The sequence below is a fragment of the Haliotis cracherodii genome, unplaced genomic scaffold (genome assembly GCF_022045235.1).
Source record: "Haliotis cracherodii isolate W230 unplaced genomic scaffold, xgHalCrac1.p SCAF_3, whole genome shotgun sequence".
Classification (NCBI taxonomy): Eukaryota; Metazoa; Mollusca; class Gastropoda; order Lepetellida; family Haliotidae; genus Haliotis; species Haliotis cracherodii.
The window spans coordinates 19,962,033-20,034,121 of record NW_027266286.1 but is presented as its reverse complement, the minus strand read 5'-3'; the positions used below and the strand labels follow the sequence as shown (position 1 = coordinate 20,034,121).

The 72,089-nt window shown below is 39.3% G+C and overlaps 4 protein-coding genes across 4 annotated transcripts; 2 read left to right on the top strand and 2 right to left on the bottom strand.

The window, feature by feature from the left end:
- Positions 1–2,885: 2,885 nt before the first annotated feature.
- LOC139476041 (mucin-19-like) lies at positions 2,886–11,814 on the bottom strand. The gene is made up of 6 exons (XM_071259280.1): positions 11,784–11,814; positions 6,972–7,053; positions 6,192–6,328; positions 4,862–4,937; positions 4,131–4,267; positions 2,886–3,146 (listed from the first exon to the last, which is right to left on the bottom strand). The coding sequence occupies exons 1-6, from the start codon at positions 11,812–11,814 to the stop codon at positions 3,067–3,069; spliced, it is 543 nt and encodes a 180-aa protein (XP_071115381.1). The 3' UTR covers positions 2,886–3,066.
- Positions 11,815–32,784: 20,970 nt separating this feature from the next.
- LOC139475856 (uncharacterized) lies at positions 32,785–37,000 on the top strand. Its single transcript, XM_071259066.1, has 4 exons — positions 32,785–32,868; positions 35,048–35,129; positions 35,818–35,954; positions 36,531–37,000. Exons 1-4 carry the CDS (start codon positions 32,838–32,840, stop codon positions 36,608–36,610), a joined length of 330 nt encoding a protein of 109 aa, XP_071115167.1. The 5' UTR covers positions 32,785–32,837; the 3' UTR covers positions 36,611–37,000.
- A 3,256-nt stretch (positions 37,001–40,256) lies between these two features.
- LOC139475285 (uncharacterized protein KIAA1958-like) lies at positions 40,257–42,711 on the bottom strand. Its single transcript, XM_071258516.1, has 3 exons — positions 41,615–42,711; positions 41,131–41,395; positions 40,257–40,547 (listed from the first exon to the last, which is right to left on the bottom strand). The coding sequence occupies exons 1-3, from the start codon at positions 42,709–42,711 to the stop codon at positions 40,257–40,259; spliced, it is 1,653 nt and encodes a 550-aa protein (XP_071114617.1).
- Positions 42,712–45,560: 2,849 nt separating this feature from the next.
- Positions 45,561–53,021, top strand: LOC139474355 (uncharacterized). The gene is made up of 6 exons (XM_071257339.1): positions 45,561–45,612; positions 48,917–49,285; positions 50,257–50,619; positions 51,143–51,232; positions 51,845–51,941; positions 52,634–53,021. The coding sequence occupies exons 1-6, from the start codon at positions 45,561–45,563 to the stop codon at positions 53,019–53,021; spliced, it is 1,359 nt and encodes a 452-aa protein (XP_071113440.1).
- The last annotated feature ends 19,068 nt before the right edge of the window (positions 53,022–72,089 follow it).

Here is a 72,089-nt window from a genome sequence, read left to right as displayed (position 1 = left end):
TCCCTACAGTGTTTTAATGTATTGTAAACATCAACCACGAGTTTAGTTTTTTATTAGAGATATCAACATTGTGCACAGCTTTTTTAAGGATGTGGATAAAATGTACAAGGTTTAAAAATATTTACCCCAATGTTGATAATAATGACTCCATTTTACGCACAGGTGGGTTTGGTTTGGTATTTCCCTGATATTCTCACGATCATCACGTCGATTATCTGTACCTATTCTCCTAATACCCATTGTCATAGAGATTGCTCTCCCCTTTTGAATGCGAACGTTCGTCCACCGCGTAGCCCATCTACATCTATGGGTAAAAACTTACTAGACAGTTCCCTCTGTCGAAATATGACGTCATTAGGTTGCCAGCGTATATTCGAATCACCAGAATTGACGTATATACGTATATACACTAAATAAGATAACTGAAGAACAACGAAGAACGAAGCGTGGCAAAACATTGTTCTCTCTTGACGTCATTTTTCAGGATACTAACATGTCGCTCGCGACTTGATGAATTCGTCAATTGGAAGGCGGTGTTTTTTCGAGGGAAGTGTTAAGTGAGTTGTTCCCCGTAGATGGGCAACGTAGACTAACGCAAAGACCGAACGATCGCACCCAACAGGTAAATTAATTTTGTAATGACCTGTGACGTAAATTGAAAATCCTCGAACAGGGCTAATTGACCGGCTCTTCCATCAAATCGCCTGTACCTTTATGTTAATAGACATATTTTATACATGATACATTTCGAAATGGGTACTTTATTGCTTGAAAAGGTCACATTTCATTATGCGTTCACTGTGTGGTTAGGGGGCACGGGTGGGCCCAGTCGTCTAAGGTGCGTCCCTTTGACACACCAGAAACCTATGACTGTGGCTTCGAATCCCGGTTCCCCCCGATTATATTTGTAGGTTTGTCAGCACCATACCCGTGCTCGTGGGTTTCACCAAAGCGGGAAACGTCTGAGACCTGGATCACTTCCGGCTTTCCTCACAAATTAAGCTGACACGCCGTGATATAACGGGAATATAAAAGCAGCGTTAAACCCAACTCACTCACTCACTCACTCATTGTGTGGTTATCCACAATCCCATGCAGTAAGTCGTAGTTAAATTTAAGTTTATTTCTTAACTTTCTTCAAATTAATAAATATTTCACAATTGCATTGTGGGGCCGAGCCTAACACAACTAAACATAGACGATGTTCGGTGTCGCTGGTTATTGTGAGTTGAGGTGTTTTCTGTGGTACAAGTTACCACACTTTGTTTCCACCACCAAAGTTAGCAGACTGCAGCAACTGCAAGCCATGACAAGTGTTTCTCTCCGAGTTGGTTGCGCAACATGAAACCGTAGCCGTCGCAAATTGACGACCTGGGTGCGTTGTACAAAACAACCTTAGCTCTACGACTGTCGTAAGTTCATGTTTAGGTATGGATTAGTTTTCGACAGGTTTGAATAAACTATTTCCTAAAAAATTGATGTGGATGCGCAATCTTGCTTGGAAGTCATGAAAGAACGATGTTACCAAGGATACGTTAGATTACGAGGGAGCTAATTTAAACAACGTCGTGACGTCACTCTATTATGACGTAACTCAAAAAGTGTACGCTATCGCAGGATAAAATGTTCGGTGCCTTTGATCTTTTAGCGAAGAATCTTAGAGTTGATGTGCTACTCCAGTTCACTTCTGCCGTCAGCAATATGGGATCTGATTAACTTTTATTTACGGCATATGGCTATTTGAGTCTTTGTCTGTACGTGCGTTTGTTTATTTAACTTTGTCTACTAAAGTTACCGCAGTAATGGCAACCAATTCTACCTCAGATCACCATTGTTCATTAAGAATAACTTAGAACAGTGCCCATAATAGAACGGCGTGTACCTTTTCAATCTAATACATATAAAATGAGAAGAATGTTATAACTGGTATAATTTCAAATTAAGATTCAAAATCATCATCAAAGTTGCATTATATCTAAAGTATTTATATCAAAAATCGAAATATACCCCCTCCCCGTGCACGTATCAGAATACACCATACTTTCAATGCCGAGTTAAATATATCCATTGCTTTTTTCATGATAACATAGTATATTGAAACCAATTACCTTCAACCAAGACGTCACTTAGAGGCTCTTGACCAGAGTACAGCATCCCAAACAATTTCTTAATTTAATACAATGTAGGTATGTAGTGATAAAGAACGTACCACGTTCCAGTCTTGGTGCTGTATAAATGAAGATGAAGATGAAGAAACGATGTTGTATTTGTATTCCATATTGGGCAAGGTGGATGCATGATACTTTCTGGTTAAAACTGTTTCTTCAGTAGATATTTGCTACCGCCAACTGGGTGAGGTGAGGTGAGGTGAGGTGAGGTGAAGTGAGGTGAGGTCAGGTGAGTTGTGTACATCGCGTGTGTCTAGCAAAGCTGGTATCATATTGCTTCTCTGAACGTAAGAAGTGTGTTAGATTGAATGATACGTTTTAGGTCGGAGACGCTATCCACATGGACAATCGCCTCAAGATCTGACGTAACCCTCGACAATAAGCGAGTTGTGTAGCGTGCGTCAGTCACAACAGAGTAATGCAGCTAACAACAGACATAATCAAACGAAAATGGCTGACTATTTCAAAACCCACTAAAAACAACAAAACAGAGTATATTGGTAAAATGATAAAAAAATTATCAGAAAAAAACATTCAACGAGCAACCTGTGAGTATGGATTTGCGATGCTTATAGCAGATGTTCCAGCAATATAAAAAGACCATTCCTAATGAACTTCATACACTTTGCACGTCAGGGCTACACGCCGCCAAGTCTGTAAAGATGATACGCAGGGACTCCTTGTATGTAGACAGTGTAAAATAAAACAGAACCCCAAACAACCTCACGTAAAATCATTCCCACACTCTTTGAAGAGTGATAACAACTAAACTTGATACATCTAAACACCTTCTGAGTTCTTCTGACAGTGATATTTCAGATATAAAAGATAGTATAAACATATTCGATATAAGACGATACAGGCTGAGAAAGACATCCCTGAGAGCAGCATCCCTGATTTAAAAGTGAGTTTTCAGCAGCGTTGCCATGACGGACAGGATGAGCGCAATGCCGGAGACGGATGTAAAGCTCGCACCGCCTGAAACAGAAACAAAGCTATAATGCAACAGTCTGTGTATATAGCGTCAGAATGAGGTTAAATGTTGATTATATTAATCGTTTACGAACATTGAAACAGCGTGACTGTGTGTGTGAAGGATATCTAATGATCAAGGACAAGGATGTCTCACAGGAGAAGAACATTTAACTGGACAAGGATATGGCGGGACGAAGGTATCGCCTGGCCAAAGGAGATGTCTAGGCATGGGCAACTGACATGACCATGATATATTACGGGACAAGGTGCGCATGAGAAGGATATATCACAGGACAGGATGTCTCACATCTTGCGGGACAATAGCATTGCACTGCAATAGGACACCGTACGATAATATGACATCGCACGGAAAAAGGACATCACCCGTGTCATGGGCATCTTGTGGGACAAGATTATCACTGGTTATAAGGACGTAGCCATAACGAATGTCTTATTAATTACGACAATATATTCTTTGGTTTGTTTTTGGTTTACGTTGCGACAGAGAAGGTAAAAATTCAATTGCGTTTCATGCAATCACAGAGTGAACGAGCACGTCAAGGTTGAATGAAGTCGCTGTGTGCTATTCAAGCTGTAACACGGTGGTGTTTTTTGAGAGAATTAGTGAGTGAGTCTGGTTTAACGCCGCTTTTAACAGTATTTCAGTTATATCACGGCGTGTCAGCTTAATGTGGGAGGAAAGCCCGAAGTGATGCAGGTCTCAGACGTTTACCACTTCGGTGACACCCACGAGCACGGGTATGGTGCTGACAAATCCGTTAATGCACAGATCCGTTACAGATTCCTCCTAGAGAAGTGTCCAGATAGGTAAATGTGTTCAGTGATGGTATTACATGGACCGAAATATACTCACTAACGGATAGAAAATTGGTATAAATAGCAATTCGTTTCAATCCGCTTTCTTGGGGACGTTATAAAAGTACAATCATGAAACAAATGATCCAAAATAGTATCATCGGTACTTACTGCAGCCCAAAGCGGCTCTCAAGGCGTTGTTGGACGTGATGGCGACGTCGATGAGTTGTTTAGTAGCTACGTCTGTGAAACTGCCTGTGCAGCTGCTGGACTGGGTGGACAGACATGAGATGTAGGTTTGGTAGTTCCTGTGTACAGATGAGACAACATATTACATACCGGCCCCCAGCGGTATTGTAGCTAATGACAAGTTATATTGTTGTTCTTATTTCAAATTGAAAAACTAATGAGATTATGAATCGCAATTTGAGTGGTCAAAAAGCCGTTCTTCTGAAATATCGAATACTTAAAACATCCGCAAATCTGAACACACATACATTTCTATTTCCGAAATAAACAATTGTTAATAGACAAAGTATCGTTTACTCATACCATATTGACTTAACAGATGACAAAATCTAAAATTGATTATTTGAGTACAATACGTTAAGCCCGATTTCCACTGCCGTGATATTGCCAGATCATTGCTAAAAGCGGCCTAAAAACAAATATTTCAAATATCATTGTCTATTAGAATAAATCACAATGAATGTGTTATTAACAAAGAAAAAAACAATTAGAATAAGAAGGTTATTTCATATCGAGCACAAGTTCTATTCAAGATGGTGCAAAACGAGTAACAGAAACGCATAAGAAAAAATAACTTCGCTCGATATCGATGTACCGCCATAATCGAAATATCTTCGCTTGGGATCCATATAATATCTAAACATGTTACATACGTGCATCCAGTCGTCCCTGTAAGAGCACCGGTCAGGGAGCAGGATCCTAAGCTGCAGGAAGCTCCTGATCCTGTACCTGAAGTAAAGGCAATTTTCCATAAGGCATTCACTGAAACTTATTCCGAACTCCGTTGAGTAACATTACTCAGTGCCCATTGTTCGGTTATTTGGTAACTTGTTAATCTAGACGTTTTTAAGGTTCTACTACACCAAATCAGTACCAGTTTGGAGAGTGCGGTTTTCGTAGGGAGCCTTCAGTGCAGATCGAGAGATATCTGCAGGCTGTGATTGGAGGATATTCTGTAAGATTTTTATGTCTTTCAAATGTACATCCATCCAGTTATTAAAACTGACCATGTTTTTCTATATTTAGTACTGTCTTTTTCAACATGATGACTTATGCTGAATGTGACCACAGCTATTTTCAAGTAGGTGACATTTGGTGCGAAACTGGGGGTGGTGTGTTTAGCTTCCGGTACTCGGAAAAGGAGCTGGCTAAGCTAGTCATTTTTATTTTTTTTATTGCTGCTCTAAGGCCAAACTGTGCACACACGTACAGGTAATAGCTGTTGAATGCTTAGTTATTTTAAAAAAAATCATAACGTTACAATAGAAGTCTATGGGAAAACATTTGGTTGTGTGTAACCTTAAGGATATGGCGGGACGAAGGTATCGCGTGGCATATGGAGATGTCTCGGCATGGGCAACAAACAGGACAATGACATATTACGGGAAAAGGTGCACAAAAGAAGGATAAATCACAAGACAAGACGTCTCACATATTGTGGGACAATGGTATCACGCGGTAATAGTACATCGCGCGTAACAGGGGCACCACATGGGTCAAGGGCATTACAGGAATAGAACATCTTGGGTGATAAAGACTTCTCTCAGTACAGGAACATCTCGGGTGATAAGGGCATCTTGCAGGACAGTGACATCTCGGGTAATAAGGACGTAGCTCTCCTGTCACCATACTGAGTGTCTTATCAATTAACGAGTATATTCTTGTTTTGTTTAGGTTATGTTTAAGTTGCGTCAGAGAAGGTTGAAATTCAATTGTATTACATACAATCACAGAGTGAACGAAAGAGTTTATGATGAATGAAGCTGCTGTGAGCAATATTCCAGCTGTATCACGTCGGTCTCTAATTAATCAAGTAATAAACCACGCAAAGCAGTGACTGGAAACATGTCTCAGCTATCAGGACACCCGGCATATCCCCCAAGTCACACAGTGGTATGAAAATCAATTCTTTTTAATCCGCTTTCTTGGGGACGTTAAAATACAATCACAAATAATTCAAATATTAATGTCATCGGTACTTACTGCAGCTCAAAGCGGCTCTCAAGGCGTTGTTGGCCGTGATGGCAGCGTCGATGACTTGTTTAGCAATTACGTCTGTGCTACTGCTGGTGCAGCTGCTGGACTGGGTGGACAGACATGAGATGTAGGTTTGGTAGTTCCTGTGTACAGATGAGACAACATATTACACACCGGCCCTATTATAACCAGTTATATTTTAATTATTATTTCCAAAATGTAAAACTAGTCTTATTATGAATCGGAATCTGAGTGGTCGAAAAGCCGTTCATCTGAAATCTTCCGATATGGAATACATACCCTCCCCCCATTTGAATCTTTTATTTCCGATGTAAACAATAGTTAATGGACAAAGTATCGTTTACGCATACCATAATGACTTTAACAGTTGACAATATCTAAAATTAATTATTGGAGTACAATGCGTGAAGCCCAATTTCCCCCGCCGTGATATTGCCGGACGATTGCTAAAAGCCGCGTAAAAACAATTATTTGAGAATGCATCACAGTATTACATATCTCAGATTTTGAATTATAGTCCCTAGTATATAAAGGAAATTCAAACAAGATATTTGAAATATTGTCATTGTCTATTAGAATGAAACACAACGAACGAGTTATTAATATAGAAAATAACCCAATTAGAATAAGAAGTTTATTTCAATCGGGCACAAGTTACATTCAAGATGATGCGAAACGAGTAATAGAAACGCATTAAAAATATCTACGCTCGATATCGATTTATCTTGGCTTGGGATCCATGTAATATCTAAGCATGTTACGTACGTGCATCCAGCCGTCCCTGTAAGAGTACCGGTTAGTGTGCATGATGCCAAGCTGCAGGCAGCTCCTGTTCCAAGAAGGGCACCTGCAGAAAAAAACAATTTTTCCATAAGGAATTCACTGAAACTTATTCCAGAATCCGTTAGGCATCATTATTCAGTGCCAATCGTTCGGTTATTTGGCAACTTGTTAATCCTAACGGTTTTTTAGAGCGTCCGTGCTTTCGAGGTTTCACTGGACATGTACAATGTATGTGGAAATGAAGTAACTCTTTGACTTGTTATTGAAATATCAATCGCCCTAAAGATTACTGTCTGAGATTTTTGTTTTACAAATATCACATAATTCTAATTTCGACCATTGATCAGTTGATTCAGACACGGCAAACCCAGCCATAAAGAAGGTATGGGTGATCAAGGGCCTTCCCAGGCATTGTTCTAAATCCATGATGACAATGAATAATAATAGAACACTGCGTTTGGTCTCGTGTAGTGGTAGAGAAGGGGTGTTGTGTTATTTTAGGTCAGGGATCAATACGTACCGAGTGTGAAAATGGTGCACAATGCCTATAAATGATGCTTATGATTCGTTCGTGAAGTGTGTCAGAACTGAGATGATATCAAAGATACCCACAAGACAAGTGCGTGTATATGACAGTGGTAAAAGAAGAAAGCGAAAGTGTAGAAAACCATGGTGGACTTATAATCTTACGTCATTGTGGAATGACATGTGCAGAGCAGAGAGAAAAAGGAATAAGGAAAAGGGTCCAAGGAAGCGGCTGTATAAGCATGTTTATGAGAAGAAAAGAAAGTGCTTTGACAGATGTGTGACGAAAGCGAAAAGACAAGGCACACGGAAGGCAGTAGAAGATATTGAAAGACTATGTGATACAGAACAAGGGGAGTTTTGGAAGAAGATAGGGAAGATCGGTGTCGGTAACAACAGGAATAGGAGAATACCTTTTGAAGTCCAGTTAGAAGATGGAACAATATCCAGTAACCGAAGAACAGTTTTAGAAGCTTGGAAGAATGCATATTCAAGCCTGTTAAACTGTAACATTAGTACAACAGAACCCTGTGATACAGATGAAGACGGACTTAGTGAGACTCCTCTGGACACTGTGACATCAAGACACGAGGTACAACAGGCTATTATGCAGGCGAAAAATGGAACATCACCGCGAAGTGACGATATACCAGCTGAAGTTTTAGAAAAATGAAAATTGTTTAAATTTCTTATAAAATCTGCTTAACTTATGTTTCCGTGCTGGTCAAGTACCCTCACTATGGGCAAAGGGGATAATCAATCTTATTCGGAAGAGTTCTACTGCAGACCCAAGGGATCCACTCGCCTACAGAGGTATCACTCTAGCAAATTCAACATTCAAGATTTATTGTGGACTCCTGAATAATCGACTTTCTAAGCATGCTGAACTCAAAGATTTATTGTCTGATAATCAAAATGGATTTAGAAAAGGTCGATCAACGGTGGAACATGTGTCAACATTAACATCTATAATTGAAACGAGGAAAAGTCTCAAGAAATCAACTTTTGTCAGTTTTATTGACTTTACGAAGGCTTATGATTGCATAGACAGAAGTATTCTCTGGAATAAATTACGTTATATCGGCATTCAGGGACGATTTTTAAATGCTCTCGTGTCGCTGTTTAGAGGCGTTAAATGCTGTGTACGACTAAATGGACAATACACTCCATGGTTCGAAGTGAAATGTGGCCTCAAACAAGGTTGTCTTTTATCACCGCTTTTATTTAACCTCTATGTGAACGATCTGATTGACAAGGTAAATGCTATGTCTCTAGGCGTTGAAGTCGAAAACATCAGTATCCTCGCCTATGCAGATGACATCATACTCATTACAAAAAAATGAGGAGAATATGAATCTGTTGTTGGACGTTCTACATAAGTGGTGCGTTGAAAATAATATGAACATTAAATGCAGGAAAGTCCAAGTTAATCCACTTCAGGAATCCATCGGTATGTCGAACTACACAGCGTTTCGAGTGTGGGACGAATGTTATTGAAATTGTCGACAGTTATAATTATCTGGGCTTACTCCTCTATGAACACTTGGGCTATAGGAGAATGGGACAAGCTATAGCAAGTTCGGCTAACAGAGCTTTAGGGCTGCTGATATAAAAAATTCAAGGTTCTCGGAGGGATGCAGTACAATACATACACTAAGCTTTATTACTCCATGGTGTGGGCGACAATGCAGTGTGGATCAGCTATCTGGGGAACATACAATTTCAGCTGTATCAACGCAGTCCAGAACAAGGCTATGCGATTTTTCATTGGATTGAAAAAGTTTACTCCGAATAATGCTGTATCTGGAGACATGGGGTGGATTCCCCCAATAGTAAGACAATGGGAAACTACCTCAAAGTTCTACAAACGTTGCAGCTTCCTTCTACAACATAGATTAACAAGAAAAGTATTTGTGTGGGCCAATAAACACGCACTAAACAACAAGAGGACTGGAACTTCAGAGTACACACGAAGTATAAACAATTAGGTCTATCTGTTTTTACCTCCACAAATAACACGTATCACTATCGTCAAATTGGAGGTAAAGTGAGAGATACTGTATTTCAACGCTTCAAGGAAAATTTCAGTGAGTCAAGTGAACAGCCGAAGCGGTAACGGAGGCAACAAGCTACGACTATATAATCAGCTGAAGAACGAATATAATGTTGCTTATTTTAATCAGATTCCTATGTCAAAGTCTAACAGACGCTCTCTAGCTGTATTCAGATGTGGTGTAGCCCCAATACGAGTCGAGACTGGGCGATATACAAACCTACTTATCAACTAGTGAGTGTGCTTTTATTGTGATACGTGTGTGGAAGACGAAGTCCATGTTCTATTGCGCTGCCCAACTTATAATGACGTTCGACAGGTTTTATTAGATAAATGTAATGAAGTGTGGTGTGGTTTTAAAGATGAATGTGATATTGTGAAAGTTTGTTTTTTATCCTTGCCAGTCCCAGTGTTGTAACGCTTAGTGCCAAAACCTGCAAGGCAATTTTACAGCTACGTAGACATATTTTATATAAAGCTTAATATTTTTTTAACTTGCATACATGTTGTACAGAATTTTATCTTCGATAATTTTTTGAAACTATGGTTATACTACTTCTAGTAGTTTGTTTCTCATAACTCCAATAGGAGTGGCTTTTTAAATTTTATTTTATGTTATTTTCATAGCATTTTATATGTAAATTGAGGCGAGACATAAAAAAACTATCTGTCTGTCTGTCTGTCTGTCTGTAAGTTGACAATAGTGATTATCAATTCGAAAGAAGGGTTAGATGGTCACACATCACTGATTATCTCTTAGCCATCACTTGAGAGAGAAAACATCAATCACGAAACGAAGATGGCGTGTCCCCATATAAAGGTTGAGAGCCTGGTGTGTAGGGTAGGGACAGACAGACAGACATTAACGTCTCACTACATACACACCATTATCATACACAGAGATGGGGGTTGTGGGTTGGGGTGGCCACGAGTACAATCTGCCTCGGTAAGACCTAGTTCATTGCAGAAACAAATCAAATTAATTCTCCATTTGGACAGACAAGCTGGATTAAAACTATATAAGTCATTATAGAATATTTAAAAAAAATATTATAGATTAGGATTGAGAAAAATTAAAAATATTACATAAAGCTAAAAGTCTCCTACTATGAACAGCTGAATTGTGAAATGTATATCTATTGTAAAATTAGTAAAACTGCATTTCCCTGGAGAATCAAGGTATTTTACACATTGGTGTATACTTCGGTGGTCACTGGAACATGACTTCCACAAGTTTTAAACATTCACGCTGAAGGAGAATGTAAGGTGAATCAAATGGAGGTCAGAACGCGTGCATCTTTGTTCAAACAAAAGAATTCCTACATCAAGTAATATTGCTCTATTAAATTTGATATTGAGAATGTTAAAAGTCTGTAGGTATATTCTTCCCTGGAAGAAAATACCTTAGTCTATACAAGCAACAAGAGCTATTCGTTTGCTCAAACAGTCTTGATAACCCGATCGTAAATGGTAACGTGTGTTATACTTTTGTCTGAGGAGGGAACAGTTAAAATCATGTTAAAACCATATCTCTCTCTCTCTCTCTCTCTCTCTCTCTCTCTCTCTCTCTCTCTCTCTCTCTCTCTCTCTCTCTCTCTCTCTCTCTCTCTCTCTCTCTCTCTCTCTCTCTCTCTAGTGTTGTATGCATATATATTGAATTTGAATTTTTGTAAATACCAGGGAGAGGGCAATCTAAGTTGGAAGAACTTGTCCCCCAATCCCGTTCACTCCTTGTGAAATAAATATGTTTAAATCAAAATCATGTAGTATTAAAAAAAACATATCAGAACGAGTAACATGTGCTATACCATTGACTAAGGAGGGAACAGTTAAAAGCATGTGGCATTAAAACAACATCTTAGAACGAATAACATTTACTATACCTTTGACTAAAGAAAGAGCAGTTAAAATCCTGTTACAGTAGTATTAAAAAGAAATCTCATAACGGGTAGCACATGATTGTCCTTGAATCTAGAACAACGATTCTTAAGTAGCTTTCCTCCTTTTTCGAATACTAGTCTCAGAACGAGTTATTATTCCTTTGTCAAATAAGGGAAAAGTTAAAATTTTATATTAATAATATTAATATTGGACCGAGCAAGATATGCTTTTCCTTTAATCACGAAAAACAGTAAGTATCATGCATACCATCTCATTCTAAAGATGTAAAATCAATAGCATAAAACCTTTTAGTTCCTGTAAAAGTTCAAACTTACCAAGCAAGAGGATTACGGTCGTGAATTTCATGGTCGCCGGTTACTTGTTTGACTGAAAGCGTACCAGCGACTGGACGAGTTGTAGTTGCGACGATAGATGAAGTGTTTCCCAAGCACTGTCGCCATATGTATTATATTTGTGTACGTGTCGCCATGGTGATGCTCGCCATCGTGAATGTAAGTTTATCCATACAACAAAACCCATTTAATCTTTGTGAGGATGTAGAACATCCATTGATCTATTTCACAAAGATTACCCCCACCCGCCGACCTTCACCTCCCCTCTCTCACACTCACTCCCCCCCCCCCCCCCCCTCCCCCCTGCTGACCTGCAAAGCTTGAGTATTTGCTTATCACTATGGTTTAAACAGAAAATAAACAATCGAAAAATGGTTTGTCCGACTTCAAAAGATGAAGACACAGGTTGGCATGACAGACCATAAACAAAATAACATGACGATATTGCTGTGTAAAACACAACCTCATGGTCATAGTATATATGGCACTATGTATAGTAATTAAAACGTATACACACTGTTAAAGCTTTAATTATTTCAAATAAAATTTTATATCATATAATGGGTAGGTTTCTCGGCAGGATAAAGCCAACGGATAAAAACGATATCCGTTGGGGTCATATGCGGATAGAGATGCAAATATCAAAGGTCAGGTAGGGACAACTTTCAGTGTTTACAAACAAACATAGCGTCGCCCTTGTCATTCGGCAATCGAGTCAGAATTAACCATCGGGAATCTGGATAAACTAAAGGGATAATTGCTATCATTATCAAAAGAACAGTCTAATATACTGAAAATCAGTGTCTAACTGTGATGTAGCTAAGGCATTTTATAACTTTTGGCAACTTTGGAGATATAAATTTCGAACAAAGGCTCGCTAAATAGAAGGTTTATTCCTAATGCAGGATATTTACCATCCCCAAACACACTCGCGTGATAACCTCTATATATCAGACACATATCATACAGTTTTAGGGTCTATACGTCTTCAGGAGCAACGCTTGTTCCAACTACAATCATGATTGATAAGGATTATTATGTTTGACAGTTTTACCAAGACGTTAACCCGTAGAGGGTACATATGAACCCAAGGGACCCCAGGTTAAAACATGTTAAATAAGAGCCTCACTAAAATCTTGCATTTATTACAAGACGTGATTAGGAACACTGATCATTGCATATTCTTGGGAAGGAGGTGGGTGGGGCGTGTGTGTGTGTGTGTGTGTGTGTGTGTGTGTGTGTGTGTGTGTGTGTGTGTGTGTGTGTGTGTGTGTGTGTGTGTGTGTGTGTGTGTGTGTGTGCAAAAACAAATGTTCAAGAATATTCCAATTAAATAATTTTGCTTCGGGTTTAATACTGAAAATAAACTGTTAATAGCGCATGCATGAGCTCCTGAAAAACGTGTGCTGTGCAAAAGGTGTTCGGTTCCTGATCTCAGAGTAAAAGATATTATCTTCTATCAAACATCATTTCAATATAGAAAAATATTTATTTGGAGTAAGAGACCTTAAATTTTGTAGCATTAGGTCAAATATTCTCCCCCCATAGGAGTAAAATGTGTATTTAATTTCTTCATTTTGTCTCTAGCTGCTGCTTATAAATATGAAATACATAAGGGTATCTCTCCCATTGGCAGCTATTATTCACCCTTTATTTTCTCTCTCTCTGTTTCTCTCTCTCTCTTTCGTTTTGTTTGTCTTCCTTTGTAGCTTTTCATCTATGCATTTTATTCCACATTCCTTCTCTGCACTCTTTCATTTATTTTGTTGTACAATTATCCCTAAATATATATGTGAAAATGAAAACGTCGCCCCAGCAACGCGTTTTTCGCCATCATCATGATGTAAATTCGTTTCTCTGTACTTTTAATTAAAAACCTTAGGTCTGTGTAGATTTATATTAAACATAATCCTCAACACGTTTCGAACTAAAAATATTGAGCGTCTGTTTAACACCTGAAAACAACAGAATCAGTAAAGGCGCCATCGTGTCCCTGGATAGTTTGTCTGGTCCATCACTTGATTGTCTGGTCAAGAGTCGATTGTTTACAAGACGTCGTTGTTTGGCAGGAGAATTGCTGTATGGCTGTACTTTTCTATGCAAATTGTGTGAATGGCGCTTGCTTCCAGTAGGGGCCACCTTTTCGTGAACACCTGGTGTTATCACTTATTGCCCTTATCTATTCATCCCCACACCCTACATAATGCCACATACCAAGCACCCTTTCCAGTTACAGCTTCACTGACGTCAAAGTGGACGTGTCATCTTCAGCCTTCACTATCCATTCATATACCTCATTATCGATTATTGGAAAGTGCATCCTGGTGCTAATTATGACTATGTGAAACTCATATTGATGTGATGGTTGTGGCATGAGAAGGATAAATATATGAATAATACACGATTCTGATAAAATTAAACGTGCAATGTCAAGAGTTTAAACTGAGACATGTTTCAATTATAGCATAAAATTTCAGCATGTTTTTTTACCATTCGGCGTAATTCAACTGTGGGAGAACATTTATCTGACACAAAGGGACTGACCTTTTAACATCAACAGTTGTGATTTGGTTCGGGACAGTTTATTTAGTCAGTCAGCGGTCCAGGGAGACATTTATATCTCTGAAATGACCCCCAAACGTCTTTTCAGGACATCCAAAGTGTCCAATGTAAAACCCGAGGACATATTATGGTTACCTCATCATTTTCTTGTACAGATTCAACAATAAAAACAATCCCAGACACTCACCCCCAGCCCGCTAGGTATGTATCCCAGACACTTACCCCCAGCCCGCTAGGTATGTATTCCAGACACTTACCCTCAACCCGCTACAGTATGTATCCCAGACACTTCCCCTCAACCCGCTACAGTATGTATCCCAGACACTTACCCTCAACCCGCTTCAGTATGTATCCCAGACACCTACCCTCAACCCGCTACAGTATGTATCCCAGACACCTACCCTCAACCCGCTACAGTATGTATCCCAGACACCTACCCCCAACCCACTACAGTATGTATCCCAGACTCTCACCCCAACCCACTACAGTATGTATTCCAGACACTTACCCTCAACCCGCTACAGTATGTATCCTATACACTCACCCCAACCCACTACAGTATGTATTCCAGACACTTGCCCCCAATCCACTACAGTATGTATTCCAGACACTCACCCCAACCCACTACAGTATGTATCCCAGACACTCACCCCAACCCGCTACAGTATGTATCCCAGACACTTCCCCTCAAACCACTACAGTATGTATCCCAGACACCTACCCTTAACCCGCTACAGTATGTATCCCAGACACTTACCCCCAGCCCGCTAGGTATATATTCCAGACACTTCCCCTCAACCCGCTACAATATGTATCCTAGACTCTTACCTCCAATCCACTACAGTATGTATTCCAGACACTCACCCCAACCCACTACAGTATGTATCCCAGACACTCACCCCAACCCACTACAGTATGTATCCCAGACACTCACCCCAACCCACTACAGTATGTATCCCAGACACTTACCTCCAATCCACTACAGTATGTATCACAGACACTTACCGCCAACCAGCTACAGTATGTATCCCAGACACTTACCCTCAACCAGCTACAGTATGTATCCCAGACACTTACCCTGAACCCGTTACAATATGTATCCCAGACACTTACCTCCAATCCACTACAGTATGTATTCCAGACACTCACCCGAACCCACTACAGTATGTATCCCAGACACTCACCCCAACCCACTACAGTATGTATCCCAGACACTTCCCTCCAATCCACTACAGTATGTATCCCAGACACTTACCTCCAATCCACTACAGTATGTATCACAGACACTTACCCTCAACCCACTACAGTATGTATCCCAGACACTCACCCCAACCCACTACAGTATGTATCCCAGACACTTACCCTCAACCCACTACAGTATGTATCCTATACACTCACCCCAACCCTTTGCGAATGTCAGTGTTTCATGAATCAACCATCAAAACATATTTTAACTTTTTGAAATCTCTTTTTGAGCTCCGTGTTTTTTTCTATTTAGAAGTATATTATTCATTATTTCTAACAACAGAATATTCGTTTTGTTAACTCTAAAATTACACGTTTGAAGCGTCTATTGTGAAAAATATACCTTAAGCAAATGTCCATCGGATTATAACTGGGAGACTCATTTACGCTCTGTATTTCGTGAAACCTCGTTACTCGTCACGTTACTGTTCCGAGTGAAATCGTTTGGATTGACAAATGTCCGGGTTAAAGAGTGATGGGTATATGGTAATGTCCTTTTGGTAATAAATAGAAGTTTCAAACAGACATTATCCTGTAGGACGGGTTTCAGGTTTAAAGAGGTTTAATAATATTTCTAATGCCGGTTTTTGATCACGTCAACCTGAATGTGATGGTCATGAACCATTATAGCAGGGCCAACATGTGTACGACATGAGGTCGTTGCTGTGTGACGTGCTGTCATATCGATCACATCTGTTTGTTTACACTGAAAAGTTAATGGACTATATTATCTTGTAGTCTCTGTGCGTCCTGACAAAGCTATACTGGACTATAGTAGATGTAATTTATTCAATACGCGGCCACACTGGATTGGTGTGTGCTATTATTACACTGTTTGAGTGAGCTTTTTTGTGTAGTTTGATTATTGATTATCAGTAATGAGTCTAAAGTCTTTTTATTTTCTCCATTAAGGCCATCACAGGTGGTGCCAGAGCAAATATAAAAGTAGAACATTATTATTCATTTATCATTATTAATGTTTGAGTTTGTATCTTATTGAACACTTAACTGATAATTTTTGACAAACATTTGAATTCTTTAAAATTGGAAGTACAAAATGTGTTTGGTAATCTTAAATAGTTTTGTGGTTTATAAAGTAATCTATAATAACGAAATGCTTAGCAGCGGAACATATAATGAAATTCGTACGTAACGGCGGAAAAGTCATATGAAATACACAGTCTGTTTTCTCTGGCAATGGTAGTCCAGCCATCTGTCTCAACTGGGGGGTTATGATTTGTTGTAACATATTTAAGTATAGGATAGGCAATAGGTTTGGGTCAAAACAAGAAGCTGCTAAAAGCAGGTACAATGTAGTTGTTTTAGGTATTGGTAATATGTGCCTTTAGAACTTGACATGGTATCACTTTGCCATTTTTGAATATAATGATCTTTCAGAATTCTTTCCACAGTTGAGACAATCAAGTGGCGCGGCTTTCAAAATTAGAAATACTTCCCATAGCTCTTTAATACCGTCTGTATGTGAATTAACCAAGGGTATACGTGAGCGTTTATTGTTTTATCAGTTATTATATACTAATACTGTAGTAAGGAGGATAATTTTCTTAGCATTTATTAATTGATAGAGGACATCTACCCAATTCCCCATAAACCATTAATTCGGATTGGACGGTTTCAATCCTACTGCAAGTTACAGAAATGTTAAGTGGACACGTTCTATTATATGTAGACATTCGTAAACCCATACCTAGGATCCGTAAAACAGTATAGGTAAAACCATGACGTAATAGGCAATCAAGAGGAAGGTCAATGTTTCTTGCTTTTTTTCAACAAACTGAACATAGCTTTTTGTATTATCTGCTAAAGTTCTAAATACGCATTTTAATTTTTTCTGTTCTTATGAAATTCAATTCCCAAGTAGTTATAAGACTCGACAGTGTTTAATTCAGTATCACCATTAAAAAATGATATATTTCTAAGGCCCACTACCAAATGACAATTTTAGTATTTGATATATTAACAGTTAGTTTCCATCGTTCACAATAGTTCACAATAGTCTAAAGATTTTTGTACCTTGGGTCACCATCAATCAAAACTGCATCGTCTGCATAAAGAAGAACCAACAACTGAAAACCTAGTAACCAATTGTCTTCATTATGTAATTGAATATCAATGTCTTTACTGTCATTATCTAACATATAATATTCCAGATCGTTAAGAAAAAGTGAAAAAAAGGTAATGGGGTTAAGGTCTCTTCTCTTCTTGTCTAACTCCACAATAACTTAGGAAGAAGTTCGATCTTTGATTAAAAATAGAAACACATGGTCTTATTCCTTTGTACGTGTTTTGGATTAACCGAAAGAATGTACCCGTTATTCCCCTTTCATGTAGCTTATACCAGATGCCCACCCTCAAGACATTATCAAAAGCTTTAAAGAAGTCAATGAATGCGCAATGTATTTTTTGAGAAGGTGCATTACACATATGTGATCAATTGTTGAATGGTGCTTACGAAAACTTGCCTGGGCATGGGATAAGATATTATCTATTTCTAAGCCTCCGGTTCAGAATACCCGTACAACACTTTCCAAGACAACTGAAGATAGGTGATAGGTCGATGGGAGTTAGGATCATTTGTATCTCCCTTTTTCTTACATATTGGTCTAATGTCTCCAGTTAGCCATTGATCTGGGACTATTCCTGTTGTTAGTATGAGGTTATACAATAAAACATAAGTGTGTATACATATATCAATGGAGTCAATAATATAGTCTTTCTTAATGTCATCTTAGCCTGCTGCTTTATAACGTTTTAAAGACTTGGACTGCTTCTCTGACTTCTTCAGCTGTAATCGTTTCATTTAGGTTATCGTTGTCAAATTCATTTGGTTCCACGTCTTCAAGATCGTGATTTAGATCGTGATCTTCATATTGTTTAGAATTAATATCTTTAAAAGAGGTACAGAGTTCCTTCAAAGGAGATAACTTCGCGTCATGAATGTTTTCCGTTTTCTGGTTTACTGTTTTCCAAACTTCTTCCAGTGAATATTTTAAATGACTACTTAGTAATTCTCTTTCAGTAATTTTATGTTTACTTATTTGCTTATTCAAGCATTTTTTGTAAGCTTTTGCGTGGTTTTATAATTCACTTTATTAACAAGGCACATTTTCTAACTGTAACGGTTTTAACTCTAATATAGGTTTCCCTCATCTGTTTGCAATCAGCATTAAATCACGGCTTGTTCCTTTTCTTATTCTGCTTAACGGTAATACTTTTCCGTATACCAAATGTAGAGCAAGCTGCGCTGTGAAGCAGCTCTGAAATGAAGCTTGCTGATCTGTTGATAACGTCATCCGGTTCCACAAGACCATCCCGTGACTTTATTGAGGAGACAAGTTATATCACCGAGCTGAGTTTTCACAGAATGATTTAGCAAGATTCCTATCGTAAAATTTAACTCTAGGAGTTTTAAAACAGCTAAGTCTGATTCAGCGTCCTTATCATACCTTACTGGTATATTTATCGCGTGCAATGAGACACTAACACGACAATGTGCATCTGAATAAAGCGTGGAGAATTCCTCAATAATATAATGGTATGCAAAAAGTGAAGCTAAAACGTAGTCTATAACACTTTTGTCTTTACATGTATGCTTACCAAGCAATCTTTCGTTTCCCAAACGGCCATTGCAGATGAATAAACTCAAGTTTTTACAGATGTCTACAAGTTTAAAACCACATTTATTAATTCTTACTTTATCTGGAGTATTGCGAGTACGAGTTATGTTTAATATATCTAGTACAATAGCAGAATCGAACTCTTCAGCATCAAACTCATCAATGATGTGTTTATCAAATACACAGAAATCTTGTCCTAGCATTAAAATCATCAATTAGAATAAGGTTTTCAGCACGACTTAGCATATCAAAGATTGATTTTTCTTTTTCTGAAAACATATCCAAACCCGCATTCTTCGAGTCTTGGGGAGAAAGAGAGACAACGCCAAACAGAATATCATGTTCAACGTTGATCAGTTCCTCAGACAATTCCAACCACATTGCATAAATTCATTATTGTTGTCGAGGAGTGTAACATATTTACCAATATATTCCTTGACTAATAATCCTATTCTCACAGCGCGCCTAGTATATTTAAGTCTGTGTTTAATGTATACTTTATAACCATCAATTTGGATGTCGTCTAGCTCATCTGTCTCAGTTTCTTGGAAACCTATAATATCATACTTTGCTATTAGCTCAAGGAACTCGGGATACTGCCAGCGCCTTCTAAGTCCACAAACGTTTCGGCTAAGGAGGCGGACTAGGCTATCATGAGTAGGTGTTTCACATGAATTTTCATAAATAGATGGACGTCGGTTTTTCCGTATATGGTCATTGGACCGAAAAACGACGTTTTTTGGACGCTTTCAGACCATCGTTTTTCCGTCCGAATGACGTCGGAATTTACAGGGAGAGAACAATATCATCGCATGAATTTTCATCAGTAGATGGATCTGATGTAGCATCAGTCCTGCTAGACGAATTTGTTGGCAAATAAACAGGGTCCTCTCTCTCCCTACCAGTGTCTGTAGTCGATGAAACAAATGACGTCTGCAGAGATATTACCTGCGCTACCACCAGTGTTGAATGCATTATTGCGAGCAAGAAAGTTCTCATCATCATCATTCGTAAATGATACTACATCATCGTCATCATAGGATTTGTTTACAGGAATATCTTTACATTTAAAATCGCCATTTCGAGCATCAGAGTTAGATAAAATATTACATGCAGTGATTTCAGGTGTCATAGCAGGATTTAAGCTTTTAAATAGCTGAAAATACGTATCAACGTGACACGTGTTCATATCTCTGTCGCCAGCCATTAATTCATCACAAACTACTGAAGATTAGTTTTGAATGGTATAAGTCTTAGTACTTACACTATCCTCACTAACTTGCTGGGTAGTCATTTGACTATTATTATTATTATTATTATTATTATTATTATTATTAAACACACACAACTCTTCTGTTATCTGTTGTCTGCTAGCACGAGCGGACCTAACACAAACATGTGGGTTAACGACAGAGTCACTAACACAACCCACACATTCGAACACATCGGGTTTCTTATCAGTAACTGAATATTGTAGTCGTCTTGCACTCACCATGTTCACAGAAATATCCTCATGGTTATTAGTTTCACGTATCCTGGTATCAAATTTTAAGATTGCTTAGACATTTATGTATGATTTGGTCACGTCATAACTCATTCACGCTGGTGTTTGGATAGTGAGAACTCATCCACGGTACTGTTCAGTTATTATATTAGCGCATTGTAAACGTTTATGTCAGTGGTATATGCATTCAAAGGATTCTAAGATGTTTCAAAGTCGCAATTATCTGCCAATGTCTTTATCGTAAAACCAGAACTCAAAACAATTATGTGGTAAGACGCCGAAAAATCGTTGAAACAAGAATATAAACTGTGTCAATTTGATCACTACATACAGGAGACACATAATGAAGAGCCCAGCGAGTATCGGGTTGGAATGGGTCGCCAGCACTCTTTAGCTTGTTGTCATGGCTGTAAAGACATCGAAATTAGGTCACTTCGGCAGTCTCGGTCCACTGCACACGAGAACGACACAATCGATTGGTCAAATATAACAATTCCTAAATCGGTGTCCGCGTGTATAGATGTCGCATTAGTCTGTATGGCTGGGAGCAATAATTAACACATAGGTATCTTGTGTCAAATGAGTCAAATAAAATTTAAATTGTAGTGTGTGACACGCTCATCAATATTTTCCTTTCTTCTTCTGTTTCTGTATTCATATCCTTATCGCTTGTGTCACAATGCTTGAAAAATCACGGTGGCCAGTAAGGTTGAAGTTGTATCACTCGCGATCGTCGGCGGTCAGCACAAACACTATATATCACGGTTGTCACCACAAACACTTAATCACGGAGATCAATAACAACAGATATACATCACGGTTGTCACCACAAACACTTTATCCCGGAGATTAATAAAACAGACATATCACGGTTGTCAGCATAAACACTTTATCATGGCGGTAGGAAACAACAGACATATCACGGTTGTCAGCATAAACACTTTATCACGGCGGTTAGAAACAACAGACATATCACGGTTGTCAGCACAAACACTTTATCAAGGCGGTAGGAAACAACAGACATGCATATCACGGTTGTCAGCACAAACACTTTATCACAGCGGTAGGAAACAACAGACATATCACGGTTGTCAGCATAAACACTTTATCAAAGCGGTTAGAAACAACACACATATCACAGTTGTCAGCACAAACACTTTATCAGGGAGATTAATAAAAACAGACATGTCACGGTTGTCAGCATAAACACTTTATCAGGGCGGTTAGAAACAACAGTCATATTACAGTTGTCAGCACAAACGCTTTATCACAGAGATCAATATATCACAGTTGTCAGTACAAATACTTTATCGCGGCGGTTAGTTACAAGTACATGGGGTGATACAGTATTTCGGAGGTCAGCAAAAACACTTTTTTCACAATGGTCATATGACGGTGATCAACACATGCATTAGAATTAACTTCAATGCATGCTTGGCGGAAGGACGGGTGGTAATAAATTACGTACGTATAGAATGTTCAAAGATGTGTTTGGGTGTGAAAGTTATGTAAGTATCCATATTCATCGTTCTTACCGCTCTGCCTTCCCCAAATCAGGTACTGCTCATGATCAGGTACTGCTCCTCTAAATTTGGAAACAGGCAGATATACGAATATGATTGTGCACGAGTGTGTTTTCAGATAATTTAAGTATTGAGGGTGAACGTCATGTATTGCTGTATTGCCCTTTCTATGATGATTTGGGTGAAAGTTTATACGGAAAGGTCAGTTTAAGCTATCCCAGAGTTATGTGATACTGATAAACTTATTTAACTTTTTAAATATGATGTATAATTTACAGCCCAAACCTGCTCTTTTGCTCAAATCTGCTTGCCAACGAAAAAACAAACAATTACATGGCAAGTGATCGGTATTATATTTTATATACCGTATTCGAGGTAATAAGCGCCCCGCTCTAATAAGCGCCCAGGGTGACATTTGCTGATATATTGGCTGGTGAACAATCCCAATTAGCACCCCTTTCGATTGACCAATGTACTCAAGACTAATTTATTCGCGTATAATACGCACTCGTGTGCTATATGCACCCTTAATTATGGGCAAGAACATTCTGGAAAAATATATCTGTCGTACATTAACATTTCAGGCTGTCAGCATAACCATGAAATTTATCTTTCAACTCTGTTTTTTTCACCAAAATAATATTCTAATAAGAGCCCCCTATTTCTAATTTTGAGAGCGACCTGGGTGCTTATCACGTCGAATACGGTACTCTTTTTACACTAATATGCTTATGTTGTATATACTGTGATATATTTGAAGTCTCTCCTAACCCTTAACGGGTGGCTTAGTTGTACGTACTGTTATATGTATCTATATAAATATTTTTTGTGAGATGACACTCAAATAAACAATCTGCCTGTCCATCTGCATTTTAGTACAGTGGTAAGTAATAGCAAAGACATCACGGTGGTCAGTATCAGGCATGCGCTTGGACAATGTTCCTCGGCAGATCCGAGACATGACTCGCCTCCAAATCCCACACAGGGGGTTTAATCCAGATACTCGAAACCCTCTTTCCACGAAGGGCATTCAAATACCATCACAAACACAAACTAAAAGGAAGGGTCTTAAACACTCAAACCCTCAACTCAAGGAGGCTCTTTCAAAGTCACCTCCTCCTAACACAGAGTACATAAAGGTAGCACAGGTCAAAGTCGAGATGGAGTCCGATTCGGCTTGCTTCGTCAACCCCGCTGGTCACAGCTTTAGTAAGGGAACCTGCTCCAACCGATTATCACCTAGTGAGTGAGTGAGTGAGTGAGTGCGGTGAGGGAAGGAGGGGGGGATGGAGGGTGAGTGGGCGGGCGGGCGTTTGAGTTGGGTTTAAAGCTGCTATTAACAGTATTCCACTTACACCAGCTTAATGTGGGAGGAAAGCCTGAAGTGATGCAGGTCTTAGACTTTTACCACTTTGGTGAAAGCCGCGAGCACTGGTGTGGTACTAACAAAAAAAACCAATATATTTGGAGCAAGCCGGGATTCGAACCCACGATCATGGGTTTCTTGCGTGCTTACCGGACGCAACTCTCCACAGCGAGCGGCACCTTTGACGACTGGGCCACTGAAATCTGACAACAATTTATAGTTATTCTCCTCTTACATATCGACGGAAAAAGCCCATAAAACAGGAAATTGACAGATATGGCTTCCATGATGATGACAAACATATGTTCCACACATATATCTGCTGGAACATTTCAACACTTTTCTCCAATAAACATCACATTCATGTGGCACAATCTCTTGTCAAAGATTGTTAACATAGTTGATACCTAAAGCACAATACTACAAAGCATAAACATTGGTAAATGCCAACAATGTTGACGGATACAAGCTATAACAATCTTGTATTATCTTTGCAGGTCATTTGCACTTTCATCTGCACATCGAATTGCGTCGCCTTGACATTCGGAAATCGGCTCTCTTACCCCGCCGGGATTTCCTGAAGTGTTCGTAAAATACCCAACCCCATCATCAGGCTGAATCACAATGGTCGGTCAACACAACTACCTTCTTCAACAATGCACCAATTCTGTGACCAGCGTGACCAGCGTGACAGAGCTTGATGATGGCGTTGGGCATTTTACGAACGCTTCCGGAAATTCTGCAAGAGAGCCGATTTCTCGCTGTCACAACACAGAGAATGAGGGGAATCTGCAACACAAACTTCCAATAAAATAGTACTTGACTCAAAGGGAGCAAGGGAGGCATTTAAGTAAAAGAAGTTTGCTTGGGGATGGACTTGGCGGCCCTGGGTTTTCAAATTAAGCATAATACACATTATATGATATCGTATAATACTTTAATAACATAATAGTCAGTGAGTTGGGTTTAACGCCTGGGTAGAGACGCTTAGGCTTGAGATGGAGGGGGTCGGTGAAGGCTGCCAAGCGACCAGGCGTGGCGGGGTGATGGAGGAAGCGCTTGTCCTTTGGCTGTAGTTGGAAGCGAGGGTGCCGCAGTTCACTGTGCTGATGTACGTGCACATGACCTTGTGTCCAGATGAGATTGTAGGCATTTGTCAATGTTTATACTTTGTAGTATTGTGTTTTAGGTATCAATTATGTTAACAATCGTTAAGAAAGATTGTGACAACAGGAATGTGATGTTAATGGGTGAAAGGTGTTGAAATGTTCGAGCAGATATATATTGCAGACAGACAGATTGTTTATTTGAGTCTCATCTAAAATATATTTACATAGATACGTATAACAGTACATACGAGTGAGATACCCGTTGAGGGTTACGAGGGACTTTAAATATATCACAGTATATATAGCATAAGCATATTAGTGTAAAAGGAGTATATAAAATATAATACCGATCAATAGCCATATAAAATATTTATTTTTCGATTGAGAATAAAAAAGCAGGTTTGGGCGGTAAAATATACACCATACATCAAAAGTAAAATAACTTTATCAGTATCATAAAACTCTGGGAAGTTGGGATAGCTAAAACTGACCTTTTCGTATATACTTTCATCCAAATCATCATAGAAAGGACGTTAACCTCAATACTTAAATTATCTGAAAACACACTCTTTCATTCACATTCGTATTCTTCTGCCTGTTTCCAAATTTAGGGGAGCAGTACCTGAGCAGTACCTGATTTGGGGAAAGCAGGGCGGTAAGAACGATGAATATGGATACTTACATAACTTTTACACCCATACACATCTTTGAACATTCTATACGTACGTAATTTATCACAACCCGTTCTTCCGCCAAGTTTGCATTAAAGTTAATTCCAATGCATGTGTTGACAACCGTCATATGACCATTGTGATCAAAGTGTTTTGCTGACCTCCGAAATACTGTATCACGCCATGTACTTGTAACTATTCGCCGTGATAAAGTGTTTGTGCTGACAACCGTGATATATCTGTTGTTATTGATCTCCGTGATTAAGTGTTTCTGCTGACAACCGTGATATATCTGTTGTTATGGATCTCCGTGATAAAGTGTTTGTGCTGACAACCGTGATATATCTGGTGTTATGGATCTCCGTGATAAAGTGTTTGTGCTGGCAACCGTGATATATCTGTTGTTATGGATCTCCGTGATAAAGTGTGTGTGCTGACACCCGTGATATACATGTATCTGTTCTTACTAACCTCACCGATAACGTTTTTTGTGCTGACCTCCGACGATCCAGAGTGATGGAACTTTACTGGCCCCCGTGATTGTGCAAGCATTGCGACACACGTTATGGTGTATGAGTACATACTCGCGTATAGAAACAGGAGAAGAAAGAAAAAATATTGATTAGCGTGTCAAACACAACAATTTAAGAAACTCTTTCATTTGACTCATCTGTTAAGATCCGTATATACTCCAGCCATACAGGCTAATACGACAGATATATAAATCCATATACCCAGACACTGAACAAGGAATTGGTTATGCAGCCAATCAATGCGTTCTCGTACGCAATCGGCCGACCAGTTTAGTTTAGATGTCTTTACAGCCATGACAACAAGCAAAAGGATGCTGGCGACCCATTCCAACCCGATACAAGCTGGGCTTTTCATTATGTGTCTCCTGTATGTTGTGGACAAATTGACACAGTTTATATTCTTGTTTCCACGCTTCTTCGGCGTCTTAATTGTTTTGAGTACTGTTTAAAAAGACATTGGCAGATAATTGCGACTTTGATACATCTAAAAATCCTTTGAATGCATAGACCACTTACATAAAATGTTTACAATGCGTAAATAACTGAAGAGTATATGGTGATCGAACATCGGCGAGCTGACACTTCCCAGATGAAGGGCTTACAATGAATTAAAGAATAAACAGCAATCCTCATTGCCTGATGAACATGACTCGCTCGACCGTCGCCCCATGATTAGTCGTGGATGAGCTCTCCCTGTCCCTATCCAAACACCAGTGTGAAGTTGTTGTGACCGGACTAAATCATATAGCAATGTTTTAGCAAGCTCAAAACTTGATACCAGATATTACTGATAATGACTGGCATTGCCAGAGAAAACAGACTGTGTATTTCATATGACTCTTCCGCCGCTGCGGGCGAGTTTCGCGTTATATTTCGCTGTGAAGCATTTCATTATTATAGAATATTGTACATTTTACACAAATATTGAAAATTTCTAACATATTTACATACAAACGCCGATTTTGTACTTCCAATTTAAAAAAATGAAAATGTTTGTCAAGTTTTATCAGCAAAATATTCAAAAAACAAATTATATTAGCCATTCTTCTGTCATCCAAGGATAATGTTCTACTTTGTTTTTTGTTCTTGCAACACCCGTGGTGGTCTATATAAAGACTTAAGACTCATTGCGGATAATCAATAATCAAACTACACAAAGAAGCTCCTCCAAACAATGTAATAATAGCAAACTACCAATCCAGTGTGACCGCGTACTGAATAAATTTTAGCTGATATAGATTTGTCAGAACACATAGAAAACTACGGGACAATCTAGTGAATCATCTTTTCAGCAACGTGTACAGAAACAAATGCGATCGATATAACAAAACGTTACACAGCAACGACCTCATTTTATACATATGTGTGCCTGGCTATAATGGTTTATGATCATCACATTCAGGGTCACGTTAAACCGGCATTAGAAATTTTAGAAATATTTTAAACCCCGTTAAACCGGAAACCCGTCCTTTAGGATAATGTCTGTTTGAAACTTTCATATATTAACGAAAGAACATAACCACATGCGCCTCACTCGTTAATCTGGACATTTGTTACTCCAGACTATTTCACTGGGAAAAGTAATGTGATGAGTAACGAGGTTTCACGAAATACAGAGCGTAAATGAGTCTCCCAGTTATAATCCGATGGACATGACAAGATGTATTTGTTCAGTTATTTTTTCACAATGGACGCTTCAAACGTGTAATTTTAGAGTAACAAAACGAATATTCTATTGTTAGAAATAATGAATCATATGCTTCTAAATAGAACAAAAAACCCACAGAACTCAAAAAGAGATAATCACATTTCAAAAAGGTTAATATGTTTGGATACATTCTGTAGTGGATTGGGGGAATGTGTCAGGAACACATATTGTAGCGGGTTGGGGATGTCTGGGATACATATCTGGGTTGGGGTGAGTGCCTGGGATACCTACTGTAGTGGGTTGGGGTGAGTGTTTAGGATACATACTGTAGTGGGTTGGGGTGAGTGTTTAGGATACATATTGTAGTGGGTTGGGGTGAGTGTCTGGGATACATACTGTAGTGGGTTGGGGTTAATGTTTAGGATACATATTGTAGTGGGTTGGGGTTGTGTGTCTGGTATACGGATTGTGTTTGGGGTGACTGTTTGGGATACATACTGTAACGGGTTGGGGTGAGTGTCTGGGATACATACTGTAGTGGGTTGTGATGAGTGTTTAGGATACACACTGTAGTGGGTTGGGGTGAGTGTTTAGGATACATACTCTAGTGGGTTGGGGTGAGTGTCTGGGATACATATTGTAGCGGGTTGTGATGAGTGTTTAGGATACATACTGTAGTGGGTTGTGATGAGTGTTTAGGATACATACTGTAGTGGGTTGTGGTGAGTGTCTTGGATACAGACTGTAGTGTGATGGGGTGAGTGTTTAGGATACATACTGTAGTGGGTTGTGATGAGTGTTTAGGATACATACTATAGAGGGTTGTGATGAGTGTTTAGGATACATACTGTAGTGGGTTGTGATGAGTGTTTAGGATACATACTGTAGTGGGTTGGGGTGAGTGTTTAGGATACATACTGTAGTGGGTTGTGATGAGTGTTTAGGATACATATTGTAGTGGGTTGGGATGAGTGTTTAGGATACATATTGTAGTGGGTTGGGATGAGTGTTTAGGATACATATTGTAGTGGGTTGGGGTGAGTGTCTAGGATACACATTGTAGTGGGTTGGGGTGAGTGTCTGGGATACATACTGTAGTGGGTGGGAGGTAAGTGCCTTGGATACATACTGTAGTGGGTTGTGGTGAGTGTTTAGGATACATACGGATGTGGGTTGTGTTGAGTGCCTTGGATACATATTGTAGTGGGTTGTGGTGAGTGTTTAGGATACATACTGTAGTGAGTTGAGATGAGTGTCTGGGATACATATTGTAGCGGGTTGGAGTGAGTGTTTAGGATACATACTGTAGTGGGTTGGGGTGAGTGTTTGGGATACATACTGTAGTGGGTTGTGGTGAGTGTTTAGGATACATATTGTAGTGGGTTGGGGTGAGTGTTTAGGATACATATTGTAGTGGGTTGTGGTGAGTGTTTAGGATACATACTGTAGTGGGTTGTGGTGAGTGTTTAGGATACATATTGTAGTGGGTTGTGGTGAGTGTTTAGGATACATACTGTAGTGGGTTGTGGTGAGTGTTTAGGATACATATTGTAGTGGGTTGTGGTGAGTGTTTGGGATACATACTGTAGTGGGTTGTGGTGAGTGTTTAGGATACATATTGTAGTGGGTTGTGGTGAGTGTTTGGGATACATACTGTAGTGGGTTGTGGTGAGTGTTTAGGATACATATTGTAGTGGGTTGTGGTGAGTGTTTGGGATACATACTGTAGTGGGTTGTGGTGAGTGTTTAGGATACATATTGTAGTGGGTTGGGGTGAGTGTTTGGGATACATACTGTAGTGGGTTGTGGTGAGTGTTTGGGATACATACTGTAGTGGGTTGTGGTGAGTGTTTGGGATACATACTGTAGCGGGTTGTGGTGAGTGTTTAGGATACATACTGTAGTGGGTTGGAGTGAGTGTTTAGGAAACATACTATAGTGGGTCGGGGTGAGTGTTTAGGATACATACTGTAGTGGGTTGGGAGTGAATGTCTGGGATACATTCTGTAGCGGGTTGTGGTGAGTGCCTTGGATACATATTGTAGCGGGTTGGAGTGAGTGTTTAGGATACATACTATAGTGGGTCGGGGTGAGTGTTTAGGATACATACTGTAGTGGGTTGGGAGTGAATGTCTGGGATACATTCTGTAGCGGGTTGTGGTGAGTGCCTTGGATACATATTGTAGCGGGTTGGAGTGAGTGTTTAGGATACATACTATAGTGGGTCGGGGTGAGTGTTTAGGATACATACTGTAGTGGGTTGGGAGTGAATGTCTGGGATACATTCTGTAGCGGGTTGTGGTGAGTGCCTTGGATACATATTGTAGCGGGTTGGAGTGAGTGTTTAGGATACATTCTATAGTGGGTCGGGGTGAGTGTTTAGGATACATACTATAGTGGGTCGGGGTGAGTGTTTAGGATACATACTATAGTGGGTCGGGGTGAGTGTTTAGGATACATACTATAGTGGGTCGGGGTGAGTGTTTAGGATACATACTATAGTGGGTCGGGGTGAGTGTTTAGGATACATACTATAGTGGGTCGGGGTGAGTGTTTAGGATACATACTATAGTGGGTCGGGGTGAGTGTTTAGGATACATTCTATAGTGGGTCGGGGTGAGTGTTTAGGATACATACTATAGTGGGTCGGGGTGAGTGTTTAGGATACATACTATAGTGGGTCGGGGTGAGTGTTTAGGATACATACTATAGTGGGTCGGGGTGAGTGTTTAGGATACATACTATAGTGGGTCGGGGTGAGTGTTTAGGATACATTCTATAGTGGGTTGGGTTGAGTGTCTGAGATACATGTACATATTGTATTGGGTTGCGGTAAGGGTCTGGGATACATATTGTAGTGGGTAGGGGTGAGCGTCTGGGATAAAAAAATTGTAGTGGGTTGTGTTGATTGTCTGGGATACATACTGTAGTGGGTTGTGATGAGTGTTTAGGATACATACTGTAGCGGGTTGTGATGAGTGTTTATGATACATACTGTAGTGGGTTGTGATGAGTGTTTAGGATACATACTGTAGTGGCTTATGGTGAGTGTCTAGGATACATATTGTAGTGGGTTGTGGTGAGTGTCTTGGATACATATTGTAGTAGGTTGGGGTAAGTGTCTGGGATTGTTTTTATTTTTTCAATCTGTTTAAGAAAATGCTGGGGAACCATAATCTGTCCTCAGGTTTTACACTGGACAGTTTGGATGTTCTGATAAGTAAAGTGATGGGTTTCGTTGCAGTGATTTGAATTTCTGCCTTGAGCGCTGACCGACTCAATAAACTGTCCCGAACCAAATCATAACCGCTAACATTAAAAAGGTCAGTGCCTTTGTGGCATATAAATAAACTTCCATTGAATGTCAGTTTCCAATAATCGATAATTAGGCCAGGTATATGAATAAGTGATTGAGGCTGAAGACGACACGCCAAAGTTGGCGTCAGGGTATGTGGCACCTGGTAACCCACACGCGAGGTCACGTGATGAAAACCGGCCTTGATACCAGGGTAACCAGCCGTCAACATCTCAATAAGATTGTGAATATGGAAAGGCACGTGCTTAATATTTCATAAGATATGTTTCGAACTAAGCACTACTTTAATTTGATATAAAAAGGCGTTATGGCTGTAAGGATATTCTAGGGATAATATTATTTTAAGTTTATGTCATGTTTTGTTGAGTAAAATTAGTGGCTTTCGTTGACTATTTCTTAACTGGGTCTTATACAGATGCATCATGACCATGCCTCAAGGCTAGACATCAGGTGAAGTGAAATGGAGTATTTCAAGATAATTCTAGCGTGTCGTAGCTTCTTGTTTTGGCCCTGTCGGTTTTATAGTACTTGCCCACTGAGATACATTGAGCAATTTAACATGTATTCCTCATAAGACGACGCTTGTACATACTGTCCTTATTTTATCCCCTCAATACTTTACGCTAGGCAGGATAATAACAAATATACCATCCATTAACGTCTTTTGGTATCACGAGGTAAGAAGATCAAGTCATCGCTCTCCGGGTAGACGCAATATGCATAGGACCATGAGTCCCGTGCAGATACGAGTAGAGAATAGGTATTCATTCCAAATGCATAGATGGATGCTCATGATGCCAGTCACTGGATTGTCTGGTCCAGACTCTATTTTTACAGACCGCCGTCAAAAAGCTGGAATATTACTGAGTGCGTCTTTTACCAACAAAGAACCAAGCAAACCTAAAGCTTGAGGTGATAATGATATAAAAAAATAATATATCTGCTTCATTACATAATCGTCTGATATAACCCCTGAAAAAATAAACGTAAAACACCACCCCTTTCATCTTCCTATACCCCTAATGTTCATGTGTCTTTTGGAAATACTATCACACAACTTGCATAAACGTTCATTCAACGGAGTTTTATTCCATCTTCCGGTTTCTATTTGCAGGCGGTGACAAGATGTCCCAAAGAATAGCAATTCAAAGGATAATTGGGGAGGGATGTTAAAATATTTTTTAAGTGTATTGCTGTTTTTAAAGATACTATATTAGGAGCATTTGGAAATATCCGCTTTCCAAGATTGCCAATATTTATCAGAGAGAGTTTTACAGACATATGATTTCAACCAGAAGGATAATTTAAAACTTTGTGACATCCAGACATAGGCAACACCTGATTCATCCAAAATAGTTTGATTAAAACATAACCATTTATAAGTCCGTTAATTTACAATTGAGTCTCTTTACATGACTGAATACATAATTTGCTACATTTTCCTGACATAAGCTTCGACCAGAAATTTAACATTCTGAACTCAACATCTACACAAAGTGGGGTTCTACAACGTTCTCCACAGAGCATTATTAAAGGTGTGCTTTTATTTACAGGTAATAATTTTCTGAGAAACTGTACAAGAACGTTCTCTGTTAGTTTGCAATGATCATAACCCCATATTTCACAACTATACACTTGTATTGGTTTTACCATAGTGTCAATCTATCGGTATATAAATCCCGAGGCCATAAGGGAGGGTGATCGAAGGTCGGTTGGAATTCTTTATAAAATACATCAATGGATGCCCAGCAACTTCACAGGGATGAAATGAGGTTATTGTTTTTTCGCAATGGCGGTCATCGTCATGACGACACCTTCTCGGGTATAAGACATACGGGGAGCGTGCTTGGGAAACACTACGCCTATCGTCACAGCTACAACTCGTCCAGTCGCGGGTACGCTTTCAGTCAGACAAGCCACCATGAAGTTTACTATAGGAATCCTCTTGCTTGGTAAGCATATTAGCTTTTAGAATTTTAACTTTTCCCTACTCAGTCAAAGGAATAATAACTCGTTCTGAGACCAGTATTAGAAAAAGGAGGAGTTACGCTCACCTTTTCGCGAACCCCTGGTATCATTGCTATTTGGTAGTGATTCATAAACACATGCTCATGAAATATTCGGAATTGTACCATCGCCTCTGCTTTATGCAGAGATTTGCATTGGATATAGAAAAGGTTGATTTATTTAGATAAACCGTTATTCTAGGTTCAAGGACAAGCATATACTACTCGTTCTGAGGTGTTTTAATGCCACATGAATTTAACTGTTCCCACCTTAGACAAAGGTACATCATATGTTACTCGTTTTAAGATGTTTTAATATTACAGAATTGTAACTGTTGTTTCCTTAGTCAAAGATAAGCACATGTTACTCGCTCTAAGATGTTGTTTTAATACTACAGGATTTTAACTGTTCTGTCCTTAGTCAAAGATAAGCACATGTTACTCTAAGATGTTGTTTAACAGCTCCCTCCTCAGTCAAAAGAATAGCATATGTTTCCAGTTCTGATCGGGTTATCAAGGCTGTTTGTGCTTTCTCTGCTCCCTTCTTAGTCAAACGAATAACACATGTTGCTAGTATAGACTAAGGTATATTCTTTCAGGCAAGAATACACCTACAGACCTTTAACATTCTCAATAACAAATTGTAATAAAGCAATATTACTTAATGTAGGAATTCCTTTGTTTGAGCAAAGATATACGACACGAGTTGTGACCTCCACTTGATTCACCCTACAGCTTCCTTCCTTTTAAGGTTAGGGTTAGGGTTAGGGTTAGGGTTAGGGTTAGGGTGGAAGGCATGTTCCAATATCCACCGAAGTATACACCACTGTATAAAATACATTTGACTTTACAGAGCAATGCAGGTTTACTAATTTTACAATAGATGCACATTTCACAATTCAACTGTTCACAGGAGGTGAACTTTTGGCTTTATGTTATAATTTTAATGTCTCTCTTTTCTTGTCCTCAATTTATTCAAGAAAGTATTATATATTGACGTGTTAAACCAGTTTTATTAGTTTTAATCCAGCTTGTCTGTTCAAATGGAGAATTAATGTGATTTGTTTCTTTTGTCTTTCTGCAATGAACTAATGAACTGAGGCAGATCGTACTCGTGGTACCCAAACCCACAAACTCCATCTCTGTGTTTTATAACCCTGTACATGTAGTGAGAATGTTATATTGTCTGCCCCATCCCTACACACTAGCCTTTCGAAACCTTTATATCGGGACACGCCATCTTCGTTTCGTGACTGCTTTTTTCTCTCTCAATGGATGGCTAAGAGATAATCAGTGATGTGTGACCATCTAACCCTTCTTTCGAATTGATAATCAATATCTATTGTACACTTACAAGGCACCATTTTCACGCGCAGTACTTATTGATCCCTGACCTAAAATAACACAGCAACCCTTCACGAGACCAATAGCAGCGTTCCATTATTTATACGTTGTTTTAGTCGTTAGGGCCTCCGTGGTCTAGTGGTAGAGCGTCCGCCCGGAGAGCGGAAGGCCCGGGGTTCGATCCCCGACCGCGTCATACCAAAAGACGTTAAAAGCTGGTACTTGTTGTGACCCTGTCTGGCGCTCGGCATTAAGGGGCTAAAACAAGGACTGGTCGGCTCGGAGTCAGTATACTGTGTCTGAGTGTGGTATTCATGTTAAACTGCGGCTTGGTATCTCAGTGAGCTAGCACTATAAATCGGCATCAGTCCGGGCTAGTACAAGCAGCCACACACACACACGTGCATGCACGTCGCAATATAAGTGCAATAATCTTGGACGCGACGTTAAACCCCATTTCACCTCACCTCACCTCACCACCGTTATGGATTACAGCAATGCCTAGGAAAGTTATTGATCACCCATGACTTTTTTATGGCTGGGTTTGCCTTGACTGATCAATGGTCGAAATTAGAATTATGTCATATTTGTGAAAAAATCTCAAACAGTAATCTATAGGGCGGAAAAACAAAAATAAAATGAATTGTTCATTCGCGATTGAATTTTGAATAACAAGTCAAAGAATTACTGTCATTTCCCTATACATGTGCAGTGAATGATGCTCAACGGATTCTGGAATAAGTTTCAGTGAATGCCTTATGGAAAATTGCCTTTCCTTCAGGTGCCCTTCTTGGAACAGGAGCTGCCTGCAGCTTAGGATCCTGCTCCCTGACCGGTACTCTTACAGGGACTGCCGGATGCACGTATGTAACATGCTTAGATATTATATGGATCCCTGGCGATTATGGCGATACATAGATATCGAGTTATTGTTAAGTTGGTAATTTGTTAACGCGTTTCTGTTACTCGTTTTGCATCATCTTGAATGTAACGTGTGCCCGATTTAAATAACCTTCTTATTCTACTTGATTATGTCTTTATTAATAACACATTCATTGCGATTCTTTCTATCAGACAATAACAATATTTCAAATATCTTGTTTGCGTTTTCTTTATACACTAGGGATTATGATTCAAGATCTGAGATATATCATACTGTGATGCATTCCCAAATATTTGTATTTTACGCCACATTTAGCAATCGTCCAGCAATATCACGGCAGAGGAAATCGGGCTTTACGCATTGTACTCCAATAATCAATTTAAGATATCGTCAAATGTTAAAATCAGTATATATCATGGTATGAGTAAACGATACTTGTCATAATTATGTTTATTAAGGAGATAGAAATGGATGTGTTTTCAGATTTGCGGGTGTTTTAAGTATTTGATATTCGGAAGATTTCAGAATAACGGCATTTTCACCACTCAGATTGCGATATCGTAATTACATTAGTTTTACAATTTGAAATAATAACAAAAATATAACTGGTCATTAGCGACAATACCGCACGGGGCCGGTATGTAATATGTTGTCTCATCTGTACACAGGAACTACCAAACCTACATCTCATGTCTGTCCACCCAGTCCAGCAGTTGCACCAGCAGTGGCACAGACATAGTTACTAAACCACTCATCGACGCTGCCATCACGTCCAACAACATCTTGAGAAACGCTTTGGGCTGCAGTAAGTACCGATGATACTATTTTGGATCATTTGTTTCATGATTGTGCTTTAACGTCCTCAGGAAAGCGGATTGAAAAGAATTGCTATTAATACCACTTTTCTATCCTTTAGTGGATATATTTCTGTCCATGTAATACCATCACTGAACACATTTACGTATCTGGACACTTCTCTATTAAGAATCTGCAACGGATCTGTCCATCAACGGATACCCAGATACTAAAACCACCCTTTTTGGTGATTATATTCGAATTAAACTTGTGATATCCTGGTACAGATTCCACACCTTCGTCTCCTTGGACAAAATGTCCTGTGCACCTTGTCTCGTAATATCTCCTTGTCCTGTTAGTTGCCCATGCTGAGACATGTCCCCATGCCACGAGATACCTTCGTCCCGCCATATCCTGTCCAGTGTAATGTTCTTCTCCTGTGAGACATCCTTGTCCTTGAGATATCCTTCATTTACTCAGTCACGCTGTTTCAATGTTCGTGAATTTGTGTTATACAATTGGAAATTAACATTATTCTGACGCTATATACACAGACTGTTGCAATATAGCTTCGTTTCTGTTTCAGGCGGTGCGAGCTTTACATCCGTCTCCGGCATTGCGCTCATCCTGTCCGTCGTGGCAACGCTGCTGAAAACTCACTTTTAAATCATTGATGCTGCTCTCAGGGATGTCTTTCTCAGTCTTTTATCGTCTTATATCGAATACTTTTGTACCAGCTTTTTTCGCATCCTGTGATTTCACTGTCAGAAGAACTCAGAAGGTGTTTGATGTATCGAGTTTAATTGTTAGTACTAAAAGAGTTTCAGAAGTGAGTAGACTAATTTTACGTGAGGTTGTGTGGGGTTCTGTTATATTTTACACTGTCTACATACAAGGAGTCCCTGCGTATCATCTTCTTTGACTTGGCGGTGCGTAGCCCAGTGGTCATAGTGTTCACTCCTCACGACGTTTGACTTTTGTCTTGCAAAGTGTATGAAGTTCATCTGGGATGCCCTTGTTGCTATACTGCTGGGACATCTGCTATAAGGATCGTAAACACATGCTCATTTGTTGTTTTTGTAATGTTTTTTCTCATAATAAAAGGATTATTTTACCAATTTACTGTGTTTTGTTGTTTTTAGTGGGTTTTCGAAAAGTTCAGCCATTTTCGTTGGGGTATTTGTCTGCTGTTAGCTGCATTAACCGGCAGTTTGCCAGAGGCGCACTGTCGCGCCCTAACGGCGTTAATCTGTGATCATACACTCAAACAGTGATTGTCTTGGGATTTTAGTAGTTCATGTATTTGCTTTCTGGATCCCACATACACACTGAGAGTCGCACGCTACACAACTCGCTTTTTGTCGAGGGGTACGTCAGGCCTTGAGGCGAGTGTCCATGTGGAACGTGTCTCCGACCTAAACGTATCTTTCAATCACCCTTCTCACATCCAGAGATACAAGATGATTCAAGCTTTGTTAGACACACGCGATATACACAATTGGGTGATTTGTGTACGAGTCTGTACATGCGAAATAGTGAAAGCAAACAATAGATAACAGCCTAGAACCGTATACGTATACGCTGTGTGCGGCAGTGAGTCAATGGTCATGCAGTCGCTACCGTAATGTCTCCAAGACAATGTGAAATTGGGAATAATAAATTTGATTACATTATGCTGAATTCGTGAACTTAACTGGTTTGCCGATTGATTGGTCAATTTATATCGTATGAACAACAAAACGAGTACAAAAACTAAAGAGACAAATAAGAAGACAAGGATTGGACGTTGTTGATTTTATTTAAACAAATGTTGCGATGGGTTTCCAAACTTTTCGTGTGGTCACTTGTGCGGGCTGTGTGTCAAAGCGAAAAATCAGCGTCTTACTTTGAATGTCATTGTAATGGAGAAAGACTTATACCATGTGCAAAGACAACGAGAAGGAGACACGGGTTACTAATAGTATTTCAATCGCACAGGGGGTAGCGAATCCATTATCAATTACTTCAAATAATTTATTATTTAATCATACGTTGGCAATTTAGGCGAAAATCAATCTTAAAAGCTTTGTCAAGTATTGTTGGAGAACTCAAAATGAGAGGTTTAGAAAACTAACTGTGTAAATAGAGAAGTTTGAAAAATTAAGACAAAAGATTTTATGGTGAAATGTGGAGGACATTTCCAAATTTGACGCATCCGACGAAATTCCCTATTTTTACTTGTACCACATGTTTCAATGTTTTTTTCAGGTGGACAATTGACTTGTCTTTGCATGTGTTTGTGACGGGTGCCATAGGTTGTGCAGGATACACTCACCTTTCGCGAACACCGGGTATCATGACTATTTGATAGTGATTAATAAGCGCATGCTCATGCTATACACTTCAGTAAACTACGGTTATAACAAACTCAACGGGATGACTAATTTCAGTTCGTTATAACCGTAGTTCGTTGTAAGCATATATACAGTATTTATATACAATATAAGTAATAAAACCGTTATATATATATATATATAAAAAATGGCGGGGACCAAAAAATAAATTTGTTATATCCGTCTGTTCCTTATAAGCGTGTTCGTTATAAACGTAGTTTAGTGTAATTGGAATCGTACAATCGACTCTACTTTTAGCAGAGATGCCTTATTTATTATGGAAACGGTTTTGTTGCTTATCTAAGTACGAATCGTCCAGTTTAAACAAACATTTTCGACATGCAGGACGCTTTTGAGTGCCACCTCAACTAAGAATATTTCTTAACTGAATAAGCCCTTGTTTAATGTCAAGAGTCACGAGGAGTAGGCCATTACGTTTGTATTTAATGCCACACAGCGATTGGATAGCCACAGGATGCTCCATACATAAAGCAAGTGCATATGTGAGTAATGAAATATGTTTGAGGTTTAAGATTCTGAACAATTGGACATTGGTTTGTGCGTTCAAGAATTTGCTTGAGATTTTTTGGTTGCCTGGTACTTTTTATAATTTTAAATTTATTCAGTCCTTGTTTCATTTTATCGCTTTGCCAATTTTACAGCAATGTACACCGAGTGAACATTTACCTCATTTTTGTATATATATATATATATATATATATATATATATATATATATATATATAGAGAGAGAGAGAGAGAGAGAGAGAGAGAGAGAGAGAGAGGAGGATATATATATACATAGATATATCTATATACAGTAAACTACGACTATAACGAACACGCTTATAACGAACTGACGGATATAACAAACTTACTTTTTTGTCCCGACTATTTGCTGTAGTTATGCTGTATATGTGCTTATAACGAACTACCGTTATAACGAACTATAATTAGCAGTCCCTTTAAGTTCGTTATAACCGTAGTTTACTGTATATCTATCTATATCTATATCTATCTATATCTATATCTATCTATCTATTTATATATATATCTATATCTATATATATATATATATATATATATATATATATATATATATATATATGTCTCCTACAATTGTTAAATTACTTGGTGTCGTCGCTGGAGTGTGTAAATACATTATGACGTCACAGTTGTAATTTATGACGTAATCATAAGTATGACGTCATTATATGTCAATGTCAGTTACACTGAAGAGCTGTCATGATACAGCGAAAGTACTATGTATGAAACTGATATAAAGAAGATGATGGACTAACGTGGACTTTATTATTTTATTATATATTACATGTACACCGAGTGAACATTTACCTCATTTTTGTATATATATATATATATATATATATATATATATATATATATATATATATATATATATATATATATATATATATATTTAAAACAAAGTCACATGAATGTTCGTGTGAATTGGGTCGTGTGCATTCATGCTGTAATCCTCCAGTAGTCGGTGTATTGCAGATAAACCCTCCAATAGTTAACAACTAATGTTCACCCTCCAATAGTTATCAACTAATGTGCACCCTCCAATAGTTTAAACTCCATTAGCCGATCATGTCAGTCGAACCGTGTTTCTGAACTTTGATAGACAAAACGTAGAAACGCACCCTCCCAGTTAGTTAAGGAACTACGCTCCCCATTGGTTTGCCTATGCCAGTCGACGTTCGCACGTTTCACTGCAACACATAACCACAATAGTTTGGCAGGCTTTTCTTCTGCAATGAACATGCCGCCGTGATATAACTGAAATTCTGTTTGTAATAAAGGCGCTAAATCCCAAATACACGAACCGTCCTGTAATTCTGTTAACACTATAAAACTACCATGATTTCTGTCCTCTGAGGTAAATGAAACGGAGACACATCAGAAATTAAATTTATTTCAGAAAGACAACGACAAAGTTGCCCCATCTGGTAATACGAGTTTCATGGATTTTTTTGCTGCACTCTCGGCTGTAGTTGTTTCTGTTACTGCGACTGTTGACGTTTCATCCAGAACCGCTGTAGGTGTCAACATTGTCCCAGCCGATTTAGCATCAGCAGAGGCGGTAGATACCAACGTTTTCGAAGGTGCGATAGCGGGACCAGAGGCAGCAGATGTAACAGTTGCAGAGGCTCTCGATTTTCTCTGAATAACTCCGTCTACTCGGTCCTCCATCTGTGCAGATGTTCTCTGTAACAAAAAGTGTTGTGCGAGTTTAGAATGCATATTGGACGATGTCAAATGATAAATCGTACTTTGTTCATACAGTAAAGATTGTAAGAAATATCACATTAAATAACATCGGTTATCATCTAGTTTAATGTCACAATGTTAGAAATGCATGTTTACAGCTAAACGTTGGATACTCATTCATTTGTGCACCTAAACGTGTGAAATAGACTATAATCACGGGGGGACCATGACGTCAGTGACCGGTCACCTAACAGGTACAAAGCTGACCTAGATGACAGTCAATGTATTGGGGAGTCTCCATAAAATATAAAGGCAAATATTATCAAACCGAGCGGTTTTATGAGAATGGGACTGAAGTTAGGAATCATAAAGTTATCATTTAAAAATGAAACGACTGCTTCCCGGGAGAAAAATGTCAAATCTTTATTAAAGTTATCTTTATGTTAGGATGAGAGAAAGTACTTTAAACGTTATGGCATAAACCCTGGTTTGGCTATGTACATCTAATTCAATTTTTAGGATTTCCGACAGGACTTGAGATCTATACGACACATCTAGAAACACCAGTGAATACAAATACCTTGTAGCTACGGATAGCCAGAGATCTGTGTCCAGTGCGTTCGGCTATCAATTGCTCGTCCAGGCCGGAATCGTACAGTCTAGTAGCTGCCGTTGCTCGAAGAGAATGATTAGTGAAATATCCTTCAATACCAGCTTGCTTGAAGAGTTTGGAAACTGTTGCACGTAACGGGTGCTTCCCGACGGGAATATCGGCATACCAGACACCCTCCTTGACGTAGTGCAGTGGTCGCAGGTAAAATGCGTTGCATTTACCATTGTTGGGTCTGAAATATACATTGCAGTCAAAAATTATAAGAATTTGAAATCGGGATTCACACCACATAAATTAAGCAAAGATTCATATGTACTTTAAGCGCGATTGTTGCTGTTATTTAAGAGAAAAAATTGTTATTTTTTCACATGCAGATCAATTGCAAATCACATAATAAACAATTTGACTGCAACAAACTGTTTTAAATTCAATTCTATGCCTAAAAACTTACCTCAGAGACATGTATTTGCGGTATAGTCGAACTGGACATCGCTGTGGTAGTTCAACGTTCTCTGACACTCGAATGGTCTTCCTTGAACATTTTCGACTTTTTAAGCCGCCTTTGTTTGTCTTAGAAATGTCCTCAGTATATTTCAAATAGGTGACGCCACTTGAATCTTCTGTTATTTGAAATTGAGAATTGGGGCCCACACGTAGATTCCTGTGTTCGTCTCCAGCTCGAAGTGCACAGTTTAAGCCAATGAGATAGACCAAAGTGTCTAGCAACTTTTGAGGCGTATCCTCGCCGAGCATACCCTTCTCCCACAGTATATCCTCTTGATCAACTGAAACAACATTTGCCTGTCTTTTCTCAATGCCAATACCCTGCTTAGCTAATGACTTCATGCGAGCATCCAAGACGTTTCTCATTCCCTTGAAATAAGGAGACTCGTAAACGTTAATCTCGACATCATGTCTTCGGAGATAGTATTGCAATGACGCAATCAGTTCATATAACGTATTTCCCCGATATTCTTCACCTTTTTGGTTTCGTACTTCTACCAAGAAACGCATGAGAGTTTTATTAAGATCTGTTTCACGATGCGAAAGGGCAATAATGTCGGGGTTTAACAAGACGTCGTCACGTAACCCACGTGATTGTCTTTCCTTGACCCACGCTTGGAAGACGTTGAGGGCCCACCTACTCTTGTTTTCTGTGTTCTGAGAAAAAGCCGAATTACAAAGACTTTCAAGATCCTGCTCTGACACAGGATTGCTAAAACGGTTAGGAATAGGACCTGCGTTATTTCCGGAAATACTGTCTGCGTCATCAATGGTATGAGTAGTAATGGGAATTGGTATGGCCTGGGGAATACTTGCTTCTACTTGTTGAGAGAGTTCCACCAAATCTGTATCATTTCCAGAGAACTCATCTGATTCCAAGATATCACTTTTACCAACATCAAAATCTGGTACAGCCACGTCAAATGTTTCAATATCAGTATTAATAAGTCTTTCAAAATCTGAGTTAAATTCTGCCTGGTACGAGCTCGTAAAACGATTTTGTGTAATGAAATGAATATCGGAATCGGAATCGGAATCTCCCATGTTAATCACGTACAAAGACTGAAAGCGAATTGAGAAATCGCACGTGCTTTTCCGCGCTCTTATAAGACGAGGGCTCCAATAGTTTTGCTCGAACTTTAGCGCGTTCATGCGCGCAGTTCCTATCGATTCGGCATAAACAAGAACGACCCTCCAATATATATGCACGTGCATATTGGGTGGACATTAGTTTAACATGTATTTTGAATGGGACTCTGTTTTAAGTTGGATATGGTCCTCAAAGTCACGATTATTTTTGCACGTGAAGCAAGTTCTCGGCCTGACGGCCTCGAACTCGCCCCACGTGCAAAAATAATCGTGCCTTTTCGGACCATATCCTACACATATATCTATATACAGTAAACTACGACTATAACGAACACGCTTATAACGAACTGACGGATATAACGAACTTACTTTTTTGTCCCGACTATTTGCTGTAGTTATGCTGTATATGTGCTTATAACGAACTACCGTTATAACGAACTATAATTAGCAGTCCCTTTAAGTTCGTTATAACCGTAGTTTACTGTATATCTATCTATATTTATATCTATCTATATCTATATCTATCTATCTATCTATCTATTTTTATATATATATATATAACAAGCAGCTGAGACTGGAAAAAGAACAAATGTTTATCCAATTTTTGAAACTCTAGAATGTATTAATATACATGTCATTTCAATCGTTAATGTTACACTGATATTGTACAAATACTGTATATTTTAATTCAAATGTTCTCCTACAATTGTTAAATTACTTGGTGTCGTCGCTGGAGTGTGTAAATACATTATGACGTCACAGTTGTAATTTGTATGGCGTCATTCATATGTTATTTTCAGTTACACTGAAGAGCTGTCATGATACAGTGAAAGTACTATGTCTGAAACTGATACAAAGAAGATGTTGGACTAACGTGGACTTTATTATTTTATTATATATTACATGTACACCGAATGAACACATGCCTCATTTTTGTATATATATACGCAAGGAATGTGTCATTGTCTTCAATAGATGAATAGCAAACAGGTAGATTGCTATGAATACAATGACACATTCCTTGCGTATATCTGTGTAACCGAACTACCGATGTAGATAGATAACAATGTGTATGAGTTCGCGTTAACGTTCGTCATAGGAGAAAGAACATGAACAAATCTGTGATTTCAATGTGGAGACAGTTTGTCTCTCTCTCTCTCTTCTTTCTCTCATTCTCTCACTCATTCTCTCTCTCATTCCTTCTCTCTCATTCCTTCTCTCATTCTCTCTCTCATTCCTTCTCTCATTTTCTCTCTCTCATTCTCTTATTCTCTCTCCCCCCTCTCTCCCTCTCTCTCTCTCTCCAACACACATCACTAAAATAGCATACATTGTTTTTAAACGTCCTTCTTTTACGAAGTTGACAAAATATGTCAAACATTTAATAACGGAAAAAACAATCTCTCCAGTGACACGATTACTGACAATTACCTTCGTTAAACTTCGTTTGATGTAGGAAGTAGTGCCGGGCCTCCATGCTGGCCTGATCCCTGTGTTAGGTACTCTGCTGGGTCCGGACTGCCTGGCTGTGGCCACGCAAACCCGGGACCCCACTCGAGGCACGTCCGTGAAGCCAGACATGCCTCGTTGTCTCACACACTCAGCTAAAACAAACACCTGATTAGATGATGCACTCACTACATCCTCTAACAAAGACCAGGACACCTGTCGTAAAAGGTAACTGGACAGGGCAAGACATGGAATATTTGTTTCGTGGACACTTACTTGATTGCACATTATTTAAAGGAAAAATAAACCATATAAGCCTAGTTATTAAACATATGTGATTAACAAATCGACCAATTATTAAATATCACCTACATTCGATACTCAGGCGCATACAAAATAAGCGGCTTCTTACACATCACCGTAATAGAAACATAAATATTTTGTCGAATTTAAATGACACTCGGTTTGGAGCTAGTTTTGCCAAGTCCTTATCGCCCGAGATGATCTTTATTTTCGCGTGATGCCCTTGTCCCGTGAGATTACCTTGTTCCGCACGGTGTCCTATTTCCGTGATATGCCTTTGTCCCGCAATATGTGAGATACCTTGTCCTGTAGCGAGTGAGTGAGTGAGTTGGGTTTAACGCCGCTTTTAACAGTATTCCAGTTATATCACAGTGTGTCAGGTTAATGTGGGAGGAATCCCCGAAGTGACGCAGGTCTTAGACGTTTACCACTTCGGTGAAACCTACGAGCACGGGTATGGTGCTGACAAACCTAGAAACATAATCGGGGCAAAGCGGGATTCGAACCAACAATCATAGGTTTCTGGCATACTCAGGGGACGCAACTCTGCACACCGAATTGTGGGGCTTTAGACAACTGGGCCCTCCGTGCCACCGTTCTTGTTCAGGGTGCCGTTGTACATAACAACCTTAACACTACGACAGTCGTAAGGATCTATTAAGGTATGGGGGTTACGATCACCTTAGAGCTGAGATAGCTTTTTACAACGGTACCCTATAATATATACTGCTCATGCCATGTTTCCTTCTGCCATAACACGTCGTTGTACTGTTAGTATTCCTTAACACTTAGCATGTCTTTATCACACGAGAACACTTTGTCCTGTATGTCCGTGTCCCGTTAGATGCCCTTGTCCAGCGAGATGTCATTATCCAGCGAAATGTCCTTCTCCCGTGGGACGTCCTTGTCCCCCGAGATGTCCTTGTCCCGTGAGACAAGACACAGATGTGAGGATATGTGCGGCCTTCCTCTACTTCCTCCAGGTCCGACTTGTGACATCCCGACCGAACAGAGTAGGTACAGCCAGCTTCATCTACGGATACACTGTGGTCATGGATTTCAAATTTGGGATTATTCTTGCACTTTGGACACTCTACCATGAAGGTAAACCCTTACAAACACGATCACCAATACATACCAGTTAATACAAAATAGAATCTGAATTAGAAAATGTGTTGCATTTACTTCCACTCGAAAGAAATCATTTCATAGAGAAATTAGAAAGAACATATCCGAGATTTGCTATTTATATTTGGTATCCCTAACATTTTAACGCAATTGTTAAGTTACTGACAGCACATATTCCAAACTTCATCTATACCGTGACATGTTTGTAAAACATATCAACACTGAAAGCTTGAGAAAAAGATATTCGTCATCCGAACGCACGCACTCTTACCATGCAACGTGTATGTCAAGTTTTTCATTTTGTATTGAATGTTTTACATGATACAAACATCCGTAAAATCAATTCCCTGTAAATGGGTATACACTAAATCAAGATTCACTAACTTCTTTGACACTTATATTTAAGTAAGGTTGTCACAACAGAATATCGGGTCGGAATAGGTCACGAGTACTGACAACTAAGGCGTGATAAGATGATTAAATTAACAGCTCTTAATACCACTGTGGGATTAGGGATCAAGCTATCGTATTATCTCGCTACAACCATCCGTACCCAAGTACCTCACTCATTACAATCATTCCCTTTCACAGTAACTTACTCAATACAATCACCTAAATCCCCATTTATTTTCTCATTACAACAATCCACTACTTCAATTACTCACTAACTACAACCATCCACATCCCTAGTTACTTTCTCATAACAGCCACACGTCCAAATAACGTACTAACGACAATTAACTACATCCCCAGTTTCATACTCATTACAGCCAGCCATTTCCTCAGTTTCTTACTCATTACAACCATCTACTCTCAGTTACTTACTCATTACAACCATCCACTTCCTCAGTTACTTACTCATTACAACCATCCACTTACTCAGTTACTTACACATTACAAGTATCCACTTACTCAGTTACTTACTCAATATAACCATCCACTTCCTCAGTTACCTACTCAATATAACCATCCACTTACTCAGTTACTTACTTATTACAACCATCAACCTTCTCAGTTACTTACTCATTACAACCATCAACTTCCTCAGCTACTTAGTCATAACAACCATCAACCTTCTCAGTTACTTACTCATTACAACCATCCACTCTCAGCTACTTACTTATTACAACCATCAACTTCCTCAGTTACTTACTTATTACAACCATCAACTTCCTCAGTTACTTACTCATTACAACCATCCACTTTCTCAGTTACTAACTCAATACAACCATCAACTTACTCAGTTACTTACTCATTACAACCATCAACTTCCTCAGTTACTTACTCATTACAACCATCAACTTCCTCTGTTACTTACTCAATACAACCATCCACTTCCTCAGTTACTTACTCATTACAACCATCCACTTACTCAGTTACTTACTCAATACAACCATCAACTTGACAGTTACTTACTCATTACAACCATCAACTTCCGCAGTTACTTACTCATTACAACCATCAACTTCCTCAGTTACTTACTCATTACAACCATCAACTTCCTCAGTTACTTGCTTATTACAAACATCTACTCTCAGTTACTTACTCATTACAACCATCAACTTCCTCAGCTACTTAGTCATAACAACCATCAACCTTCTCAGTTACTTACTCATTACAACCATCCACTCTCAGCTACTTACTTATTACAACCATCAACTTCCTCAGTTACTTACTTATTACAACCATCAACTTCCTCAGTTACTTACTCATTACAACCATCCACTTTCTCAGTTGCTTACTCAATACAACATTCCACTTCCTCAGTTACTTACTCATTACAACCATCAACTTCCTCAGTTACTTACTTATTGCCACCCTCCACTCTCTCAGTTACTTACTTATTACCACCCTCCACTCTCTCAGTTACTTACTTATTGCCACCCTCCACTCTCTCAGTTACTTACTTATTACCACCCTCCACTTACTCAGTTACTTACTTATTACCACCCTCCATTTACTCAGTTACTTACTTATTACCACCCTCCACTCTCTCAGTTACTTACTTATTACCACCCTCCACTCTCTCAGTTACTTACTTATTGCCACCCTCCACTCTCTCAGTTACTTACTTATTACCACCCTCCACTCTCTCAGTTACTTACTTATTACCACCCTCCACTTACTCAGTTACTTACTTATTACCACCCTCCACTTACTCAGTTACTTACTTATTACCACCCTCCACTTACTCAGTTACTTACTTATTACCACCCTCCACTTACTCAGTTACTTACACATTACAACCATCAACTTCCTCAGTTACTTACTTATTACCACCCTCCACTTACTCAGTTACTTACACATTACCACCCTCCACTTACTCAGTTACTTACTTATTACCACCCTCCACTCTCTCAGTTACTTACTTATTACCACCCTCCACTTCCTCAGTTACTTGCTTATCACTACCCTCCGCTTACTCAGTTACTTACTCATTACAACCATCAACCTTCTCACTTACTTACTCATTACCACACTTCACTTACTCAGTTACTTACACATTACAACCATCAACTTCCTCAGTTACTTACACATTACAACCATCAACTTCCTCAGTTACTTACTAACGACAATCGCCTACATCCGCAGTTACTTACTCAAAACAACCTCCAACTTTCTCAATTACTTAATCATCACAACCATTCGCTTCCTCCGTTACTTACTCATTACAGCCATCCACTTCCTCAGTTACTTACGAACGACAATCATCCACAACGCCAGTTAATTTCTCGTCTCAAGCATCCACTTCCTCAGTTACTTTCCCATTGCAACCATCCACTTCCTCAGTTACTTACTAACGACAATCACCCACATACCCAGTTACTTTCTCGTCACAAGCATCCACTTCCTCAGTTACTTACTAATTACAATCATCTTCTTCCTCAGTTACTTACTAACGACAATCACCCACATACCCAGTTACTTTCTCGTCACAAGCATCCACTTCCTCAGTTACTTACTAATTACAATCATCTTCTTCCTCAGTTACTTACTTGATATTGCTATCGCCGTGATATTGCTGGAATATTGCTAAAAGCGGCGTAAAACCATACTCACTCACTACTTACTACAACAATTCAATCTCTCAGTTACTTACTCAATACAATTATCCACTTATCTGTATCTAATTACAGAATCGATTGCTAATTGGCTTCACATAACATTCACAAAAACCACAACGATCAAGATATATTGGAAGCAGCACGAACTGCATATCGAGTTTAAACGTTCTTCGAGAGAAACCTCTTATAAGGGTATCTGTCGCGGTGTATTGTAGTGTCCTCCCAAGCCTGGAGGATCTCCACAGCGTGTTACGGCAACGTGGGCCTCAACTGTTCCTTCCACTACTTCCGGTGTGCAGCTACTGACCACGTGGCGGTGAATGGTGCGGAATACCTGTACAAGGACAGTCCTAGGTGTGGCACGGGGGTGGGCAACTGCGACTCCCACCAACACACGTGTTGCACCCCGCAGCAAGAAGACTGCTCTCTCCCCTACACCCACGCGGATCTTGAGCGACTCAAGCTTTGTCTCAGACATCCGCCTTGCATCTTCAAGACCCCCTGGAGCACCCACAAGTGTGTTGCCAACAATCATCTTGTACAGTTTTCTAGCTACTCGGTTATCTTCTATGAGTGCATTAAAGGTATGTTTTTATCTTTACATGCTTTGTGTGTACGTCTTGGTACAGCTTTTAAGGTTCAGTTGTTACCTATACTGATGGAACAAACATCAAAACGTTCTTGTAATGCAGAACACTCGGAGCCACAACTGTTTTAGAGGCAGACCAAGCTGCCTGAAAGAATATTCTGTCTCAAAGAATGTTACATGATCGATCCCAAACTTCCGCCTTTGCCAGGAGTCATTAGGAGAATAGCCAGCGAGCTACGAGGAATTACGGATTAAATGTTTGGATGTAATTTTTGGCAAATGGTACAAACACATGGTACAAAGTTGGTACTTGTTGTTATCCTGTCTAGCGCTCGGTATTTTGCGGCTAAAACAAGGATTGGTCGGCTCTGAGTGGGATATTCATGATGAACTGTGGCATGGTATGTCTGTAGGCTAGCACTATAAAATCGACATTAGTCCGGACAAGCACAAACAGCCACACACAGAGGCACACACACACGTTCAATAATCTTGTACGCGACGTTAAACTCCTTCTCACCTCACCTCTTTGTAGACTGACTGTTAGTCTATGATTCTCTTCTACGTCGCTTCAGATCGTTTGACTTGAAACCTGTCTCTAGGCAACAAGTGAAAACATACCAGGAGACATCCTCAGTGATGCGATTGGGGGAGGGCGCTGACAACTCTAGAAACATAATAAGAGCGAATCTGGAATTCGAACCATCGATCACAGATTTCTGACACCCTAAGGGACGTAACCCTGCATGCAAATTGCGATGCCTCGACGACTGTGTCCACGGTTTAATGTAGAAGACTGTTCCTCCTGTCATTAAAGGACGTGACTATTCAACTCTTCTCTTATATCACTGCGAATCACCTTTCAACATAATATTATGTTGTGGGAAATCCACAATTCATTGTTTTGTTGATTCTGTTTCATATACGTGCGTCATATATGTGACTGTGAATGTGCATATGTTTCAGAGGAACATATCGTGAACTTCTGCGGTGGCTCTATCACTGGCACCTCTGTTTCCATCATGTATGACCAAGTGCGAAAGCCGGTTGACTCAGACACAACATGTTCGTGTAGGACTTCCGGTACAGGTCAAGGTCAAACGCCTCTCTTCATAGAAGCCCTGGATGTCCACCTTGGTAACAACTCCTCCGCAGGCTGCTCGTCACTGATGCTCAACGCACACGACCGGAACAGCGTCTACGACTGCAACTCCTACGTCATCCATCCCTCGCAGATTCTCATATCAGTCAACGGAACTCTCCCCATTACTTCACAGCTCACAGTAGCGAAGAACAGTCCTCCACACAGAGTGTGGATGCGTATTCAAGGTATTGAGTATCCAAATCCCTGAAAACACCTTGTTTGTCTGCCAGTTCACCGTTTTATGTATATCAGTTTAACAGTTCATAATTACCATAGATACAGGGTGACCATGGATCCGTTTCATATATGTTAGTATTTGCACTGGAACGTGGCAGAAAATGAAGCATATGCTCCCTTGAAAATATTACTCAAGATACAGACATTCAACAGTGGGTAGAGGACCTATTGCATTTATTATATTTTTTCAATACATTTTATGTTAATAACAGACCTTCCTGCTTTAGGATCAGATTTACCTTTCTTTAATTGGATTATTAATTCATTTATTTAATGATTTTGCTGTTAATAAGTCATATTGTGGTCGGTTACTGTCAGATACAATTGTTTGAAATATTAGGAAGACGCAACTGTTGGGAATAAGTGACGGCAAATCTTTTGGACTGGTATTTAGTATGTATGTATTTATCATTATCATTCAGAAGACATTCTGGTGTAACTGGTTCCTTTTATGGTTTTGTCGATTTACAGCTAAGACACCTATCAAGGTCACGTGTAGGATACTGACCAATCAACAGCCGGAAGTTCAGATAAACTCGTCTGATTCAACTGTTTCAAAATGTAAGCTGAATTTTTTATGATACTTTATGTTCCTAAATTGTTGTGACAGATATTATACTATTTACTGTGCTGAGCTAAGCATGTATTGAAAAAGGTGAGCATTAATGGGTATTGATATTCGTATCTCAGTGTGTTTGTTGTTTGAATCTGAACTCAATAATATTACCGCCATAGCATTGTGTTTTGTAAATAATCGAGTCTGGACCAACCTAACCAGGGAATATTATGAGGAACGTTCCACGCCGTCGGGGTACGATGAGATGCAATCAACCAAGTCACAGAGTCTGATGATCCGGTCCGTTTGGTTGCCTCGTACGACAAGAATACTAGGTTAATTGGAGCCAATTCTAACATGGAATCCCCACCAGGTGCCAGATATGAAGATTGTCTCGTTGTGTTAAGTCAAATTTATCCTTTATGCAATATTACAAATATCGGCCTTTAGACACTGGTTTATGCCCAAACACAGTTCTTCTTTTCGTGGTTTGTCCAAAACATACATCTATTTGCTTTGGCATTATTTATATCTTTGGATGTGTTTTGTATCTCCGCATCAGTATCAACATGAGCAGGCATGACTACCTTCTAAGCATGTCTCTGTCTCTCTTCCAGCCTCTCTAGAGAAAAACATCTGGATTATCTTAGGCGGCAGTGCCGGGGGCATCGTCCTCGTCGCGGTTGTGTGCAGTGTCTCCATCTGCTGCATAAGGTGGGTTTGACGGGGCAGTGCGGGGCAGGGCGGGGCAGGGTGGGGTTTGCAATGTACCGTGCTTAATGTTACCATAATACTACTTATAGCATGCAACACGTAGCTACGTCAGAATTGCAATATTCGATTATGATTTCGAGAAATAGATTGCAGATTTACATTGTGATACATTTTACATGATGTATTACGTTTTGTCTCTCAAGTACATAGATGTCTATGGAATGTATTCTACTATTAATATGTAAATCTCAATCACTTCATTTGTTCAAGGTATAATATCATCAGAATATGAATGTGCGTATGAAATAAAATCCTAAACTGCCTGGAAAAAGAAAGCATATATTCATGTTTTGTGGTATCTGAAATTAAACAAACAAGAAATGGTTATTCGACCGCGGTGTATTTGATACTGAAGTCATAGTTGTTTTTTGGACCTTAAGTTTGCAGTGTTTCGGAGACTATTTTGAATCTTGTAACGTTTTGATATTTGATAAAGTTTGTAATTGCTGTGTCAAATCCAATTAGCAAGGGTATACTTTCTTCAGCTCGTCAGTTTAGATGCTATTTACACTCGCTGTTAGGATCAGTTGTGGATTAATCGCACATTCATCTCATTTTGGAATGACACATAAAGGAATAGAAATAAGTGTTATTTGTGTTACCGTGTTTCTGTACCAATCTACTCTTTATAGGAAGCACCGGCAGAAGAAGACAGCTGATAATACAAAAGAGCCGCACGAATATTTTGAAATTGAACCCCCTGGTGTGTTTTCCGTTGAGAGAACCACAGAGTCCAGTGATTACTATGAAATCAGGGAGAACGAACCCAGACCGGTCACTGACCATTACTATTCCAGTGCTGATAGCTTGCAACGGGTCAAACACTCGGCGCATGCGCCAAATCCCAACGTTGTATCCGGTTATGATCATCTTCGTCTGAAGAGCGACAGTGAAGCCCCCGTGGCGCCGAACTACGGACGTCTTGGAGCGGTGACGTCAGAACACAGCTATAACCACCTGAATGAAAGTAGAAAAGTTGTGTTTAAAACTGAATATGACAGGACTTCAGTGGCAGTATAGCACATTGTTGATTAAAGAAATTTTAAGATCTCTAACAAATATTTTTGTTAAAAAAATATAAAATATATATTGAGACATATAATTTGTCATTTTCTGTGTGTGTTGGTCTTTATGATTTGTGCTTCCTTGAATCATTCATATGCTTTTCCAGAACAACTCAAAGAATCACTACCTCGATCATCATTTTGTGGCGGAAGTGAGCGCCGTATCCCAATTGTCTGGGTGCATAGCAGCGATTCGCAGATGCTTCACTGCAACTAGACCTGGCCAAATAGATTTGGCAATTAATGTGTCCGACTATGCTTGCCGTAAGAGGCGACTAACGGGATCGGGTGGCCAGGCATGTCATCGATCCCATTTGCGTGGATCGATGCTCATGGTATCAATCACTGGATTGTCAGGTCCAGACTCGATTATTTACAGACTGCCGTCATATAGCTGGAATATAACAACAAACCAACCAACCCACCGTCTGGAAGAATATGTTTTCACAGAGATAACCACTTATTCTGGGTTTATCCTCAGTCACCCAGTGTATCATGTCCCCATCCTATTATAAGAAATACCCTGGACCAATTCACAATCCTAGATACGTTTTTTGACGTCGCCATTCCCATTTCGATGTTGCACAGAATTTCTTTCGCCCGTGAGAGTATTTTGATTGGACTATTTTAACTGCCAAAGGGAGGTCCAGACGAAACTATAGTTGTGACTTGGTCCATGGTATTGCTGATGATAAGAGAATGAAGATTTAACACACGGGATAATGGAGATTATCATATACCTGTCAATATGAGTGAGTTTTAAGCCGATTTTAGCAATATTCCAGCAATACCACAGCGGGAGACACCAGAAATGGGCTTGACACATATCCATGTCAGGAATCGAACCCGGGTCGTCGGCGTGACGAGCGAACGCTTTAACCACTAGGCTACCCGACCGCCCCTGTCAATACGAGGCATTTTGTTTGTGTGATAGAGCCAACAAAGAGACGGTCGTATCACAGGGGGTGTCATGACCAGACCTGTATTACACACCTTGACGGCTGACGTGGCTTTTCAATGTATTTTGAATTTGCGATCGATATCAAACCGGGTGGTAAGAAATTAGAGTTACGTCCCTTTGTGCGTCGTCTGCTCGGCTAGTTTCCAGTGCAATGTCTTCCGAGCAAGGCAAAAGTGCATTGCCTTCATTTGCAAATAGATAAACTTTACAATTTGAAGTTGTGGTATATGATGAAAGGGTTACTATAGGTAGTTTTCAGCTTCCCAATATCACCCCTCTGGCATTCGGCCCTCGGGATGATATGGAGATCTCGAGATGATATGGGGACATGGTATGAAAATTGTCATACAATAACCCTTAATTGTCTTACTCCCTTCGCGTGATTTTGATAAAATACTACGTATTTAATAAATATTGCTGAGCTTGAGAATCATTCTCTTATATCCCGCCACGAAGCAAAATGCGACACGTTGTCGAAAGTCACGTGTCATGGCACAAGTTAACCTCACCTGAATCGAACAACTTTTTAATTCTTTTATAATGCAGATTTAAATATGTCGACAAGATAACTTTGTGATAGCAGTATCACTCGGGGTATATGTCCTGATTCTACGTTCCTCGTTAGGTTCGAGGGTATAAAACCTAGCGCGGTTTAAAAAACCCACACATATACCCTTCGTGATGCTAATACTGACAAGATCTGCACATTATACTGGCCAAACTACATGAAGCGTTATAAAATCAGTTTCCCACATCTGCCATACTCCATACGGTGTATAACTAGAAGTGAGTGAGTAAGGTTTAATGTGAAGCTAGAGGACAGTGGTCATAAATATCAGAAAACGATGAACTGTTTTAAGTATATGTTGTGAATTTGCAGTAATCGCCTGAGTTCTGGGGATCAGTGCATAAAATGCATGTGCTTCTCACAATTCATACATGTAACTCTATTTGTTTACTTTTACAACGTGAATACTCGTGAAGATCCGGGGTAGAATAGATCTTCAGCAACCCATGCTTGCCGTAAAAGGCGACTAACGGGATCGGGTGGTGAGACTCGCTGACTTGGTTGATGCATGTCATCGATCCCAGTTGCGTGGATCGATGCTCATTATGTCAGTCACTTGATTGTCTGGTCCGGACTGGATTATTTACAGACCGCCGTCACATAGACGGAATATTGCTTAGTACGGCGTAAAACAACAAACAAACACAACTTTTACAACTAAATTATGAGTAAGTGAGTGAGTCGGGTTTAACGCCGCTTTTAACATTATTTCAGATATATCACGGCGTGTCAGCTTAATGTGGGAGGAAAGCCCTAAGTGATGTAGGTTTTAGACGTTTACCACTTCGGTGAAACCAACGAGCACGGGTATGGGGCTGACAAACCTAGAAACATAATCGGAGCGAACCGGGATTCGAACCCACAATCATAGGTTTCTGGCGTACCCAAGGGACGCACAGCGAATCACCACACCTTAGACGACTGGGCTACCCGTGCCCCCGAACTAAAAGATGAAAAGCTACACAACAATACCACGGTATATCACGCATAAGAGGCTGATGAAAAGTTGTTGCTTTATTCATATGTGATAGTCAAAACAGCTGGTTTCCCCCATGTCTATGTGGCTATAGTGATATTCTGTGACTGGGCGTGTTCACAAATAGTTTTACAAACGGAAGAAGCCCCTCCTTTCATCACAAAACATCTTAAAATACAACACATCTTTAACACCATGTTTAACAACTGGCGATATAAAACCATATCACTGTTCCTCGGTACCTTAGAAAAGCGCTTCGTGATGTCAAGGGAATATGTGCAAGCTTTGTCTTGTGGAAGATTTATTTCTTTGTAAGTATTTGTACACCGCATCCCCGTTCCATAAAACATAACTGGTTCAACAAGGTTTTCAAATAGTTTCTTACAAAGGGATATAATGCGAGATCGCGAGAATGTCCCTTACAGTATTCCATTGATATGACATGCCTCCAGCTACAGTACATTTTGTAATTGAAGATTTCTCACTGAAGTTTATTTCGTTGGAGTCATATTAATGTTTAAAGCACCCTTCATCCATAGCCCAACTGAACAGTTGCATCTCTGTGTATCGCGCCAATTGAGAATCATAGCTAGGACAATGGTGTAGTCGACTCACGCCTACAGTGACAAAGGCGTCCTGTGTTACATAAACATCTTTTTGAATCTGTGACTGTCTGAGCTACCCGTCCAGTTTATTGTTAACTAAATATCTGCGAAGCATCATCGATGCACACATGACGTGCACACGGCTTCGGCTGCCACAGTCGTGACAGACGACATACACTAAACACCTGTGAATGAGAAACATTCCAGAGATAACTGGTGTCAAACATGCGTGTGAGATAGAATTCGAGGTCCGTAATCAGCTGTACAGTGTATCATTTATAAAGCATATTCAAACAAATTCTAAAGGCAATATTAGCAGCGAAGAAAACGTTACAAACCTACTCGTATTCCGGAAACTATCGAAAGTTAATGAGGAGATTTATCATCACGAGACCTGACGTCACAGCGGAGAATTGAACTTGCAGACGATCACTGTTTCTGTGTAGCGTTCGCCATGGCATCACCAGACAATGTCATTAATGAAATCGTTGGATTTCTATCATACGGAATGCGACAATGCGATAAATGGGCAAAATGTTGCGTTGTCGCGCTTTGGTTAATTTCGACACTTTTTGCTTGTTTTTGGTAGGGCGACAATGCGACAACGCGACAATGTCCCTTTTAGGATTCCATAGATTTTCGCTCAAAGACACTACACACATTTATCAGTATGAGCCCGTGGTTAGTCAAAACTATCTTGACAGCAGCGAGGAAAGCGAACTAGATCTACGGGATAAACCTAAATTTGTTTTCTGGACAAATGAACGTTATGTATTGATTGTAATGTCTAGTGATTGTTGGTTCAGTTAATACTGTCGTTTATACAGTTGTAATACTATTTAAAACAATGTCACATGAATGTCGCATTCATGCTGTAATCCTCCAGTAGTCGGTGTGTTGCAGATAAACTCTCCAATAGTTAAGAACTAATGTTCACCCTCCAATATCTTTTAGCTCCATTAGCCGATCATGCCAGTCGAACCGTGTTTGTGATCTTTAGTAGACAGTACGTATAAACGCACCCTCTCAATCAGTTAAGGACGCCTCAGACTTGGTCACAAAAAGCACTATGACAAGGTTTGTTCATCTTGCAATCAGGCTGAAACCATTGACCACGTGTTACTAGAATGTCAAGACCATGTCCCAGCCCGGGCTAGGTTAAAACAAGAATTGCAGTTATCTGTCATAGATCTCTTAAAGCCAAGAGTTGCAATAGCGAAGGCCAAACTAACTCTATTTCTGAGAGATGGACAGCTGCTCGAACGTATATAAACAGAGCAGCCAGGGATAAAAATTAAATCATATCAATATAAGAAAATAGAAATCATATCAATGCAAAAACAGAAATTATTGGAACGCCGAACTCACAATAGACATGTGTACCCTTCTCACACACAGGAGTCCCAAAGAGGGACAGGTCAGCCGAAATTGCTTAGGCAGAAGGCGACCTCTTAAACACTTAATGCTACAACAACAACAGTTAAGGAACTGCGCTCACCATTAGTTTGCTTATACCACTCAACGTTCGCACGTTACCCTGCAACACATAACCACAGTGGTTTTGCAGGCTTTTCCTTTTACAATGAACATGCCGCTGTGGTATCGATTGAAAAAAATGAGATTCTGTTTGTGAAAAGGGCGCTAAACCCCAAATACACGAAGTTCACAAACCGTCCTCTATTTGTGTTAACACTATAAAACTACCATGATTTCTGACCTCCGAGGTAAATGAAACGTTGACACATAAGAAATTTATGCCCCATCTGGTATCACCAGTTTCGTGGAGTTCTTTGCTGCACTCTCGGCTGTAGTTGTTTCAGTTACTGCGAGAGTTGATGTTTAATCCCGATATCATGTCTTTGGAGACAGTATTGCAATGACGCAATCAGTTCATATAACGAATTCAGTCAAAGAATGTTTTAAACATTTAATGCAGATACATTTTATATATACAATATATGTGTAACCAAGGTCTTCTTGTTTGTTATTTCGGGGTCCATCGTCGTGATATTGGTGGAATATTTCTAAAAGCGGCGTAAAAACCAAGTTCACTCACACACACTTTTAGTATGTCTAGATCTCTCTTATAGACTGATGCCTCAAAATGGTAGGAACACTACACGACATGCCCATTCAATTTCCCCTTTTCTTCACGCTGAGATCGCTGTATCTAAACTTTCGCTTTGTAATGTGAAGGAATGACACTTTTGTTTGATGAACTGGTACACTTCCATTTTATATCATTGATGTATATTTGTATATATTTTATCGTTGTGTATTACCATTTGTTTCAGTGACATATCGTCTCTCGAAAGTCGACTAGCGACTGGTTGTACAAGTTTGTTTTATACTTCTTTTGATATATTGTAATTGTATTCTACAAGTGAGACAAAAATAAACTTGTCTCTGACACAATAGCCCATTTGGCGTCTTCAATACGCCGGGAATAACGGAAAATCACTTCTTTGTCATGTTCACTAATGCACTGTAAACAGCGGGAAATGGCGTCGACTCACCACTCCGTCGTCACCCCTGCAACTCGGCCTTCAGGTGGGATTTCGATATGCATTCACACTGGTGTTGGGATGTGGACAGTTGCTTTTCGCTTTTCATATAACAATGAAATCACATTTGACACACCTCTTCGTGGTGGAAATATGTACTCTGTATGACTGTTTAACATGTTTTAAAAACTTCAATAGATCTCCTTAAACAACATTGGCATATTTACTAACATCAAGAAACGCCATTTGAATATATATAGTTTTACACAAATTTACACCACCATAGATTACTATTTCCAGACTGTTGCAGGGGTGAGTTGTGAAATAGACATTATCAAATTTAACAACAGTTCTTTCAATTTTAATAACCAACAAAATACAAAATTTGTTTTGTTTGTTTTTTTCTTGAAATTTCAATATATTTAACTTGAATTTCAAGATGTTAAGTTGAAATTTCAAGATACTAACTTGAAATTTCAAGACACATACTAAGTTGAAATTTCAAGACAATGATCTAGAAATTTCAAGATACAAAAAAACTTAGTATCTTGAAATTTCACCTTAGTATCCTGAAATTTCATGATCATTTTCTTGAAATTTCAACTAATTTCAACATAACATCTTGAAATTTCAAGGAAAAAAAGTAAAAAACAAATGTCCCTTAACATGACATGATTTCATCTTGTTTCAAATCAGAAACATTACAAGTGGGTTACACTTGCGCATCGCCTGTGGCGGTACGTACGCTTGAATTGTAGTTTTATTGAAAACACGCTGTGGTCATATCAAATCATATATCATCTCAAATCACATCACTCGTAAGGCTAAAGGGACGATTAATATACATAACACAAACAATGAATATCCGTGACAGATAGTTAACTTAAAGGTATCCATCAATCGCTCATCCCACGCACTGCTTGATCTAAAAACGAGGCTTATTATCGTGTTCCTTTTGGCATAAATCCTAAATAGTAGCTGTACCACTGACGTCGTGTGCGGAAAGGAAATTCCATTGTGACGTAGTTAGGTCACGTATTACTCTCGATCTGCCTTAAAGGGGCACTGATCTAACGCAATTCCCCGGACTGGTTGTTGCCTTTGTTATTGTTTTTTCCCCCCGTGAGTACCCAGATGATACGCAACGCAACTGAGCGTGACCAGAGACTGGGCTACCGTCTGCAAGGACAGTTAAATAAACATGGAGGCTGGAGGCTGGAGGCTATATTTGTTTTACGCATTTTTGCATAAACACTGATTGGTTAACTGTGATCTATAAAGATTTCGACAAAGGGCGCATGTTAATTAATTTCTTCAGTCTAAACAAACAGACAAAAAGAACGGCGGAGCTCATCGGATGTCGTCATTTGGAAATATCCCAGATGGTTATAGTTTAATACTAAAAAAAGTATCCATGCAGTGAAAGCATTTTCGGATTTCGGATTGCGTCGATAATACGATTACTACTCCCTTGTTGTCATCCACGTTTTCTCGTATAACCCCTACACTTGTGTATTTGTCGTCATTCACTTGATGCTCAGTTAATGAATTTATTACAGGTACAATATGTGGTAGCACCACTTAGATTACCTGACAAAAGTTCCCATTGGCATTTATTGTGTCTGGGGTAATTATTCAATCTAAATCCAGGTTTGAAGTGTGGTGAAATGTGTGTTATGTAATATGCACGTGGCAGCCCAGCAAGAGATGAATGATCAGTTGATTTACTTTTTTTTGTAAATCAACGGATCGTTCCTAGTCATCAAAGGATTAACAGAAAATACTTTGATTGATTAATCACTGTTATCTTGCACAGTGGATATGTCAAAAGTGAGTGTTTACATGTCTAGGTTTACTAAAACAAAGGGAATACACTCATATCATGGCGTGCAGTGCCCATGTAAAAACAACAAAGAGTTAACTGATAATACGTTGATTGATTGATCATTGTTATCTATCACTCAATGGATGTTTTAGGAACCGTGGACGTTATGAAAATAATTGTCACGTGGGCTTTCTCAGCCGACCCTTGAGACTTGACACCTATGTGAAACACCTGAAACAATCCAAGTGATCAGTTGAGAAACGAACACGGGTTATAATATCCCGAAACGATATATATCTTTTAAAATATTTGATTGTTACAGAGGCACGTGACATCGAATAAGTTTCTTTGTACAGCTGCAGACGAGTGGGATATTGTTCCTTTGTGTGGATATTCACGGATTCATTCCTCGAACAAGGAAGCTGCCTAAAATTTATACACATAAATTTGGTAGGTTGTAATTATGGTATTTGCATTTTGTTTTCCTTCATTTGAACCTATAATTCGTTCTTGTTTCTCTACGTCTTGGTTGGGAAATTCTTCAATGCGCGATAGACGTTGTTTTCACAGGTCTTTTCCTTTGTAAGCGTGTATATATTACCGTCAATTTGTAAAATGTGATTCTCTCAGGCAATTTATAAAATGTGTAAATATTTCAGTCATTTATTCCAAATTTAAAAATTCCAAAAATTCAATACAAGCAACCCCTAAAAGCCGACTCTTGGGTTGCACACACCACTTTCACCCTTTTCGGAATACACTAAATGGTCCGGCCATGCCCGTGTGCGAAATACGCTACAGTCGGAAAGCGCACGTTAAATCTTCTATATTAGTCAGTCAGTCAGTCATTTTCACTAAAAAATCTGTCCAGATTGATTAAGACTATCAAAAGGGCCTACAAACACCACAACAGATTATTATGTAGGATTAGAAGCCAAACAACATAGAAATGTACTTTTCAAGGTAACATTTTCAGTCTCTTGGTGATGACATTAAACATCAAAATGTTTGGAATTCGTTATCATAATAATAGAGATGGAAATGTTTTTCAGTCAATTTGTAGAATAACTGAATATTTAGACGTTTAATAAATATGTTACACATTTTGACAGTAAAATAATATACACACTATAAAAAAAGCAATGCTCAGGTGAAATATTTACTTTATGTTGCAAGTCAAAATAGTGTAAACGAAAATCGCAAAATTACCAAGCAAGTGACTTATCAAAACTTCGTCACCATTACCGATGCTACCCACAAAGATATCTACATTTCCTTATTATCTCGAAAACTGTATTTCATTTTGTTGATCAATGTGACCATACGCCCTTATTACTACCGGTATCCATAAAAGTGACTAATGCGCTTACGAATGGCGCAGCAGAGGTCGCGAACTAGTCTAGATTTCTGCTATACATCCAGGTACTCACTGGGAAAAAACAATAACAAAGGCAACAACCAGCCCCGGGGAATTGCGTTAGATCAGTGCCCCTTTAAAAAAATCTTTAGACAGTCTCTAATAGCACAATTCTCCTCGGTTTTCGATAATGGTAACCCATAAACTCACAATACCAATACATCCATTCTACATCGCCCTGTCGTTGTGGAGGTTCTGCGCTAGGTTGTGTGGCCTCAGAAGAATTCCTGATGGTGTTCTCAGAGAAACCTGTTTCTTTTCAGAAGTCACTGGCATCATTTGCGTCGCTACCTCTAAAGCGGTCTGTATTGGTGTAACTTCGCTATCGCAGCAACAACAAAAAGATCGGATGGTCTTCCGGAAAGGTTTAAACAATTTCATGAATAGAAATATCTTGAACATGTGATATGAATAGTAACAAATTGCAACGAAGCTAGACACTCCAGGAGTGGTGACCTTGCAAGCTTGTACAAGGTGTAGAGGAAGAAAGGATGTGATATGCAAAATCATAATGACAATGTTCATCAACGCGAGCTTAATCTTCCTCGACGTGTGGCTATGTTCCCCGTTTGTGACCACAGCGGGGAGGCTTCTGGCGTACTTCCTGATCTTGTAGAAGAGCCCAAAAGTGACACACAGCGGCATCAAGGTAACATTGGTAACACAAAGGACACCAAACCACCAGTTACTGCTTGTGTAAGTTGGGAACAGTCTGAGAAGCCGTTCGTCCCAAACAAAATAGTCATTCGTTGTGTAGTGAAGAAAAGGTAAAACAAGGTTGAACGACCATGAAAACAGGATGATTTTTGCCAGTTTGCGCCACGTCATATCAAACCGATATGTCAGGTGTCCACATGTAGCAAGGTAAAGATTCCAGCCGAATGCCATTATACTGTAAGCGACGATGCCATGAAAAGCTATCCCAAGAGTCGTCAGAATCCGGATAAAGTCCGGCGATATGATCATGGTTTTCAACGGTACATGAATATATATTAAAATAGTACTTATCTCTAAACAGATATCCGCCACCGCCTGACTTATGAGCAGTTTTCCAGAATATCCCTGCAGAGCTGTAGTTTTCGTGGTTGTAGCAATGATGACCCTGTTGCACATTATACTCCAAAAGTTGCAGGAAAGCGTTAGAGATGTAATGGGTAAAGAATGTGACACGTAGGTGTCATTTTCAGCCATGATGTATTCGTAATATCCACTGTACAGTGTCCTTTGATATCAAATGTGACGCTCAGTATACAGTTCTCCCCGCTCACAAACTCTCGACTGAAAGACTGTGGAATATATATTTTCACATGGACCAGTCAATATATCTTGAGGGTGGAGGTGGGTACATGTGAGAAATAATCTGAATTCATGGATCCCGGACGTGATGGGGTTCTTATACTTATGACCAGTAAAACGCAATGTGTTGAACGCATTTCGAAAGAAATACTTTGTCCAAAGAGAAATTCAAGAAACCCCCGTTAACCTAAAATGGTTTGTCCCTGATAGGAATTGTAACTTATCATTCATCTTTCCATTGACAATACATTTGAGCTGAGGCGAATATAGGTAACGCTAATGATGTCAATACTGCTTCATAATGGGCATGAAAACCAGCTGACGATCTGATGCATTATAGGATCAAGTGACTAATGATGTTATCGAAATGTACACGGTAGCCTTGGGTTAAAAACTCCATAAAACCAGAACATCAACGGTTCAGCTGGATGTATACATGATGTATTGGCACATGGAAATAATATGATCTTATCTGCTGGGGTGTAGGAGATCTAACGGGTTCTAAAGGTTGGTGTGGTGAGATGGTGGCGCACAAGCTTGCTAAAGAAGTCGGGGGTCAAATTCGAAATTTGCATTTTGCAGCCAACGTCACTAATATCTGGTCAAACCACCCCTGTTGGCCAGAAATACACGAATTCTTCGAGGCATGCTTCAGATACGTCGACCAATGTCAGCTTGACTTATGCTGTTCCAATCACCAGTGAGAGCAACACCGAGTTCTTTGAGCGTGGTAGATGGATTTTGACGTTGACGTACACGTCTGCCAGTGATGTTAGGACTGAGTGCTGACCATGCCATGACATGGATGTTTTGCTGTTGGAAGAATTAGGTCACAATCCCGGCACAATGAGCACATGCATTATCATCTTGAAATAGGTTGTGCAAATGGGACCACGAGCGGTGCATTGATGTTGTCCCGATGGTATTGACCTGTGAATCTGCCCTGCATAAAATGGAGCGCAGATCGGCCAGTCATTGTGATACCACACCACTGACACCTCTGATTCAAATGACTTGAAGTAAGTAATTTTCTTACAGCTTCACAAAGATGGTGGCTGCCATAGGCGACGACCTACTCGATCAGATAACGGAAACATCAGCGATTTCATCCCTGACACACATAAAAACATAGACAATCATTGGGGGGTTTAAAAGATGAAAAATATATATTCGCGTCAAGTAGGACAGGCAGCGGTAAATCACCCACATTCGAAGGTGTACCAGTCGTGGATCTTGCTTTTGTGAAACGTTCTCTGATTGGACTATCGTTATGTTCGATAGTCCAATCATATTTAGCACAGGAGAGTGGGCTTCACGTGGAAAGGGCGGAAACAAGACTTTGACGAGTGGACGCTCTTGCCTCGGTAGATGAATTGGTTTTGCGCAATCAAGCGAAATACATGAGGTGTGAAAAACGTGCTTGATTTACAATGTAAACAAAGCAGAATTAAGGTTTCACACTGAAAACATTTTCGAATTTTTGTTTGTTTGATTAACGCCGCACTCAACAATATTCCAGGTGTATGACGGCGGTTTGTAAATAATCATATCTCGACCAGACAATCCAGTGATTGACATCAAGAGCATCGATCCACGCAATTGGGATACGGTGACATGCATCAATCAAGTCAGCGAGCCTGACCACCCGATCCCCGTTAGTCAAGGAAAGTCGTCTTTTACGACAAGCATGGGTTCTGAAGACCTATTCTAACCCGGATCTTCTCGGGTCGCAGTTTCTAATGTTTTGACAGATCCGTTTTACTATTTGTTGCATATGTTGGGATAATTATCGTAGCCTGAATAAGAGAAGTCAAAGTAGATACAAAACAGTGATTTATTAAATATAAACAGGTTTTATTAGGCATAAAAGGCACTGTCAATTATTTCGCGAAAAGGGTGAGCATGTCCTGCTTTACCAGTACCCCCGCCATTCCCACATTTTGCAAAAAAATAAGTATTTATTTCTTGTCAAACGCCGCATAGCATGTACTCCTACCATACGGCGGGGGCCTGTGAACAATCGAGTATCGACCAGACAGTCTAGTGACAAGAAAGGGCGTCTACTGTTATTGTTGGAATTAAACATCATATGTTAACTTTGGATTTCCTTTGCTGCATGCGAATGCAGAGATTTTTGTGTTTTACAAGGAAAAGGAAACACATAAATATTTTTTGTTTTGCACCACGAGAGCAGTTTTTATATGTCGGCTCTAGCATTTTTGTTTGCGTTTGTACTATTCAACGGCGACGGTATTTATCTGCTTTTTCGTCACAGTCTGTTGGTTACAATGAAACACAAAAAAACGAGTAACAAAGGATGACGATTGATTCAGATTCACATTACAAAACTCATTAATGTGTATACGATCTCTGAATCAACGAAAGTCCTCCTCTGAACATCCCGCAAACCACTGTCAGTGAACACAGCATTTTCTGAAAGATCACCGGAAGTGATGTCATACGTCAACATTGTTGTACATACTTGGTATTTTCATTGATATAAAGATCAGACAAAAGATAAAATAAGATGCAATGTACACATAATCAATCATGTTTACATTTTCAATCATGGTGTTGAATTCGCATTTCTAAACAAATATATTTTCACGGAATACGTTACACAACATGTGTACATGATTGTGTAAACGTGTTGTTCAATGTCATAATTATTATAGGCTAATAATTATTATAGGAGTTAACTTTTTGTTCTTATAAGAAGTTGATAAACATCGCGTAATAGTATATTTCTTACCTTAAAAAATGGTTCTCGTTTATTGACAAACCTTTTTGTATGATGTAATCAATTGTTGGACCATTTTGTTTAATCTGGAATTCACAGGATATTAAACTGGTTACTTGAATATTTTTCTGTGAAACGAATTGTTAAAAGAACCCTTGATAACGATTAAGCCTGACAACGTCATATGAAAAGTGCGTTTTCGCATTTCGTTTCCTTACAATAAATGTGACCCGTGAAGATCCGGGGAAGAATAGGTCTTCAGCAACCCATGCTTGCTCTCCGGGTAGAAGCTATATTCAAAGGACCATGAGACCCGTGAAGATACGAGTAGAGAATAGGTTTTCAGCAACCCATGCTTGCCGTGAGAGACGACTAACAGGATCGGGTAGTCAGACTCGCTAGCTTCGTTGATGCATGTCATCGTATCCCAAATGCGTAGATGGATGCTCATGATGTCAATCACTGGGTTGTTTGGTCCAGACTTCTTTTTACAGACCGCTGTCATATAGCTGGAATATTACTGAGTGCGTCTTTTACCAACAAACAAAGAACCAAGCAAACTTAAGGCTTGAGGTGATAATGATAAAACGGTGTAATACAAAAACATTATATCTGCTTCATTACACAATCATTGATATTAACCCTGGAAAAAACGTAAAACACCACCCCTTTGATCTTCCTATACCCCTAATGTCCATGTGTCTTTTGGAAATATCTACATATTGCATTGCTATTATTTTGATAATTGTCTTCGACTCCGCCGATACCTACTGAGCCATTGTTACAAGCACAATGCATTTCTCTCCAGATGATTGCAAGCACTTAGTCACATCATATGATGCACTGAAGCAGTTGAACAGGTCGTCCGCTCTCCCGGCAGACGCTCTATCACTAGACCACGGAGACAGTCGTATAATATTGAGACAACTGCTACAACATTATGATGAAACACGTGCGTTTGATTTAATAAGAATATTTGTTTGTTAAGAAAATAAAATATTTTTTGAGTACTTGATTAATGTACAATTTATGCCTAACAAGTGCGTTTCTTGTCCATAGAATTAAACGAAAAAATATTGTTACTTAAAAGTGAAAATCATTAATTTTATGTTGTCAAATTCTGACACACAAATGTGTTTTTAATACTATGAACGCAAATTAGGTCAGATATATTAAGTAATACAGAAACGTCATTTTTTCTCTGATTTCGATAAAGACAAATACCAGCCATGACGCCAATTCGAAAAACGTGGTCAAATTTTATGTAATCCATAACGTTTGATGACAAAATGGTACAACCTGAGTGCAATGTGGAAGTCAAACGCCAAGGGCGGAAGTCTCAGTCTTAGAATAGGCTCGCGATCCCATTTCGCTTTTACTTCAAAATCGATATTGTATGTCGGTTACTCGCGATCAGAACAATACAAAACAAGGGATGGGGGGACACGGGTGTCCTAGTCGTCTACGGCGCCGCATTTCGCTGTGCAGAGTTTGGGCACACCAGAAACCTATAATTGTGGGTTCGAATCCCGGTTCGCGCCCATTATGGTTCCTGGAACTCCATATAACATGTACATTAGATTAATATTATCCATAAGGATAGAATGATCAGGTGCAATAACTTTCAGATATTAGTACATGCGCAGTTTAGTAATTCTCAATGCTGATCGGTCAATTGAGGTCATATGACGTCAGTGCAAAATACGATTTATCATTTAACTTAAGCATTTTACCATGACATAAGCTTATGACATAAAAACATGTATGGCATACCCCAATGACATAAGTATGCAAATTAGATATGCAAATTAGATAACCGGAAGAGCGAGCGGTTTGATTTGAAACTATATATTATAAGTGAAGTTACACCAGAGATATAATCAGATTACACAGAATCGTTGTTGTTACCGTTATTAAAGTTTCAATTATTCTGCAAAAGTCTGTTCAAGTATTTTGTTTAAAATAATCCGAGGAACTTTTTTTCTCAGCGAATTGTTTATTTTGGTTTACATGGCTATGGAAAACATGTACCACTACGCACGATCTATACGTAAGATTTCGACAATTTGCTGATGTTAATGTTTAACGCAATTATTCCTTAATTTGGAAGCAAAAATGTGAAAATGATAAATAGAATTCATCACTCGTGTTTTTTAATATGGGAAATATCAATCTCGTCCCGTTAATCGGTATTTGCCTCGCCAAAGGCTCGGCAAATACCGATTAACTAAGACTCGGTTGATAATTCCCATATTAAAAAACACTCGTGATGAATCCTCTATATAACACCATCCATTGTTCACGATGCCACAAACTAATCACAGAACTTCATCTGAAGAATAGGTTCCCTAGAGGGTTGACATTTCATACGCCTTTTCTTAATTTTCTTCCTTAAAATGTCAATGATTAATATATAAGATAACCTGCTCGAAACTCGGAATGGCAGTTCATCTCGTCTCGTCTCTCGTTAATAAATGCTGTAAGTCTCTCGCTAAAGGCTCAGCTTTAACACTATTCATTCCCGAGGTACTAATAATCCGTACATCCTGGTATCGTGTGAGTGTGTGTGTCTGTGTCAGTGTCTATCTGGAAAATATATCACGTCAACGCCAGAGCATAACCAGTCTCAATTACCTGCTGAAACAGATTCCATTGAGAGTTAGAGGTAAAATATGGTGAAATTATATGAATGAATTACAAAAGCTCAGTGATGACACCAGGTATTCGCGATGTGTTGTGTACACAGTCACAATCTTTACTGTCTGTACCATCACATTTTTTATCAACGTCCAGGCTTCAATGTATTTACATGTTCACATATAGTACCCATATTGGTAGTGGATACCAGGAATGCGATAATAAGTACACAATGAGAATCCGGTACCCATGCATACCGATTGCTATGTGTGCATTTGTCAGGCCATGTTGGGTTAAAGATAAAGCGCGTATGAAGCTTTATATATCAGACCATGTTGTGTTGAACATAGAGCGTGTATGTAGCTTCATGTTAAGATATATCAGACCATGTTGTGTTGAACATAGAGCGTGTATGTCGCTCCATGATAAGATATATGAGCTCATTTTGTGTTGAACATAGAGCGTGTATGTAGCTCCATTTTTAGATATGTAAGACCATGTTGTGTTCAACATAGAGCGTGTATGTAGCTTCATGTTTAGATATATCAGCTCATGTTGTGTTGAACATAGAGCGTGTATGTAGCTCCGTGTTTAGATATATCAGCTCATGTTGTGTTGAACATAGAGCGTGTATGTAGCTCCGTGTTTAGATATATCAGACCATGTTGTGTTGAATATAGAGCGTGTATGTATCTTCATGTTTAGATATATCAGGTCATGTTGTGTTGAACATAGAGCGTGTATGTAGCTCCGTGTTTAGATATATCAGACCATGTTGTGTTGAATATAGAGCGTGTATGTAGCTCCGTGTTTAGATATATCAGACAATGTTGTGTTGAACATAGAGCGTGTATGTAGCTCCTTGTTTAGATATATCAGACCATGTTGTGTTGAACATAGAGCGTGTATGTAGCTTCATGTTTAGATATATCAGATAATGTTGTGTTGAAAACATAGAGCGTGTATGTAGCTCCATGTTTAGACAAAAAGACTATGTTGTGTTGAACATGAAGCTTTGTGTGTTATGCCATGTGTGGTAAGTCCATCCTCAGATCGTTCTTTGTTCTTTGTTGTGTTAAACATAGAGCATGTGTATAGTTCCAGGTTCATTCTGATAACAAGAACTTGTGCTTGGATACATAAGTTAGTACTCATACTCATACTTATGTCCAGGTGAACAATTGCCTTGCCTCTACATGTGTTTGTGACGTGAAATATAACTTGGTCAAACCGGGATTCGAACACGCTATCATATGATCCAAGGGATGCAACTCTGCACAGCGGATTGCGGCGCCTTGTACGATTTGGTCACCCGTGTCGCCGCATTTAACGGGATATCTTTTGATTATGGTTAGGTTTTGTTTAGACTGTTTGGATACACAGAGAGGTATCACTGATACATACACCAGTCGGTTACATGTCTTGAGATACGGTCATATCCGCATATCATGTATCAGGCATACACGTATCAAGTGTACATACATATACAGATATGAATTATATTCATATAAAGTAAATGTATGATGCTGGGATACAAACAAATCTTTAGTAAAATGCATACTTTTGGGACACATACAGATATCAATAATACTGTTATCCAGATGAAGTTGGGAGACAACCATTTTTTACAGATATAAAAAATAGTCCTTTCTAGTAGATGTTTTGTTTGCACTTTCGCAAACGCCTGGGATGATTGCTGATTTCAGTGATGCATTCATATAATTCTCACCGCTAGGTTCCCTTTTACGCCCAGTGGTACTGACGTTTTGTATTGGGTTCGTGTCCATACAGTTATCAATGACATTTTTTTTCGTTTCCTGAGGAAATCCTGAGGAGGGACTATGTCCCTGGCGCCCATTTTCTGACGAGATGTTGACGTTGTAATTGAAACTGAGATGACTGGAGTTCCCAGACAAACTAAGTGGGATTTGAGAGACTAGAATCATATCCGCAAGACTTGCCAATTGTCCTGAGCCTCGTCCTCTTTTCAGCCTCCATTAAGTCGTGATATCAAACACATTGTACCCCGTTGCTCTCACTCGCATAAAAAATAGCCACGAAGAATACTACGGTGCAAATGGTCGTTCATGGTGAGTTTAAAATGGTGTCGATGATAGGGCGTCACTGAACAGGGTATTTCTGACAGCTATGGCTGTATCGCCTGTCAGCAGCATTTCGTTTGTGATGATAGACTGTAAACTGACAAACGGCTTTATCAGTTACCGGTAAAACCGGTACAACTGGTATAGACGTGTCTTTAATTTTTTACACCGTCTGTATTCACATACACGATTTGCCACACTGCGCATTCTCTTCACAATGTTAAAGCTTGTATGCGTGGATAAATGCATTGATTATATTTCTTCAGCGAAATAGAATTTAAACGTTGACATTTTGAAATATTTTTTCCTACTTCTCTGTGTGACATGGTTATTGCCGAAGAACAACAGGTTCAATGGCATAAAGACTTATAGTTGACTGCGCAAACTGTACATATTGTCCTTATCACTAAAATGTCGATTTATAACTTGAATACAAATGCAGTGTATATACAAGGTCAACGCGGGAGAATCCCTCTATTTTCCACCGAAACAGATTTTTTTGGGCGTAAAAGGCAAGATCGCGGTGAAAATTATGTGAATGGATCATTAAGAATCTGTGATGACATCAGGTGTTTGTGAAAAGGGTAAGCATGTTCTGCCCTAAAACATCGTTAATAAGAAGACCTAGGACCATGGAAGATATATCGAGTTACCGGTAGATTGAAACAAGCGGGGTGAGAAAATCTGATTTTTACTGATTCTGCATGGTTTATCGTCATCTGGCCTACTCCTCATATCGCCTACACTACTATCAAAACAAATTTATGGATGAGTGCACATCACACTTGTACCCTTATCCCTTAAGTAAAATGAACTCTTCCAACAAAATAACAAAGAATGTAAATGACTTTTGATACTGGAATTTCATTTTGAATATGAGATCATCTTCACAACTCAAATGTTTTCAGAACATTAAATATCATAAATACACATGTATTATCATAGCAGTGTACATTTATATCCATCATCTTCATGTTTTATAACATTAGCACTACATCATTACTGGCATAATTACTGTAATTTGATGAAATGTCCAACTGCATCCAGAAACTGGATCACTGATCTTCTGCCAGCAGCAAGCTGCTGCTTCCGTCTCTCGATCCTTGCATCTCGGTATCTGTTAACACCAGCACGAGGTCTCATGGCATCGGATTAGTTCAAAGGCCCATGTACTCAGGTAATTAATTCATATTAATGAATGAAATCATTAATGGGTTAATGGACAGTACCATTTTACACAACAGGGGTGTGGAAGTAACCATTTGTATTGAGTGAAGGCCATATGAGGTGTAGGCCAGATGAGGGCAAGCCGTCTTAAGCATAGCACGTCAAAGGAGTTTGGTTTTATAACGACTTTTCGCAGTTAATGAAATCGCGCTACCAAGAGACACGC

Coding starts and splice junctions, on each gene's coding strand:
- LOC139475285 (XM_071258516.1), bottom strand. CDS start 42,711: ATGGGAGATTCCGATTCCGATTCCGATATTCATTTCATTACACAAAAT. Junction 41,396..41,614: donor CGCAAATACATGTCTCTGAG/GTAAGTTTTTAG, acceptor TGTATATTTCAG/ACCCAACAATGGTAAATGCA. Junction 40,548..41,130: donor TGGCTATCCGTAGCTACAAG/GTATTTGTATTC, acceptor TTTTTGTTACAG/AGAACATCTGCACAGATGGA.
- LOC139475856 (XM_071259066.1), top strand. CDS start 32,838: ATGAAGTTTACTATAGGAATCCTCTTGCTTG. Junction 32,869..35,047: donor TATAGGAATCCTCTTGCTTG/GTAAGCATATTA, acceptor CCTTTCCTTCAG/GTGCCCTTCTTGGAACAGGA. Junction 35,955..36,530: donor GAGAAACGCTTTGGGCTGCA/GTAAGTACCGAT, acceptor TTTCTGTTTCAG/GCGGTGCGAGCTTTACATCC.
- LOC139476041 (XM_071259280.1), bottom strand. CDS start 11,814: ATGAAATTCACGACCGTAATCCTCTTGCTTG. Junction 7,054..11,783: donor GACCGTAATCCTCTTGCTTG/GTAAGTTTGAAC, acceptor TTTTTTCTGCAG/GTGCCCTTCTTGGAACAGGA. Junction 4,938..6,191: donor GAGAGCCGCTTTGAGCTGCA/GTAAGTACCGAT, acceptor CCTTTACTTCAG/GTACAGGATCAGGAGCTTCC.
- LOC139474355 (XM_071257339.1), top strand. CDS start 45,561: ATGGATTTCAAATTTGGGATTATTCTTGCACTTTGGACACTCTACCAT. Junction 49,286..50,256: donor CTTCTATGAGTGCATTAAAG/GTATGTTTTTAT, acceptor CATATGTTTCAG/AGGAACATATCGTGAACTTC. Junction 51,942..52,633: donor GTCTCCATCTGCTGCATAAG/GTGGGTTTGACG, acceptor TACTCTTTATAG/GAAGCACCGGCAGAAGAAGA.